Raw genomic sequence first — 72,089 nt, 5'->3', positions numbered from 1 at the left:
CCTCCATTGCTACTCACACTGTTGTCTTATCAGAAGATACTGATTCTTTAAGTTTTGATGCTGCAAATGCTGGAGATACTGGTGAAGCTGCTCCAACTGTAGATGCTGATGAAGCAGGTCCTTCCGGACATACTCCTCAACAGACTCTTCCTAAGTCTGAACTGGTAAAGAAGTTTGTTACCGGGGATGCACCAGTACCTTGGAGTGAAACTCCTGCAGGTCAGGAGTGGACTAAGGAATGGAACTCAGTTTCATGTGTTCCAACTGCAATACATCTTGCTGAGCACTTGACTAAAGCTGATGAAATGTTAAATTCTGATGATTTAAAAACCCAGCTTAAAGTCACTGCATTGAGTATTAAACATCTACAAGGTCTTCATTCAACTACTCATGCAGAGCTACACAAGATTCAGGAGAACTTTATCAAACAAGAACAAGTTTGGAAAATTGAATAGAACAAGTTCTTTCAACCTACCATTGACATGATTGCTTATATTGAGAAAACTCAAGAGAAACAACAAGCTCAGATTGATGACATTCTGACAAATCAAGCTTCTCAGCAATCGCAACTTACTGAAATCCAATCCTCAGTGGAATTACTTATCTCTCTTTTACTACCTGCTGATGCCAAAAAGGGGGAGAAGGTAATTAAGTCCAAATGCAACACTAACAAGACACTGCAAGGAAAGGATGATGGAAATGATGATCAAGGATACTCTGGAATGGGTAGCGGTCATAGTCAAGGTAGAAGGTTTACATCAAGACAAGCTAGTCACATGACAAGTTCTGATACTGAGAAAAGAATAAGTTCTGCTGCTGGTAAAAGGATAAGTTCTGATGAACTTCTAGATCTTGATGAGGAAATGTCAAGACAGTTATTTCTTCAAGAAAATCCAGGAATGGACTTGGAAAGTTTAAAGGAAGAAGAAGCTAGACTTAAATCAGAGAAAGTCACATCTAAATCTGAAGCTTCTGGTAAAAATTCACTTCCAAAACACAAAGGCATTGTGATCAAAGAAAGGACACATACTGAAGCAACGTTGGCTAGTTCACAACCACAGATAGATCCAAGATCCAAGGGTAAAGAAAAGGTTGGTGAACCTATCAAGGTTTATGTACCTCCTGAGGAAGAAGAAATTACTGATGAAAATGATGATCTTGCTCTGACTTCAAGAAAAGTTCTTAAAACAACCTCTGACATGGCTCAAGTTGTTCAGAGTCAAGAAATTGTAAGTTCTGATATTCAGAAGAAGCAAGTAACCTCTGACAGAGCTCAAGTTAACTTGATATCAGAAAATAGGTCAAAGACACTCTTACCAGGATTTACTAAAGCAAAACAGACTCAATCTTTGAAGACTACTGCAAGTGGTTTTGAAGCAAGAGTAGTTACTGGAAAGGAAGCTAGAGATAAAACTGGATTGGGAAGTGCTGATGAAAGAAGAGTACACAACACTACCAATGATCCAACTTCCTTGAGTGAACCAGGTATTGGAGCAACTCCTGAGAGATTAAATTAATTGGAATTTGTACAGATGGTTTACCATAACTACTTGAAAGAATACATCATGTTGTATTTCATGACAGATGGTAGGGTTTATCATATAAGACAAAATGCCATTCCATTGAAGTATTTTGAAGAATTGGAGCATGTATTTTTCTTACTTCAAGTGGATGACAGAATAACAGAGACTGCTGCAAACTACTTAAAAGAACAGATTCAGACACAGAAAAGGCTTTATTCTGTTAAGTCTGACAGCATATATGTTCCAAAGTACAGAGATCACAATGGTGATATTGTTGATATGAAGCCTAATACTGCACAGATCAGAACATATCTTGGTATTAAGGGACTTGAATTCAATCTGGAGTCTGACAAAGCTTATGTCATAAGACTAGATCAGGAGTTGAGAAAAGCAAAGATCAATGATCTCAGAGCTGCAATCTTTCAAACTGGTGAAGATACTGCAGAGCTTAAAGATGTCAAAAGGAGAATGATTGATGAACTAAGATATGCTGAGAAATGTTTGTTGAAGAACTATCTCAGAATAACTCCTGACATCAGAGAGATCAGAAAATGATGAAGCCAAGTCGAAGATCTACAACTGCTTAAATTCTGATATTTATACAGACTGAAGTTGTTATCAGAAGTTGAAATTGGTAAAAGCTTTAAGGACTGTAAGTTGTAGTTATCTAGTCTAATTCTCATGCATTTGTACTTAATGTTTTTGACATCATCAAATATCTGTTAAACTTGTATATTATGTTAATTTACAAGTTGGGGGAGATTGTTAGATATATTTGATAATGTCATGGCTAATATATTTTATGTTTAGCTTTCAGATCTTACTTGAACAGGATAAATCAGTACTTAACTGTTGATCAGTACTTATACTGGAAGTCAGGACTTAAGGATATCAGTACATATGTTATCAGGAGATAATCGTCAGAAGATAGATATCAGAACTTAAGTGCTGAAGGACAATCAGATAAGGACAGTAGCTAATTAAAGGAAAGAAGATCAAGATAAACATAAGAAGAGATATGCATGAAGAAGGAATTCTGTAAAGAATGAAATACTTAGAAGAAAAGATATCTGATTGATATATTTTAGGAAGCAGAATTATATTCCATATCAATTAGCGATTATCTTGTAACTGTGTAGTATATAAACACAGACATAGGGTTTACACTAAAAGTGTTATCATCATTAGAGAAGATTATTCATTGTAACCCTAGCAGCTCTCGTGATATTTATTCATCACTGAGAGGTAACAGTTTCATACTGTAACAGAGTTTATTGTTTCAATAAAGTTTGTTTTCTGTTACTTAAATTCTTAAAGTTCGATTTGAGTGTACTATACACTGTATTCACTCCCTCTACAGTGTGTGTGTGTGACCTAACATTCAACTTGACATCAATAATACATTCCTTCATGGAGATCTTCATGAAGAGGTCTATATAGATCTTCCTCCTGGTTATAAGGTTCCCCCTGGCAGTTTTAATTTGGTTTGCAGACTTATTAAGTCTATCTATGGTCTTCGACAGGCTTCAGGAGAATGGAATGCTAAATTGGTGACTTTTCTGCTTGATTATGGTTTCTCACAATCTTTAGCAGATTATTCTTTACTTACACATTCTGATGAGAATTTGTTCACCATTGTTGTAGTTTATGTTGATGACATATTACTCACAGGTAATAATGTGCAGTTTATTCAGTCCATTAAACATGCTCTTCATAATGAATTTAGCATTAAAGATTTGGGTGAAGCTAAATATTATTTAGGGTTAGAGGTTAGTAGGACAGATGTTGGTATTGTTCTTAGTCAGAAGAAATTTATTCTTGACATGTTGTCTACTGCTAATCTGCTTGAAGTTAAGCCCCTTTCCATTCCCTTGGATCAACATATCAAACTATATGATGATGCCAAATCTGGTGATTTAGTTTATGATGCATCTTTATATAGAAGTTTGGTTGGAAAATTATTGTATTTGACTTTTACCCGGCCTGATATTAGTTTCTCTGTTCATCTTTTGAGTCAATTTATGAAAGCTTCCAGAGAGAAACATATGTCTGCAGTGATAAGGGTTTTGAGATATTTGAAGTGTACTGTTGGTCTTGGTTTGTATTTTCCTGCTTCAAATGATTTTACTCTGCAAGGTTTTTGTGATAGTGATTGGGGAGGGTGTACTACTACTGGTAGATCTGTTACTGGTTTTTGCATTCAACTTGGCTCTGCTTTGATCTCTTGGTCTGCTAAAAAGCAAACTGTTACTTCCATGAGTACTGCAGAGGCGGAGTACAGGGCTTTAGCTTCTATTACTACTGAAATCATGTGGCTCAAGTATCGCTTAGCAGATTTACATGTTCCTGTTCTTAGTCATGTTTCAGTTTTTTGTGACAATCAGGCTGCGGTTGATATTGCTTCTAATCCCGTTCAACTTGCTCGCACAAAGCATATTGAACTAGATTGTCATTTCATTAGAGAAAAAGTTCAGGCTGGCATTATCACTCATCAGAAAATTTCAACAAAATTTCAGATTGCAGACATTTTCACAAAGGCTCTTGGCAGTTCACAACATTGGTTTATTTGTTCCAAGTTGGGTTTACACAATCCTTGTGTAACTCCAACTTGTGGGGGGAGTAATGAGAATACTGATCAACAATCTGGTGATTTAGTACATACAGCAGCAGTTGTTTCCAAAAATATATTGAAGCCTCAGCATAAAGCTAAGATACAGCTGGCTATCTCTTCACAAATAAATAATAGTTTGTTAGACTCTATTTGGAATTAGTTAGTAGTATAATTGACTTTTAGTTTTGACCAAACCTGATATATAAATACCAGATTCTTTTGTACATTACACTTAATTCTAATAATATCATTTTTCTTCTTTACTTCACACAACTGTGTCCATGAGATTCTAATAGCAAAACAGGTCACATCTATGGCCGTGAGATTGTTTAGATCTATGGAGCTTCGTTTTAAACCACCGTCACTTAGAGCAAGTCCAACAGCTTCTTTAAATGGGTTTTTAAGTTCAAATATTAGGAATTTGACTTAAATTGACACTCTAACAGTCGTCTTTCAGGGTTCCTTAAATCACTAATACATCATCTTCATATCTTGTCTTTGAGGAACAACTAATCATCCCTTATACTCCCTCCATCCCATATTACATTTCCTGTTTTGACTTTTTATACTGTTTATGGTAAGTGATTAACTACTAATTTACGTATAATCTATAAGATCAAATATAGTCATGAATGATGTTGTTGGATTCGTATTTTTGGATACTTTAATACAATGAAGTTTTTATATTTAATACTAATACGAAATTAAAGATATTAACAATCAAAAGTGTGCATTGGCACACGTGTCCAACACAAATAGGAAATATTTTTAGAGATGTAGGGAGTATCATTTTTATTAATAGAATATAAATTTCTCACTCTTTCTTCCCCTCTTTTCTTTCTCTTTCTTCAATTTTTTGTTCATATCTTTTCAAATTTATTATTATAAAAATAATAAGGGATGGATTTAGAGATCATTGTAGCTGAAATATAAAAATAAAATTATGTCATAACTTTCTAAAAGTTATTATTTTATAATATTTATAAATAAACTACCGGCGCACTAGCGCATAGCTGGACTTGCTCGTATTACGTGATTATTGATTGTTTATGTAAACCCAGACCTAATCTTATTAACTCATACATCATTGATCGAGATCTGTGCAACTTTCATCGACGGGAAGATACTAGGAGATTGCTAGCGAGATATTTATTTGGATGTCTCCCAAAGTGTGTACAACTATATTATGTTGATTAATACATATGGAGAAGTAGGAAAGATAAAATATCGATACGATAGTAATAATTATTTATAGAGGTTAATATCCTGTGATGTTAGACCTGGCTGTGTTACACGGTGTTCTATGTGGCTGGGAAGTGGGAACTGCTTGAGGAGACTGTAGACCTGACAATTTCTTCGTGTCGTATATTTTTTTCGTGTTGTGTATTTTTATGTTTTGTTTAAATTTTGATAAAATCGACATGTTAAGGGTTCGTGTACTTTGATGCTCGTGTACTTTCGTTTCGTACCGTATTTTTCGTGTAAAATTGAATATTAATATTAATCAAAATAAATAAATAAATAAATCAAACTACAAATTATTCGACATTTAAAAGAAATCTCTTCTATATATAATAGGTGAAAAAAAGTATAATTTCATGAGATTAAAAAGTCTCATTAAAAAGACTAAATTACCCTTATTTTTAATACTTATATAAAAGATGTGGTTTGTGGAGATCAAACTCAAGTTATTTCATTCAACTATACTACATTTTACCACTACACCAAATTGTCACATGTACTTTTTACACATAATATGTAAGTGTGTTGAATGAATATTTTATTTAACTTTAAAAATACTTACTTGAATTCCGCAAAAAAAGGATAGTTAGTTGAATATTTGTACAGTTAATTTTAAAAAATTAAATTACATATATAAAATTAGGCATATTACATAAATGGATTATTATCTTATTTATTAATCATATTTTAGTTTGAAAATATATCTCATATATTTGTAACATATTTTTTATTATAAAAACTAATTAAAATATACATATATATTTTTAAAAAAAAATATTAAAAATAGAATCGCTTATATATAAATAATATATATTAATATTACATATTTAGATAAGTTCGAATTATAATGAGTCGATAAATTTTAGAACTTGGCCAATTGTTCAAAAAATACTCGAAATTTGACTACATGACCCGACCGAAAAACATCGTCACATTCTATATTTATTAAATTTAAATTACAAGCTCGGCGAGAATACTTTACCAATAATGTGAAATTTTTTAATATCTTATGTTAATATAAATTAATGTGTTTGAGGTGTTTATATGATCAAGTCAATTGATTATTTATATTAAAATTATTAACTTCACTCGTAACGCATTATTATTTTTGGGATTTGTCCCAATTTTAAGAATATTTGAAATTTGAAATGGGATCTCACTAGATTTGTTAAAATTACGGTGAAATATTAAATCGCTTTATTTTTCATTTTTCACTTTAAAAAATGAACTTTTTAAAAAGAATTATTTTAGATCAATAATATTCATTTATCAAGATAATATTGTTCAATAATTTGAAGGAATGAACCAGTTCAACTGATATTTATAAAACTTTATCGAACTGAAAGTTTTAATTTTAGAAGAATAGTATAAAATGTTATCAAATTATTATATGAAGAAATATTATAGTCGTAATGAAAGAAACTTAAAAACGGTTTAAATAACGTTATAAATACAATTTTTCTTTCGAATTCTTAAAAAAATCATGAATATCAATAATAAGTCTTAAAAATATATAATTCATTTTTATGTTACAACCATGATTGATACCCGGTTGCGTAAAAAATAGATATGGATTGTTTGTGAGTGATAATGTGAATACCATATATAAATTATAGCAATTTATTTATTACATCATTTTAATTCTTGAATAATTATAAATACATGTTATTTAAGTAATCAATTATCTCACTAGATGTTAATAATGATTATACATGTACATAAATCAGATATTTAGCATTTAAATAATTGAAACTATCATAATTTATTAAGAGATGTAACATACAATAATTTACCTGCTAATACACACATACATATAATTTAATCTTACTTTGTTAACTGTAGTGTGAATAAAAAACTAACATTTTCCAATACATATATACGTTAAATTTCAAAAACTAATATTTTTCATTAAAATCAAGTTTAATATTAACAATAATGTAAATTTTATGTTAAAAAAATAATAATGTAAATTTTACATTATTGTATATTATGATTGCAAGTCATTCTGATTTCAGTTATGCATTTTTTATCTTTTTAAATTGAGTAAGTTAATTGTAAGTTAGCAGTGAACTCAGTAATAGTATAGAGCAGTACATATAGTTTATTTAAATAAAATTCAAGATTTGGTTAATTCTGTATTCAACATATATGTTAATTTGTAGTTTTTTATTTGTAATGACATTCGATATATTTAGTTTAACCATTTCGTTTTAAATGTACACTTACTACCATGTTTATATTCATTCATTAAATTTAAAATAAGGGGTAGCAAAAATATAATATAATAATAGTTGAGGGGATATTCACTTCTAAAAGTGATGAAGTATTCGAAATTCCTAATGTTATAGAGGGGGACGTAGAGCTTGTTGGAGAGAAATTTTATCTTCATTTCTTCAAAATTTGACTCAAGAACCAATATAAGGATATTGTTGGAGTTGCTCTACAAACATTATAATTGCACGATACATAAAAAAATCTAGAAAATGACACGTACCTCGCACAAGTTATTATGCTAGTAAAAACATAAAGTCTAACATTTTAATCTTACTTGTATTTTTTATCCGCGACCACGAATCTAAAAATTAATAACATAGATTTAGTTTACCATTACAATGTCTTAAAAAAATTAACAAATTTAATTTACCGATAACAAATGTCTTAAAAATCATGAATGCACAAGTATAAAAGTGAAATAGTGAAGTGCTCACATAGTCAGAGAATAATAAAATATAATTGAGTATTTATAATTATATACTCTCTCCATCCCGCTAGATTCTATACGTTTACTATTTACACGTATTTCGAGATTTCTATAAAATATAGTTTCATAATATTTTTTTAAAATAAAAAATTAAACATAAAACTTATATTCAGGAAAAAAAAATTAAAAAATATTATAGAGTTATGCTTTAAAACAACATTGAAAATCGTGCCAAAAAATAATATATAGAATTTAATGAGATAGAGGGAGTATATGTTACTTTGAATAGGTAAATTCACATTTAATTTGTAGTGTGTGTATATATATATATAGAGTTTTACTACAATACAAACTAAATTAAAATACAAACTTTAAACTATACATCCCACAGTCTACACATAATTCCCTCCATTTTTAATTGATTTTTTTCCTTCAATTAATGAACTCTTTTTAAAATTCTACATCATCCAACAATCAGTATGAATATCATATTTGATATGTTTCGACGATAAATCACTAATTATGTTTACGAGAATCACTAAAAGTACTGGTTCTGAAATTAATACTGATTTCAATTTATTGATTTGGGTAAGTTTAAATACTGATTTGTCGTCAAATTATAACAAATATGCTATGCAAATCGATGAGTGGGAGATGAATAAAAATACGGTGACATTATTTTTTTAAAAAAGTTAACCAACTAACGGGAAAAGTAAAATTAAAAACGAAGGGGAAAGTGATTAAACACGAGTTTGTATTCTAATATTGGTTTGTATTTGAGTACTTGACTATATATATATATATATATGAGGCTACTTCAATAGAAATCAATTTAGAATAGAAACTAGAAACCAAATAATTTTTTTAAAAAAACTAATTCGAAATATAATATATATGGTATGTAAATCAATCGTTGAGAGATGTTGAAAAATATAGTGAAATCGGATTTTAAAAAAAACTTACGATTTGACGGGAAAAATCAAATTAAAAACGGAGAGGAAAAACTGAAATTGGGTGTGGAATGGTGCAGAGTTGTTGGGTGGAGTGATTTAGGGGACCATTAGATTGGGTAGATCTAATATCTTAGATTAGTTCTAAGTTTCTATTTAAATTTTTGTTTGTATTTGATCATTTCCCTATATATATATTATATTTTTAAAAAAGTAACTATCTATTTATTTCGTGTATTTCTGTTTTGTGTCATGTACCTAGATCGAAAACTCAAACATAACATTAATTATATTCATGTTTTTTCATTTTCGTGTACGTATAATTTCTTATTCATTACTAAATTTTTAAATTCAAACATTAATTATTCGTATCGTCTTATGTCGCAGGTGCATTCAACTTAGAAACTGATTTACGGGGAAACTTCTTGATGTAGTTACTCAAGTTCACTGGCCCGTTTGGGACGAGTTTCTTTGTTCTTGGAAAATACTACGGTCTCGGTCTCCCTCTTTATTATTGTTTATTTAATTACTAAGATAAATTTTACTCTGTGAGATAGTAAAACTTTAAATTAAAACTCTAAGCTCGCCCTTTCTTTTTTGTTATTGAGAATCGATTACAAATGTACTGAAATTTTATTCTTTGAATGTCCTGAAATTTTGTTCTGTGAGATAATTTAACTTAAAAAATTGAATATATATAAATTTTTAATAAATATCACGGTTATGGGAATCTACGAAACAAGAAGTCTATTTAAAACAATACTCTCTCCGTCCCAAAAAACACTTTCTATTTTAATTTTTACACTATTCTTGGTAAGCGATTGACTACTAATTTACGTCTAATCTATAAGATCAAATATAATCATGAGTGATCTATTGGATTCGTATTTGTGATTACTTTAATACAATGAAAATTTTATATTTAATACTAATACGAAATTAAAAATATTAACAATCAAAAGTGTGTATTGACAAACGTATTCAATATAAATAGGAAAATGATTCAGGGAGGGAGGGAGTTGTTTGAGAAGGGTGCAAGTGAAGCTGCTCTTTGGAGTGTCTTGACCGTTGTCACATCGCGAAAAGCCGAAAATTGAGTCAATTCGACGGATGTCTAGTTTATGGACTAGTTAACAAATTAATAATAAACAATTATATATACTCGTTCTGTCACATTCAATTTTATACATTATTTTTTGATACGCTTTTCAATACTCATTTAAAACATAATTTCACACTGCTTTTTTTTTAAAAAAAAATTATGAAAAAAAGTTTTATATTTAAATATTTATTTATTTTTTAAAAAAAAATATTATGAAACTATATTATATAAAAATCTCGAAATACATGTAAATAGTGAACATATATATAATCTCATGGGACGGAGATAGTATCTTGTATAAATGGTTTTCAACAATAGAAGTCTAACATTCCTTGTCAAAGATAGTACGAGGTGCAAGTAAAAATACGTCTTTTGATGTTGAAAGGTGAAATCTGAGGCTTCACACCGACGCCTAACCACTGTTTCATTAAATTTTATATATTATTTTTAGCACGCTTTTCAATATTATTTTAAAGCATAATTTTATAATATTTTTAAATTTTTTATCCTGTTATTTAAAAGAAAAAAAGTTAAAAAAATATTATAAAACTATATTTTATAAAAATCTCAAAATACGTGCAAATAAATACATACAAATAGTAAATTCTGCTTCCTAAAATAATGTTCTAATTGATATGGAATATAATTTTGCTTCCTAAAATATATCAACTAGTTATCTTTTCTTCCAAGTATTCTATTTTTCATAGAATTCATTTTTCATGCATATTTCTTCTTGTATTTGTCTTTATCTTCTTTCCTTTCAATCAGCCGTCTGCCTTATCTGAAAGTCTCCTTAAGTCCTGATATTATCTCCTGATAAATATCTCCTGATAACTTAAATTCTGATATCTTAAGTCCTGACTTCAGTATAAATCTGATTTCTAGTTAAGTACTGATTTGTCCTGTTAAGTAAGATCTGAAAACTTAAACACAAATCATATTAGCCATGACATTATCAAATATATCTAACAATCTCCCCCAACTTGTAAATTAGCATAATATACAAGTTCAACAGATATTTGATGATGTCAAAAATATTAAGTACAAATGCATGAGAATTTGACTAGATAACTACAACTTACAGTCCTTATAGCTTTACCATCCTCAAGGTCTGATAACAGCTTCAGTCTGTATACACTTCAGAATTTAAGCAGTTGTAGATCTTTGACTTGGCTTCAATTTCTGATCTTTTTGATGTCAGGAGTTGTTCTGAGATAATTCTTCAAAAGACATCTCTCAGCATATTCAAGTTCATTAACCATCCTCCTTTTAGCATTTATCAATTCAGCTGTATCTTCACCATTTTGAAAAATAGTTGCTCTGAGATCATTTATCTTAGCTTTTCTTATCTCCTGATCTAGTCTGATCAGATATTCCTTGTCAGACTCTAGATTGAATTCCACGGCTTTATAACCCAGAAAAGTAGTTATAATCTTAGCAGTGTTCAGCTTCATTTCAACAATATCACCTTTGTGATCTCTGTACTTAAGACAATATGGGCTGTCAGACTTTACAGAATAAAGTTCTTCTGTCTTTGAATTTGTGACTTTAAATAATCTGCAGCACCACTTGTAGATCTATTTTTCACTTGAAGTAAAAATAGAACATATTCCAGTTCTTCAAAATACTTCAATGTAATAACATTCTTCTTGATATGGAATACCCTACCATCTGTCATAAAATATAACATGATGTGTTCTTTCAAAACAGAATGGTAAACCATTTGTACAGATTCAAGTTGATTCAATCTTTCAGGAGTTGCTCCTACTCCTGGTTCACTTAAGGAAGTTGGATCATTGGTAGTGTTATGTACTCTCCTTTCATCAGAACTACCCAATCCAGATTTATCTATTGCTTCCCTTCCTGTAACAACTCTTGCTTAAAAATCACTTGATGCAATCTTCAAAGGTTGAGTCTGTTTAGCTTTGGTGAATCATGATAGGAGTATCTTTGAAGGTTTAACATGAGCAATGTCAGAGGTTTCCTTTTCCTTATCTTCTGATATCAAGTCAACTTCAACTATGTCAGAGGTTGCTTGCTTCACTGTCATATAAGAACTTACTACATCTTGACTCTGAACAACTTGAGCCATGTCAGAGTTTGTTTGAGAAATCTTCTTTGAAATCAGAGTAAGATTAGCATCTTCTTCATCATCAGTTATTTCTTCATCCATGACTGACATATAAACCTTTATAGGTTCATCAACTTTTTCTTTGCCCTTGGACCTTGGATCAATTTCCACTTGTGATTTGGCTTTGGTTGCCTCAGAATTTGTTCTTTCCTTTATCACAATACCCTTAGGCTTTGGAAATTTCTTTTCAACAACAGAAGCTTTAGATTTTGTCTTGACACCTTCTGCTTTGAGTCTAGCTTCTTCTTCCTTTAGACTTTCAAAGTCCATTCCTGGATTTTCTTTAAGAAATAACTTCTTTGAAATTTCTTCATCAAGTTCCAAATATTCAGTAGAACTTATCCTTTTACCAATATCAGAACTTATTCTTCTCCCAGTATCAGAACTTGTTCCTTGACTTGTAATTCTAGCTTCAATTGATGAAAATCCTTTGCCTTGACCTTGACCTCTACCCTTATCAGAGTTTCCCTGGTCATCAATTCCATCATCCTTTCCCTTCAGTGTCTGAATAGATTTGCATTTGGACTTAATCACTTTCTCCCCCTTTTTGGCATCAGCAGGTAAAAGAAGAGAGACAAACAATTCCACTGAGGATTGGATCTCATTGAGTTTAGTTTGCTGAGAAGCTTGATTCTTTAGAATTTCATCAATCTGAGTTTGTTGCTTCTCCTGAGTTTTCTCAATGTAGGCAATTCTGTCAAAGGCAGGCTTGAAAAATCTGTTCTTTTCAAGTTTCACATTCATATCTTGCTGGATCAAGGTTTCTTGAATTTTATTCACCTTGACATGAGTTGTTGAGTGTTGACCTTGAAGGTGCCTAGTACTCAATGCAGTAACTCCCAGATGTGCCTTGAAATCATCATTTATCAGCATTTCATCAACTTTTGCCAGAAGCTCAGCAAGAATCTTTTCAGAAGGAACAAAACTAACTGAGTTCCATTTTTTAGTCCACTCCTTTCCTCTAGGAGTTTCACTCCAAGGTACTGGTGCTTCCTTAACAAGCTTCTTGATTAGATCATCTTTATTAACTGTTTGTTGAGGTGCATGTCCTGATGGACCAGCTGCAACAACATTTAGATTGGTAGCAGCGTCACCAGTAGTTTTCTCATTGGCAGCATTAGAACTTACAGATCCAGCAGTATCATCATACTCTGATAAAATAGCAGTATGTGAGGCTATAGAGGCTTCAACATCATCCTCTAAATTCTGATCTGCATCCAGGTTCTGATCAACATCTAAAATTGGTGTTGTTGATGGAGTGAATTGAATTTGTGGAGCTTTTAAGTATAAAACCTCAGGCACAATCAAATTATGAATATCAATTTCAACACTTGTACCTGGGTCTGCAGTATGTACTTGTTCAATTATAGGCGACACAGGAGGTGTAGGCACGCTGTCTTGAGCAGTTTCTGGTTGTGCAGAAGGAAGTGATTCAATAACCATTGGTTCTGTTGAGATCAGAGATTCCTGATCCCCTTCCTTAGCTGCTTCCACTATATCCTCTGAATCAGACTCAACTATGTCCCTGTGAGCTCTCTGTTTCTTTAATTTCTTCAAAGGTGGAGACACTGTAGGAGCTTTATCATCAGAATTTAACTTTCTAAGCCTTTTGAGAGGCCTAGAACTCCCAGTTACAGTATCTTTCTGAGAAGAGATCTTCTCAGCTTCTACAACAACAGGTTCTGATGTTTGAACCTGTCCCTCAATATCTGACTTATCTCTCAGAATCATTCTCCTCCTCTTCTATTGAGACTGAGGCACATCATTTATCCTCTTGGGTTTGGAAGATGAAGGCTTCACTGGATGTTCTGAAGCTTGAGGTTGAGAAGTTTGAGGTGTTTGTGTAGAGGTGGTAGGTGCTGATGGTTGAGGTTCGGATGGTTGGACATCAGGATATAGTTCAGTGTATTTAACTGGATCATAGGTTATCAAGGCTTGTTTGACAGATAAAGGAACTTGGAGGGGTCTTAACACAGCCTTCTTATTATCAGTAGATAATAAGTCATTAAAAGCTCTTTTAGCTAGTCTGAATGATGAAATTAATTCACTAACTGATTGGGGCTTATCATCACAACAAAAACTATAAATAAGCTGACAGAATCTAGCAAAGGAAACATTATTTCTGTCTTCTCTCATTCTGTCCCCAATGAAACCTAAAACAACACTTGCATAATCAAAATCAGTTTGGTTAATGAGAGCATACCCGATTTGTTGGCTGAATATGGGGATTGCATCGAAATTAGAACATTTGTTTGCAAAAGCCTTAGTTATGCAGTCAAAGAAGAAACTCCATTCCCTCCGTATGTAAGATCTCTTCAACTGACCCAGCTTTCCCAATGTCCTCTCATACCCCAGACTGGCCATCATGTTTTGAAGAACTGGCTCCTCAACAGTAGAATAAACACAGTTCTGAGGCCGCTGTAGTGCTTGTCGAACCGTGGCCAATGTCACGACATGCTCATCCTCCCCTGATAAAAAATAATACTTGGGGACCCTTGAGCACCACCATCATCATATACTCCGCTTCTCCAGAATTCCAGTACTTGAGTACTAGAGACTTCATTCGGTTCGATCAGAGCGTACCCAATATCAGAACTAGTAAGAAAGTCCTGAATGAAGTGAAGTTCTTATGGGGCTTCTGACTTATTAAGAATAGCGGAGAAGTTATTTGGAACAAACTTAGCCCCATTGAAAATTACGTCTTTTAGTGCCATCTTTGTAAGTGAATAAGAGAATGTTTGCAAAGTGTTTGTAAAAAGTCCTGAGAGAAAAACAACTTCAGAAAATAAGAGAGAGAGAGAGAGAGAGAGAGAGAGAGAGAGAGAGAGAAAGTAAAAGAGATTTAGAATAGAAAAATAAGTAAAAGATTAGAAAATCTTTTATCTCTCATATATACACTCTCTTCACCCAACATTTATATTTTTGAAGCATGGGATACACTTTACACCTGGCACCATGTGAACAGTCAATAAACGGTTAGAGCAGGAGTTAATGGGCACGTAAAATGAGCAATAATTACCGTGCACATGCAGTTTTTCAGGACAAACACGTTAACCACTAACCCATAATGATTATGACTGTTTTATCTCACATAAACCAATATTCTGTAAAAATATGATCGTTCAAGTAATGACCAAAAATAAACCAAGTAAATAAATACTTCCACGTCAGCATCAGAACTTGATTATTATCAGGATTTAAAAGTCATCAGAATATGGCTCCTTAACTCAAAAAGTGAATGGTTATTCCTGTAATTCTTCACACAAATACTGATATGGTTTCCTCAAAACTTAATCATCAGAACTTCCATCAGAACTTGTCCTCATAATTTATGCAACTGACACTTAAACTGTTCATCTAAAATAACATTTATCACCAAAGTAATTTTCATCATTCATATGGAGTGTATGTGTGTGCATTAAGCTAAATATCAGACAAAGAGTAAAGTCTGATTCACTTCAGTACATCTTAGAAATAAGGCATAACTAAGAACTTTGCTTAAAATCTGTCATTATTCTGAAGTCTACTGTAGAATGAGTTCATGCATGAGTCCACCTCAACTGTTTTGTGCTCATTTTATGCATCTTTTGAAATTCCATTTTACAGTGGCTTCTCAGTGTAAGTGAGTCACGACTGCTTATCAGAATTTATGTTGTTATCAGAGTATTTCTCCAGTAATCATATAGTGTGAAAAGTCACCAAGAAATGTTTTTTGCTTTTCTAATGCATATTACTTAATACCAGCAATGCAATTGGGTCTTCCCTTCCACATTTTAACTCTAGATCTCAAAGGAGTACCTAATATTTATTTCTTTTCTTTTTCTTTTGATAAGTGGGGCTTATCAGCACTTAGTACATCCATCAGATTTATTAACATCAGAACTTAATAGATAAGAAGCACTATTCTAGTTTTTGACTTAGTAATAAGATACACAAAGTAAACTTAACTAAGCTCAATATCAGAATTTGCTTGTGTTAAAAGATTTCCACATAAACAATTACTTCATACATGAGATCTTTAGTATATTAAAGACTACTAGGTCAGCATCTAGCACATTTATCCTCATAGGATAGAATATTCACAGAAACATTCATATCACTATTAGAGTTTAAAATTCACATCAGACAACAATCATCACTTAAACAAATTTCAATTTAAGCACATAATACACAAAGATAGTAATATCTGTAAATACTGATCATAAAGTCTGATGTATCAGAACATAAACTAGGCAGATTTAGAGAAAGAACCTGAAACCATTCTAAGTTCATTTACTAATTGTTAGGTATGAATACAACACAGAGGGGGGGGGTGAATGTGTTTTGGCTTAAATGTTTGATTTTTGATCAACTTTGGCTTTAGCAGTTGGTTGTTATCAATGATTTAGTAGAATAGATGTTAAACATAAATAACTATGCAGATATGTAAAACAAAGATCTTCAAAACTCACTTAATTTTATATTAAAAATCAAGCAGTGTTTTGCTACAAAATCTCCAAGTTCTTGTTTTAGAACTTAGCTTCTTTCTTGAGAGAGAATACTCGATTTTCTATCTTGATTGTTACTTTTTAACTAGAGGACCAGTGTTAACTTTATAACTCAGTTAACTGCTGGTTTACACAGTGGATAATAAATATGCTATTAGCTTTTCTAAACTGTCACTTGTCATTTCTATTTATAGAAAAACAAATCTTCCATTTCTGGCTTAGCATATCTTTAGCATCCCGTGTTTACTTTAATCTCCTCTGTCAGTTAATATTTGCCATTGATCTTGCACATCTCTCAAGCTGCTTTTTGTAGACTTGTCAATCCAGCTATGTGTATTGTTTGTTGATTTGCAACCTTGGATATTAAACTGTTCTGTAATTCTGTACTTAGAGAAATTTCTTCACTTCGAGATCTCCAATTAAGCTGTAGAGAACTCGACATCTCGATAGGCATGTTTATCGATATCTCTGAAACTTCATTGTTGACTTGACTTATCGACAACTCTGAGTTCTCTAGTGAATTTTGGTTTATCGATAACTCAGAGTTCTCTAATGGACTTTGGCTTATCGATAACTCAGAGTTCTCTAATGAATGTATACTTGTCGATATCTCTGAGTTCTCGAATGGGTATCTGACTTATCGATATCTCCAATAGAATTTCCTGAGTTCTCGATAGGTCTTTCTGAGTTCTCGAATGAGTTCTCTATAACACTAATTCTGTGACTTGTAGAGATCTTGACTTAGAATGTTTTTCACCAAACAAAATTATTCAACTCCAAGCTTCTTCATAATTCTTCTGAGGCATGACCTTCTTGATCTTCTTCCAGATAGAATTCTTAGGCTTGACACTGTTTAGGAAAAAATGCTCCAGTCTGCTCCATTTACATTTTACAGACATTAAGTGTTACAAGTATGAATTACAGATTAAGGTTACAATACAACTAATCTTAGGGTTGGCCCCAAGCTTAATTGATTGCTAATGACATTGTCAGCATCAGTAATCTTTGACATCATCATGTTAATGACATTGATAGCTCCAGTAATCTTTGACATCAGATCATTGAAGATTATTGACATTGTTAGCTCTAGTAAGTTTTTGAGATCAGATCATTGAAGGTTAATGACATTGTTAGCTCCAGTAATCTTTGACATCATCTATTATATATTACAATCTCCCCCAACTTGTTCATTATGAAATTATGCACAAGTTCTGATTGATGATGTCAAAACTTTATCCAAATACAGAAACCAAAACCAATCTTCCCATCAAGTCTTCTTTTGTTGAGTTGTATTTAGATTTATTCAACATCCATTAGCTATTTTGACATTTAGATATATTCTCCCCTTTTTTGACATCATCTCCAGGAAGAAAGATCCAGCTAAATGCACATTGTTCAAGCTGCTGTCATTGTCCATTTGGAGCACTGTCTGCAGCTTCAAGCTTCATTGGTATTCAAGGTAATGAGTTTATAAAAAAAAATTCACTTAGTCTCAAGGTGATAAAAGTCCTAAGCTCTCTGTTCTTTTGAATAAGTAGTCTCACCAATTCTCACTGCACTAGTCTCATGACTTTTGAGAGTCAGAGTTCCCTCACAAGGATTACTAAATCCATACATTCATCTACCTCTCCTTTTGCCAGGAAGGATCCTGCCTCTCTTATTCTTTGTTTTTCACTCAATCTTTTCTCTTATCCTCACATGAAAGGCTCAAATGTTGTTTGACCTACAGAAATAAGAGGTGGCTGAGAAGAGGTAATCTGTGATCATATGATTAGAGGAAGACCATATAGGGCTAATCATACTCATTTCACCAGGAAAATGAGTGCATAAGCATCTATGACTGGGGTCACAGTTTGACTCACAGATTGCTCTGTGGTTGTGACAGTTTGTTGTTCACCACATGTAGTGGGAACCTCCAATGGAATTGAAGAGGATTTGACTGGGTTACTGTCATGTACACCAGCCTCAAACCTTTGTGCACCTTGCAGAGCATTGTCACATAAATGTGATAAGATTGCCCTTCGTATGACATTGTCATAGGCAATTGTTCTTCTAGCTTTGACTGCTAAGACAGCTTCTACTAGAGTTATGAGGGGAGTTGTTCCTTCTTGAGGAACCTCCAATTGAATTGGAGAGGATTTAGATAGCTCCCCCTCAGGACTACCCTCAAACCTTTCAGTCTGTGAAGACTGTTTGTGCACATGAAGGTGCAAGAGAAACATTCATGAAATATTCAGTCAACTGATAAACTTTCATGTTTGGTGGATTCTTTTCTCAAACAACAGAACAATCTGAAGATCACCATGAAATTGTTGTCCTTTTGTAAAATAGGTGGCTTTTGAGAGTCACCTGAGTGGGATTGTATTTGAGTTTGTGTTTGTGATGCTGTGCCTGGGTAAACCACAGTTTGGTTTTGAAGTGTTTTAGCTGCAATTTTAGCACTAATACATGTGAATTGATTATTTGAATTCCCTGTTGATGTCTTGTGTTAGACCTGTAATGCATTGAACAACTGTATCTTTTTGGAGTTTCATTATACAAATACATTGCAAGATATTTTAGTTGCAAGCATTATTGCAGAGAAGACAAAATTTAATATAGATATAAGCACATAGTAATTATTACACAAACAAAAGATTTCAAGATAAGAACCAGAATTTTCAGACAAGAATCAGAACTTTCATTAAAAAAACATAGTACATTAAGACATAGATTTAACAAGTAAATCCTAATCCTAACTACTCTAATTCAGACTCCTTCTTCTCGGCCTCCAACCTCCTTGCCCTGCGCTGGTAAGCTCTGGACATGGAGTGTGCAAGAGAGATGATCCTCTCCTGCAACTCCAAAGCAGCAAGGCGTTGCTGCTCAGCTACCCTGGCTCGTCTCTCCTGCTCGAAAGAGGCTTCCATCTCAAAGAAAAGAATGTTGGTTTGATCATTCCATGAGAGTTCGTAAAAGACCTCAAGTGGAATATCAAAGGGGCTGTAAACAATCCCCTTGAGACGGAAACGAAGTCCGATAGGATCAAAATACACTAGATCATCATCCAAATGATGGACCGGTTGATAAACTCCATTAACAAGTCTGTAGAAGACTGGGTTATCCATTTGAATGAGAGAGAGATGAACAGGAGGTGAGTTTGAAATTTGATGTTTGTTGAGAGTAAGAGAGTGATGAGTGATAAAGAGTGAAGCGTTTTAATTTATAGAGGGAGTAAGGATAGAAACCAAGAGACTCTTGAGTTGCCCGGATAATAAGAGTAATAATCACATAAGCCTACTAGACAGCTAGAAATGACTAGTGACTATTCCCCATGCAAGTACTCAAGAGTATTAGTTTATTTTAAAGAGTTACTATTCCTCATGCAAATAAGCACGTACTTCCTACACCAAAAGTAACTCACCCTATCAGCAAACAATCAGATAAATTTATCACTATCAGCATACTTAAAACAACACAAATAATGTACTAGTCTACTAACATTGGGCTAACATATTTCCACGTAAGCAAGAAATCATATAAGCATGTAAATGTGTCAATAAGTCAGAGAAATTTAGAGGCAAAGTATGTCAAAAGTATCTTTATGAACATAATTTATGAATTAAATTTGTTCAGTTTTTCATACTTTTTGTTTCTTTTGATCTGTTATTTATTAAGTTCATATACTGAAGATATGAAGTAATAAATATTCAGTTTACTTAGAATTTTGAGAAATTCCAAGTTAAGATTAATCGAGAAGTCTGGGTATTTATAGAAAAAGTAAAATACTTATCGAGAAGTCAAATAAACGTTTGATATTAAACTTATCGAGAAGTAATTTTGAATATGAAAAAGGTACGTTCGAGAAGTCAAATGACTTATCGAGAACTCTGATAAATGCCCAGTTTGTCCAAAAATGGACTAAAATATTTCTAATTTATTTGAATTGAATCAAATTGAAATCAGAATAAATTTTCCAAAAGTATTTATCTAAAATAATTCATTGAATTAAATTATTTTAGTACTGAGTTATTGATAAGTCTCAAAATATCCTTGTCGAGAACTCTGTGAATTAACACTATTAGAGAACTCTAAATGGTCTTATCGATAAGTCATAATAGAGCTTATCGAGAAGTCATTCGAGAAGTCTGTAAATAGACTTATCGAGGACTCACTTGAGAACTCTAAAATGACTTGTCGATAAGTCATTTTGACTTATTGAGAACTCAGTTCTCTATACCTTTGAGTACTGTAATTCTGCCTTGTGTTAATTTTACACATTTAAGATGTAAATTAACAACTAAGCAGTTTACTTAGAATTTTGAAATATTCTAAGTTAATTTTTGAATTTTTTAAGAAAAATAAATATACAGAGATTCTGAAATATTTATAATTCATATTTCAGTTAATTTCCAATTAAATTAAACTAGGTTGATTTATTAGAAATTAATCTGCTGCAACACATTAGTTGAGTTCTTGCCTTAGGATGAAGAATTGAGCATTCCAATTTCACTCACAAGTCTAGTGAAGGTTGCTTCATCCAAAGGTTTAGTAAAAATGTCAGCTAATTGTTTCTCTGTTGGAACAAAAATGAGCTCAATGGTACCATTTGCAGCATGTTCCCTGATAAAATGGTATCTAACATCAATGTGCTTTGTTCTAGAATGGTTAACTGGATTAGCTACTATAGATATGGCACTAGTATTGTCACACATAATAGGAATTTTGTGTAACACTAGACCATAGTCCATTAGCTGATTTCTAATCCAAAGCACCTGAGCACAACAGCTTTCAGCAGCTATATATTCAGCCTCAGCTGTGGAAGTTGACACAGATTGCTATTTCTTACTATACCAAGATACAAGTCTTTGACCAAGAAATTGACAGCTTCCACTAGTACTTTTCCTATCAACCCTGCAACCAGCAAAATCTGCATCTGTATATCCAACAGCTTCAAAACCAGTTCCCTTAGGATACCATAATCCCAAGTTTGGAGTTCCCTTTAATTATCTAAAAATCCTTTTTACAGCCATCAAATGTGATTCCTTTGGATTGGCTTGAAATCTGGCACATAGACAAGTAGCAAACATGATATCTGGTCTACTAGCAGTCAAATAAAGCAATGATCCAATCATCCCTCTGTAGCTTGAAATATCCACACTCTTGTCTTTCTTGTCTTCATCCAACTTGGTTGTAGTAGACATAGATGTAGATTCAGGTGAGCTATCCACCATACCAAATTTCTTCAATAAGTCATTCACATATTTGGTTTGGCTGATGAAAATACCATCACTTCTTTGACTAACTTGAAGGCCAAGGAAGTAACTCAATTCTCCCATCATGCTCATTTCATACTCACTATGCATTAGCCTAGAGAATCTTTGACAAAGCTTTTCATTTGTAGATCCAAAGATGATATCATCCACATAGATTTGAACTAGGATCATATCTTCACCATGCTTCTTGTAGAAGAGAGTCTTATCAATAGTACTTCTGGTAAAACCATGTTTGAGTAGAAATTCTGACAGTGTGTCATACAGGCTCTAGGTGCCTATTTCAGTCCATATAGGGCCTTGAGTAATTTGTAAACAAAGTTAGGGAATTCCGGATCTTCAAAGCCAGATGGCTATTGCACATAGACTTCTTCTTCTAATTCACCATTAAGAAAAGTATTCTTGACATCCATTTGATACACCTTGAAATTTGAGTGTGCAGCAAATGCCAGAAATTTTTTTATTACTTCTAGTCTTGCAACAGGAGCAAAAGTCTCATCATAGTCAATTCCCTCTTCTTGTGAGTAGCCTTTAGCAACCAGCCTTGCTTTGTTTCTAGTAACAATTCCATTTTCATCCATTTTGTTCCTGTACACCCATTTAGTTCCAATTATGCTTTTATTCTTTGGTGCAGGAACTAATTTCCAGACTTTCTTTCTCTCAAACTGATTCAGCTCCTCCTGCATAACACATATCCAATCAGGATCCAATAGGGCTTCTTGAGTTTTTTTGGGCTCTACTTGAGATAGAAAATATGCATGTAGACATTCATTAGCAGTTGCACTCCTAGTTCTCACACCAGCTGAGGGATCACCAATAATAACTTCTACTGTATGACTCCTATCCTACTTTCTAGTGTGTGTCTGTTGACTAGTGCCTTCATCATTTTCTTCAGTATTACCATGACGGTCATTTCCATTCTCTTCTTCTCCCCCTGAGTTTGTGCCATCAAATTCAGGTGTCTGAAGAGAGCTTTCATTCCCATGATTTTGTTCAGAGGTCTCTTCATTTGTCACTTGTTGTGCCACAACTTCATCTTCCTCATCAGAATTACTATCAATGGTTAGATTTTCAAATGCAAGGGTTTCAGCATCATTTACATTAAGGCATTCCAAGTCTGGACACTTGTCATCATCAAAAGTCACATATGTGCTTTCCATAATTTTATTTTGATCAATCACATAAACTTTGTAGGCTGTTCTTTCCAATGAATATCCCAGAAAAATTGCTTCAAAAACTTTAGAGTCAAATTTTCCCACATATTCAGAGTTGTCTTTTAGAATATAACACTTGCTTCCAAACACATGTAGATGCTTCACTGTGGCTTCCTGTTAGACATGATTGAGTAAGGTGATTTGCCATGAGCTTTGTGTATGAGATATCTGTTTTGAGTGTAGCATGCAGTATTAACAGCCTCTTCCCAAAAACTAGTTGGTAACTGAGCATCTTGTAGCAAGGTTCTAGCAGCTTCAACCAATGTTCTATTTTCCTCTCAACTACTCCATTCTGTTGAGGTGTTCTAGCTGCTGAGAATTCTTGAACAATACCTTTGCTTTTGTAGGATTCACTTAATGTTGAATTTCTGAATTCTGTTCCATTATCACTCCTCAATCTTTTCACACTAACTTCTCCTTCAGCTTGCTTCTCAATTTTCTTGATGTGCTCAATTATAATGTTTGGAGTTTCATCTTTAGAGTATATGAACTCAACCCAAGTGTATCTTGAGAAATCATCAACCATGACAAGGGCATATTTGTTCCTGAAATGGACAAGACATTTACTGGCCCAAACAAGTCCATGTGAATAAGTTGTAGAGGTGCACTTATAGAATTCACAGATTTTGACTTGTGACTTGATCTTTTCATTTTTCCTTTCTGACAAGCTTCACAAACTTCCAGTTGAGCAAATTCCAGACTGGGCATGTCTCTCACAAGCTCCTTCTTGACTAAGGTGGTGATTGCTTTGAAATTTAAGTGAGATAGCTTCTTATGCCACAATTTGCTTTGCTCTTCTGATGCCTTGGTGTAGAAACAACACACTCCATCCTTATTTGTTGAGTCTAAGTCTGCAACAAACAAGCTTCCCTTTCTTACTCCTTTAAGAGCAATTTTACCAGTCTTTTTGCTAATAAAAGCACAATCTTTTTTGTTGAAAACAACTTGAAAACCTCTGTCTGCAAATTGACTAACACTTAGAAGATTTACTTCTAATCCAGTAACTAGTATTACATCTTCAATGACAATATTTCCAGAATTAATCTTGCCATATCCCATTGTGAATCCTTTGCTGTTGTCTCCAAAGGTCACCAAAGGGCCAACCATCTCCTCAAATTGTGATAGCAGGGCCTTATCACCTGTCATATGCCTGGAACATCCACTATCAATGATCCATATGACCTTCTTTCCTTTTCCCTCCACACAATGAGGATTAAGTATGTTTAGCTACCCAAGCTGTGTTGGGCACTTTCTTCTTGTTAACTGATTTTGCAGAAGTAGAATGAGAATTTTCAGATAAAATGGAATTCATAGACTGTTGAGCATTTTCCCTTTTAGATATAGAACCGACTTTTGATTATCATGAGATCAATTCTAAATTTGTGGCAACTCTTCATCACTTTTATGTTGCAGGGAATGCAGTCAAACTTGTCACAGAATGAATATGGATCATTAGCCTTATCTTCATTGTACTTGCAGACTCCTTCAGGTGGATTGCTAACAATCTTTTTACAAAGATGAGTTATGTGATTCATTGATCCACAATTCTCACACCTCTTTCTAGGAGCATCTGCAACATAAGTAAAATTATTGCTTTTGTTTATCCCAATTTTTCCATTTCTATTCTTCTTTTTCTTTTTGACATGTTCAACTTTAATCTTCTTCACAGGCTCCTTAGTTTCTTGATTGGCTTTTGGTGTTTCAACAGAGATGGAAGACTGAGTTGTCTCATCATTTTTCTTTTCCTTGTCCTCATCAGCTATCTCATGTTTGATGATCAACTCTTCTTCACTGAAGTTCACTTTACATGCCTTAAACAAAGGTGATTCAACTTTCTTCAAAATAATTGGAACATCCTCAGTTTCAGTTGATTTTCCTTTGTCACTGACAGACTTCTTTTTGTTGTTCAAACCCTCATAATCAAGACCGATGGCAATGTTTGCACATGGCTTGTTCTTTTCATGATATTGGCCAATCAAATCAGAAGCATTTTTGAAGGATTTTAGCTTCACTTCATTCTTCTCCAACCTTTCTCTCAATACTGCTTCAATTTCACTTGCACACTTTAATTTGTTCTTTAAGTATGCATTTTCTTGCTTAGCAGTATCAAGCTCAACCAGCAACAATTCAGTCTCTTGTTTTTCACTCTCAAGTTTTTCATTGATCTTTTTCAATCTGCTAACTTCCTCATTTGCAGCAACCATGCTTGTATGAATGCGGAACATTTTTGTGCTCATCTTTTCAACCGTTTCCTTATATTGACTCACATTTAAATCAATTGTGGTAAGAGTTGGTACCTGTGATTTAGATGATGAAGAGTCTCCTTGCTCCAAGGCCATGAGTGCATAGTTTCCAACTTCTTCATCTTCATCATTATCTGAATCATCCCAGCTTTTACCCTCAGCAATATAAGCTTTCCCTTGTTGCTTCTTTAGAAGAGCATCATACTTTGCTTCCAATTCAAGATAGGCTTTGTCTTTCTTTGCCTTCTTGGGTTTCCTACATTCTGTAGCAAAATGGCCCAACTCATCACAATTAAAGCACCTTATTTTTGATCTATCAACAAATCCAGTTTTGTAGCCATTTTTGCTATCAAGAGTGTACTTCCCTTTTCCTTTCCAGCTACTGTCTTTGTTGAAGGACTGTCCTTTACTCTTGAAGAATCTTGGTTTCTTCACTCTTATGTTAGAGAATTTTCTAGCCAAGTAAGCCATTGATTTGTCTAGCTTATCAAGCTCATCAAGAGTGTAGAATTCATCTTCTTCATCCAATTCCAGTATGACTTGTTCTTTAGTGTCATTGACTCTTTTCTCACTTGTAGAAACTTCTGGAGTTTGGGATCTTTGCTCATCATTAGAGGTCTGACCATCATTCAAAATTAGTGCACTTGAGCCGTCCAGTACATATCCTTGACCAGCCCTTAATGATTTCTTTTGAATCATTTCAAGTTCATAAGTTTTCAGAACCCCATAGAGCACTTCCAGTGTGATTCTACTCAAATCCTTTCCTTCTCTGATTGCAGAGATCTTTTGTTCCAAATGATCAGGGAGAGTAAGCAAGAACTTCAAATTCACTTCTTTGACATCATAAAATTGATCATGAAGCTGCAAGCCATTTATCAGCTTATTAAACCTTTCAAACACATCAGTAATACCCTCTTTTGGTTTAGCCATAAAACCCTCATACTGAGAAATCAATATCCTTCTTTGATTTAATCTAACCTCCTCAGTTCCTTCTCAGAGTATCTCAATCTTTTCTCAGTTCTGTTTAGCAGTGTCACAGTTGATAATGTTATTATACATTACATTGTCAAGTGACTCAATTAGTATCAGTTGCAAAGCACCGTCTAGGGAAACTTTCTCTCTTTCAGGGTCAGTATACTCAGAGGGATCCTTGGGAGCATAATGAGCTGGAATAACCATGTCTCCATCTGTGGTTTCCTCAACTCTAACCACAGGAGTGAAGGGCCCGTTCTTGAGGATACCAATGTAAAGATGATTGGCCATTCTTATAAACAACAACATTTTCTTTTTCCATAAAGTGTAGTTGGCCTAATCAAAGAGAGGAATCTTGATATTACTGATTTTCTGTGTATTCATTTTTCCAAGATCTAATGTGTTTACTTTCAGATTTTGCTCTGATACCACTTGTTAGGTATGAATACAACACAGAGGGGGGTGAATATGTTTTGGCTTAAATGTTTGATTTTTGATCGACTTTGGCTTTAGCAGTTGGTTGTTGTCAATGATTTAGTAGAATAGATGTTAAACATAAATAACTATGCAGATATGTAAAACAAAGATCTTCAAAACTCACTTAATTTTATATTAAAAATCAAGCAGTGGTTTGCTACAAAATCTCCAAGTTCTTGTTTTAGAAATTAGCTTCTTTCTTGAGAGAGAATACTCGATTTTCTATCTTGATTGTTATTTTTTAACTAGAGGACCAGTGTTAACTTTATAACTCAGTTAACTGCTGGTTTACACAGTGGATAATAAACATGCTATTAGCTTTTCTAAACTGTTACTTGTCATTTCTATTTATAGAAAAGCAAATCTTCCATTTCTGGCTTAGCATATCTTTAGCATCCCGTGTTTACTTTAATATCCTCTGTCAGTTAATCTTTGCCATTGATCTTGCACATCTCTCAAGCTGCTTTTTGTAGACTTGTCAATCCAGCTATGTGAATTGTTTGTTGATTTGCAACCTTGGATATTAAACTGTTCTGCAATTCTGTACTTGAAGAAATTTCTTCACTTCGAGATCTCCAATTAAGCTGTAGAGAACTCGACATCTCGATAGGCATGTTGGCTTGTCGATATCTCTGAAAACTTCATTGTTGACTTGACTTATCGACAACTCTGGGTTCTCTAGTGAATTTTGGTTTATCGATAACTCAGAGTTCTCTAATGGACTTTGGCTTATCGATAAATCAGAGTTCTCTAATGAATGTATACTTGTCGATATCTCTGAGTTCTCAAATGGGTATCTGACTTATCGATATCTCCAATAGAATTTCCTGAGTTCTCGATAGGCAATTCCTGAGTTCTCGATAGGTCTTTCTGAGTTCTCGAATGAGTTCTCTATAACACTAATTCTGTGACTTGTAGAGATCTTGACTTAGAATGTTTTTCACCAAACAGAATTATTCAACTCCAAGCTTCTTCATAATTCTTCTGAGGCATGACCTTCTTAATCTTCTTCCAGATAGAATTCTTAGGCTTGACACTGTTTAGGGAAAAATGCTCCAGTCTGCTCCATTTACATTTTACAGACAATAAGTGTTACAAGTATGAATTACAGATTAAGGTTACAATACAACTAATCTTAGGGTTGGCCCCAAGCTTAACTGATTGCTAATGATATTATCAGCATCAGTAAACTTTGACATCATCATGTTAATGACATTGATAGCTCCAGTAATCTTTGACATCAGATCATTGAAGATTAATGACATTGTTAACTCCAGTAAGTTTTTGACATCAGATCATCGAAGGTTAATGACATTGTTAGCTCCAGTAATCTTTGACATCATCTATTATATATTACACCAATCTTGTAAAAGTAGCTTCACACAGTGGTTTTGTGAATATATCTGCTAGTTGTTGATCTGTTGGAACAAAATGCCATTCCACTGTACCTTCATCCACATGTTCCCTTATGAAGTGGTACCTAATGCTGATGTGCTCTGTCATTTAGTGTTGAACTGGATTACCTGTCATAGCAATAGCACTTTGATTATCACAATAAATAGGGATTTTAGAAAATTCTAACCCATAATCCAGTAACTGATTCTTCATCCAAAGAATCTGTGCACAACAGCTTCCTACAACAATGTATTCTGCTTCTACAGTTGATGTGGAAATTGACTTCTATTTCTTACTAAACCAAGAAACCAATCTGCCTCCAAGAAATTGGCAGCTTCCACTTGTGCTTTTTCTGTCAATTTTGTATTCTGCAAAATCTGCATCTGAGTAATCTATTAGCTTAAAGTATGATTCTCTAGGATACCATAATCCCAGATCAGCTGTACCCTTAAGGTACTTGAAAATTCTTTTCACAGCTGTTAAGTGAGGTTCTCTTGGATCTGCTTGAAATCTTGCACAAAGACAGGTAGCATACATGATATTAGGTCTACTTCCAGTTAGATAGAGTAATGAGCCAATCATACCTCTGTAATCAGTAATATCTACTGATTTACCAATATCCTTATCCAACTTTGTTGCAGTGGCCATAGGAGTGGATGCATTTGAACAATCTTGCATTCCAAACTTCTTCAACAAATTTCTGGTGTACTTAGATTGACAAATAAAAGTTCCTTCTTCATTCTGCTTGACTTGAAGGCCCATAAAATAGTTAAGTTATCCCATCATACTCATTTGATATCTTAACTGCATCATCTTGACAAACTTCTTACAAAGTCTGTCATTTGTAGAACCAAAAATGATATGATCAACATATATCTGCACCAAAAGTAAGTCCTTTCCATGGTTGAGGTAGAATAAAGTTTTGTCAATGGTCCCTCTGTTAAATCCACTTTCCAGAAGAAACTGAGTTAAAGTCTCATACCATGCTCTTGGAGCTTGCTTAAGGCTATATAGTGCTTTATCAAGCCTGTAGACATGATTGGGAAATTTGGAATCTACAAAGCCAGGAGGTTTTTCAACATATACGACCTCTTCCAATTCTCCATTGAGAAAAACACTTTTCACATCCATTTGAAAGACTATAAACTTCTTGTGAGCAACATAAGCCAAAAATATTCTTATGGCATCCAATCTAGCAACTGGTGCAAATGTTTCATCATAATCAATTCCCTCCTGTTGAGAGTATCCTTTTGCAACCAGCCTTGCTTTATTCCTTGTAATTATGCCATCACTGTCAGTTTTGTTTCTGAACACCCACTTTGTATCAACAACAGACCTGTTCTTTGGTCTTGGTACTAGGGTCCAGACTTTATTTCTTTCAAATTCATTTAACTCTTCCTGCATTGCTTGCACCCAATCAACATCTTGAAGAGCTTCTTCCACTTTCTTTGGTTCAGTATGAGAAATAAAAGAATGATAGAGACATTCATTTGATGTAGCTGTTCTAGTTCTGACACATGTATCAGGATTTCCAATAATTAAGTCAGGTGTATGTGCTTTAGTCCACTTCCTTGCAGATGGAAGGTTATCTCTAGAACTGGATGCTCCCCCATAATCCATGCTGTCTCCATCAATATTTTCTGATGCTCCCCCTGAAATTATGCTCTCTGAGTTGGATCCTTCAGTATTTGAGTTTCCAGAAATATCAGAATTCGTGTTTCCAGAATTATCAGAACTGGAAGAGCCTGTTGTAGGTTCTGATGCTTCTTGAGATGTGGTTGGATCTTCAATATGCTCCCCCTGCACAGGTGCATTTTCCTTTGGCGTAGTCACCACAGTTTCAATAACATCAGAGTTTAATGCATCAGAGTTTGCAGTATCAGGATTTAGACTGTCAGGATTTACAGAATCAGAATTTAAAACTTTATTTTCGAATCTCAGCTGATCATGATCATTGAAATCTTCAAGTCCAGTAATCTTTTTATCATCAAAAGAGACATTGATAGATTCCATGACAACCCTTGTTCTTAAATTGTAGACTCTGAAGGCTTTTGTGGAAAGTGGATATCCAATAAAAATTCCTTCATCAGCTTTTAGATCAAATTTGGATAGCTGTTCAGGATGAGTCTTAAGAACAAAACACTTGCATCCAAATACATGAAAATACTTCAGATTTGGCTTCTTTTTCTTCACCATCTCATATGGTGTCTTTCCATGCTTGTTAATAAGTGTAGCATTCTGAGTAAAACAAGCAGTCTGCACAGCTTTAGCCCAAAAGTAGGTTGGCAACTTTGCTTCATCAAGCATAGTTCGTGCAGATTCAATAAGAGTTCTATTCTTTCTTTCAACTACTCCATTTTGCTGTGGAGTTCCAGGAGCATAAAATTCCTGCTTTATTCCATGGTTTTTACAGAACTCTTCCATGATCAAATTCTTGAACTCAGTGCCATTATCACTTCTTATGATCTTCACAGAATCGTTGACCAATTTATCCAGTTGCTTGACATGATCAATCAAGATAGATGCAGTTTCACTTTTTGTGTGCAAGAAATACACCCATGTGTATCTTGTGAACTCATCCACTATGACCATAGCATATTTCTTCTTTGCAATATACATGACATTCACTGGACCAAATAGATCAATATGTAGGAGGTGATAAGGCTTAAGAATTGATGATTCAGTCTTGCTCTTGAATGAAGATTTTCTTTGTTTTACCTTCTGACATGAATCACAAAGGTCATCAAGAGCAAATACTGATTTTGGCAGTCCTCTCACAAGATCTTTCTTGACTAGTTCATTTATATTGTTAAAATTTAAATGAGAGAGTTTCTTGTGCCAATCCCAACTTTCTTCAATTGATGCTCTACTCAACAGACAGATTGCAGAACCATCAGTACTTGTTGAAAGCTTGGCTTCATAAATGTTACCATGCTTGTATCCCTTCAGAATAACATTGCCTGTAGATTTGCTTACAACTTCATAGTGTTCTTGAAAGAAATCCACATGATAACCTCTGTCATAGATTTGACTAACACTCAGCAGATTGTGTTTAATTCCTGAGACCAGAGCTACTTTTTCAATGATGACATTCCCAAGATTGATATTGCCATATCCTAGAGTTTTTCCTATGTTGCCATCTCCATAAGAAATACCTGGGCCGGCTTTCTCCACAAAGTCTGATAGCAGGGCTTTATTTCCAGTCATATGTCCTAAACATCCACTGTCCAGAACTAGGATGTTCTTCCTATTGCCCTGCAATCACAAAGACCACTAATGATTAGTTTTAAGGACCCAGACTTGCTTGGATACTTTGGCCTTATTAAGTTTGTTAACATTTGCAGCGGATTTAGCATCAGAGTTTATGTTAACAGTTTTCTTATCATAATTTACAATATCAGACTTTGCATCAGAACTTACACTAGAAGGAATAATGCTAACTTTCTTTACAGAAGGTTTTATTTGATAATAATCATAGTACAAACTATGATATTGCTTACAAGTATAAATGGAATGCCATAAACTACCATAATGAAAACAAGGATTTTGTTGCTTATATCTAACAGACTGACTCTTAACTCCTGATTTTGAAGGTAAGGAGTTTATGTTCTTATTCTTCGTGCAAAAAGAAGCCAGATGGTTAGAATTTCCACAGTTATGACATGTTTTTCTAGGAGCATTAGGAACAGGCTTATAATTGTTATTTTTGTTCACACCTTCCTTTCCATTCCTATTTTTCCTAGGTGGCTTACCTTGTTTACATTTTTAACCTCTTTCAGTTTATGCTTAAGCTGCTTCTTTGTCATTAAGCCTATGTTAACTTCAGTTGGCTTATCCTGTTTAGGTTTGTCAGAAGTTAATTTCTTCTTAACTTCTGATTTCTTAATATCAGTCTTTGCAGTTACAAACTTCACATGATTTACCTTTGATTTTTGTTTAACAACTATAGGCTCAATTTCTACAGTTCCTTTACTGTTCTTATCATCTCCATAACCTAAGCCCTCTTTCCAGTTTCCACTACTAAGAATATCCTGAGTTGCTTTACCAGAGTTAGTCCAAGTCCTGATAATCTCTCTTTCATTTTCTAACTCAGTTTTTAGAGATTCATTCATTTTTAGCACTTCATCCCTAACATAAAAGGCATCATCTCTATCTTTCTGAGTTTGATGGAACATGACTAACTCTTTTTCTAAATATTCATTCCTCTTTTTATAAGCAAGATTTTCAGAAGTTAATCTTTCACATGTTAAAGTTTGATCTTTATAACTAATGAACATGGTTTTAAGATATCTTCTCAACTCAGTAATATCATCAGTATGAAAGGCATAAGTAGTTTGAGGTACCTTTAAGTCAGCAGTATCAGAACTGCTATCAACATTTGCCATCAAGGCATAGTTTTCCTCATCTTCAGAATTTGAAGCATCTGACCAGCTTTTCTTCTTTGTGACAAGAGCCTTGCCTTTGTCACTCTTCCCTTTTCTGCAATCAGGAGATATGTGGCCTTTCTCACCACAGTTGTAGCATTTAACATTTGAGTAATCTCCTCTGTCAGACTTTCCTCCTTTGCCTTCAGATTTTCTGAAACTCTTCTTATCAGAACTTGCACCTTTCCTGGAAGACTTCTTTCCCTTTCTGAATTTCCTGTATGCAATCCTTGTGATTCCTTTCACCATAAGAGCACACAACTTCAATATCTCTGTTGGATTTTAAACGCAGCGGGGGCATGGTAAAACACTTTTACACATATAAAATCCAAATAAAACCATATAAATCATGGTAAAAACATAGGGATCGAATATAACCTTTAAAATAATTCGGAGACAACGATCAGAGATCCTTAGCAGTTGCTCCTCAAGTGTGAAGCACTCCACCGGTATCCACCAAGAAAACGATGTTAAGGAGGAGGAAGGAGGTGGAGAGAATTGGGTTTTCCAAACTTTTTGGGTTTTTGGGGTTCTTGGGTTCGAATAAAAATAGGGTCTATAATAGTGTATTTATAAGCAAAATTTTCAGCTGAAATTTTCCCATATATATTATTATTATCCCATTTATTATTCTCATTAATAATTAAAACACCTTTTAATTATTAATCCTTTTTCTAAACACTTTAGAAATAATTCTCTCTCTTGATTTAATTTCCAAAAATTAAATTCTTAATTAATAATATTAAGAACTTTTCTTAATTAATTTATAATCAATTAAATCTCATTTAATCAATTATTAAATTTGCCAATTAATTATTTATTTCATAAATAAATAATTATTAGCCATTATTAATTAATTCCTCCACCATTAAATCATTCTCTTTTTATGGTGTGACCCTGTAGGTTCAATATTAAGCCGGTAGTAGAAATAAATAATAATAAAACTATTTTATCATTATTTATATAAATTCTCTAATTTATTAAATATGATTAATTAATTAATCACATTTATTCTACATCGTGAGGGATACTTCTCAGCATATCGCGTCTATCCGGATAATATGAATTCACTGCTTAGAATATCAAGAACCTATTTAGTGAATATTTACCATACAATAAACTCCTTCTACCCTACAATGTCCCGATTAAATACAAGGCATGGATCTCGTGTCAAGCCTATCTAATTCAATCACTTGCTTACCATTTACTATGCGTAGTTCTATGCAAATTAGAAACTCCTTTCTAATTTCATTTACTCTGGCCAGAGATTCCTGAACTAGCATAAGTGGATCTGTCTTGAACATTCGCTTCCTTCACTGGAAGGGGTAGATCCTTTATTGATCATACACTATCTTTGTGTACAAATTCCTATACCCAGTAGAGCCCTAATAATTGTCCCTGGAGATAAGAACTAAACCAAAGCATAGTTCAGTGTACACAAGATGACTATGATGACCTCAAGTCTAAGGATAATTGTACAACTATCACTATATGAACAACTGCTGACACGTGAGTGAACTCCATCAGTTGTTCAGCTGTGCGAGTCATGTTCAGTGAACTTATTCCATAATAAGCACCTACATACTAGCTATAGTGTCACCACACAAATGTCTATGAGAACATACATCCTTCATAATGAAGCAAACATCGTATGTACCGATCTCTGCGGATTATTAATTACCAGTTAGTAATCCTACGACCAGGAACTATTTAAGTTTAGAGTTATCATCTTTTAGGTCTCACTATTATGATCTCATCATAATCCATAAAAAGCTTTACTCTAAACTATGGTATATCTTATTTAAACACTTAAATAGATAGAGCCCGTAATAAAAACAAAACAAGTCTTTTATTAATATCAATGAAATCAAAACAGATTACACAGGAAGTTATTCCTAAATCCTAATACATGATTGGACTTAGGACATATTCCTTTCAATCTCTTCATCAGGATCCATCTCAGGTAAGCTTTCAGTTTTTGAGTCATCATCAGTATCAGAACTTGATGACTCAGTATCAGACTTTGTGATGAGAGCTTTTCCCTTGCCTTTCATTGAGGCAACAACTTTGGGACTTTCCTCCTCAGCCACAAAGGCAACTGTCATTGACTTTCTTCCATTCCTCTTGCTTCTTTGTTCCATCTCAAGTTCATGAGTCTTGAGCATCCCATAAATTTCATCAAGAGTTGTTTCATCAAGATTATAGTTGTCTCTTATTATTGTGGCCTTCAAATCCCATCTTTCAGGAAGAGCTAACAGGAATTTAAGATTTGAATCTTCAATATCATACTCTTTGTCAACTAGTGACAAATCATTCAAGAGTTTGACAAATCTGTCATATAAATCAGTTAATGACTCATTAGGCTTTGAGTCAAAGTGCTCATACTCTTGAGTGAGTATAGTCTTCCTGTTCTTGTTGATTGAATCAATTCCCTGACACCTTGTTTCTAAAACATCCCATATCTCTTTTACAGTCTTGCATTGAATTACCCTGTTTGACATGACATTATCAATGACACTATGCAGCAAGTGTCTTACCTTTGCATCCTTTGTAATCGATGAGATATCTTCAGTAGTGTAATCACTTTTCTCCTTCGGTACAGACTTTGCTGGCTGACCCGCGACTTCCACAGAGAGTTTGGTTGGCATATGTGGTCCTTCATTAATTCTGTCAAGATATTCTGGATCTGTAGCTTCCAGAAATATAGCCATCTTCACTTTCCATATGGAATACTCAGAAGGTCTCAACATGGGAACTCTTATAGTCTCATATCGACTATGGGTTATGGTTTTTGAAGTTTCTTCAGTTTTGGTGGGCTTGGTTGGAAGTTCTTCTTCAGACATGATTGTTTTTGGATCTTAAACTGTATGTGTGTTAACAGATCGCTCTGATACCACTTGTTAGGTCACACACACTGTAGAAGGGGGTTGAATACAGTGTTTACTATAATCAAATTGAATATAAGAACTCAAGTAACAGAACACAGATTTTATTCAACACAATAAACTCTGTTACAATATGGAACTGTCCTCTCTCAGTGATGAACAAATTATCATGAGAGCTGCTAGGGTTACAATGAATAATAACTTCGATAATGATAACACTTATAGTGTAAACCCTATGTATGTGTTTATATACTACACAGTTACAAGATAATGTTCTAATTGATATGGAATATAATTCTGCTTCCTAAAATATATCAACTAGTTATCTTTTCTTCCAAGTATTCCATTCTTCATAGAATTCCTTCTTCATGCATATTTCTTCTTGTATTTGTCTTGATCTTCTTTCCTTTCAATCAGCCGCCTGCCTTATCTGAAAGTCTCCTTAAGTCCTGATATTATCTCCTGATAACTTAAGTTCTGATATCTTAAGTCCTGACTTCAGTATAATTACTAATTTCCAGTTAAGTACTGATTTGTCCTGTTAAGTAAGATCTGAAAACTTAAACACAAATCATATTAGCCATGACATTATCAAATATATCTAACACTCCACAAATACAGGACGCGTCCTATCCTTCTGAGTGTACTCTTTCAAGCTTTTCTGCCAAAGAATCACTTTTCAGTATACTCCCACCATGATGGACGCATCCAACACCTGGGCGCATTCTGCCCTGGGCATGTGCTTCCAAACTTTCTCATCGTAAGACCATCCTTCATAAAACACTCACATAAAGGTGGGCGCGTCTTGTCAGCCTTGGCGCGTCCTAACCTTTGGTAATGCAATACCGAGTTTGACTCTAATCAACCCGCGTTTGACCCGTATTGATCCAATGCCAAATTTTGGGTATAACAACTACCCCCCAAATTCCTTACGCAGTAGAAAACAAAGTTGGAATTTTTATCCTTAAATCTAAGCAACGAAATTTGGCTTACAATACAGGACGTGTTGTTGGTTGAGGACGCGTCTTTTCATTCGCTTTATACCCGTTGCGTTACAGCTGTCGCCCACGTCAGCATACCCTCTTCTATAAATACCCTAAAATGAAATTCATATCATCACTTTACTCTCTCAACAACCGCCGTCGCCGCCGTTCAAGCAGAAATTTGAAGTTCAAAAATCCGGCGATTTCTCCGATCATTTCCCGATTTCCTTACCTCAATCGAATCCCCAACTCACAAGGTATGTGGATCCTTCATTGTTTCTTAATTTCACCGAGCAAATCGTCCATAATAAGTTAAAAACTGTTCATATCCGCCACTTTTTACAACTGTTCTTCATTACAATAATACACGTATATGTATATATCGATTAAAATAACATATTTTGCTTCTTTGATTCCTGACTGCATGTTTCTAGGGTTTTACTGAATTTTTCCCCAAATTAACCATAGTCGATTCAAATTCGGCTGTATTCCCCTAGTGTGGACGCGCCTACCACTTAGGGCGCGTCCTATATACTTTCTTTGTTTAGTGCGTAACCCATTTGTCATAGTTTTAAGTTGTTTCAACGAGAGTTGAGTAGACGCGCTGTCAAACTAGGACACGTCATATATTATATCTTTCATAATTAGCTTCCTGCGATAGACTTTGTAGGACGCGTCCTCATGCTAATTCTACTTTTATACTTTTACTTCATTTTCTTTACTTTTGTTTTTCTTCTTTAAGTCATGGACGCGTCCTCAAAATCTTCTTCCTTCTTGTTTCAGCTGGAGGACGCGTCTTCTTCCTCCTTTCATCCTTTCAAAGCACTCAACAAGCGCATAGGGATCTACTGTCCTCCTCCAATCTCTTTCCTCCCTGAGCCTTCTCAATCTCATATGACTACTCCCTTTCTTGAGGTGGAAGCACGCGTCTTTGAATTTCTCAAATAAAAATCTTCAATCATGTCAGATTCTAGTTCCGACTCTATGGATCACGTCCCCATAAGCTCCAGGATGGGAAAAAGAAAATTTAAACGTAAAAGAACTCCAATTCTCAACACTAGGTCAGCCATTGAAGATTGGTCAGATGATGAGATTATCCCCACAACTAGCCAACCGCCTTCCCGCGTGATTGTTTCTGATGAGGACGCGTCTCCTATTCAGGACGCGTCACCTTCTCAGGGAACGTCCTCCCCTCATAGTGAAGGGGACTTTGAACAAAGAGCTCCTGATCCCGACAAATATCCCATTTCTCCTCAAAAGTCTGACACTCCACTCGAACATTGGGAACCAGAAGATGTAGAACTTGATTTTGACTTGAAGGAGCTCGAGGACCTTCCCGAAACAGAGAAGAATGTTTGGAGAAAAAGAGAGAATAATTTGGCTTGTGTTGGCATGAATTCCACAGCCATAGAATTGGAGATTGGCTAGAATATGAAGTACTATGACATGGAGGGGATCTGGGCGCGTCCTCTTCGCAAGATGATGCCTCATCTTTAACTTGAGGATTACCAAGATGGTGCTCACCCCTAAACTTATTTCTCTAGGTGTGGGCGCACCCTTGCACCTATACATCAAGAAAATCCTAAAATGGTATGACGTAGCCCCTGTCCAACTCTCTCCCAAATCATACAAACTGGCTTGGGCCTTGTACATCATGTACCACAACTTGGAGTTGGCCGCACCCTCTATGAAGGAATTCAGTTATAAAAAATCTGGAGCCGATCTGATCCGAATCCGAAAAAATAAATGGATATGAATATGGATTCATGCCGATCCGATCCAAACCCGATCCATGGACATGCCTAGTAGCATGACAACTTAACTTACTTACGAAGGAGGAAGAACCATTACATCTTACTACAATCAAAGAATCTAAAAATACATCAACGATAGGCCCATCAATACATTCCAAGAAGGATTTTTAGCTGACTCATCACCTGTAGAATAAAACTAAGAACATATTTTGCCTCACTTGCAAATAATATTTAAGTTTCTTCTTACTTATTAATATGATTTTGTGACAAGTATTGGTCTAGTCGTCTAGAATCTATTTAATCAGTCAGTATCACTTGAACATAAAGTCTTCTCCTAATATATCTTGACATGCAATACCATGTTAGATAGACTTTTTAAGAACCGATACATGGATGAAGCAATGTTTTTTTTCATCTGATACAATGCAATGTGTTTCCTCCTCATATTCGCACTTACAGTATCCTGATTGACGGATTGTGCAACAACGAAAATCTTGGGAAGGCGAAAAATATTTTTGAGAGCCTTCCTTCAAAAAATTTGCGACCTGATGTGAAGACATTACACAATGATGATCCAAGGATTTTTTCAAGAAGGTTTACTCGATGAAGCAAATGAACTATTTGTGGAAATGGAAGCCAATGAATATTACATGCCAAATGATGTTACCTACAACACACTTATCCGTGGTTGCTTTCACAAAAAGAAGTACAAAGAAGCTGGCGTGCTCATAGATGACATGCGTGCTAAAGGCTTCTCAGCAGATGCGTCTACCACCTCTGAGGTACTGGACTTAGTTGAATCCCAAGAACAGGATCCTGCTCTTCTTGCTTTGCGTATGAAGTTCTTGCCTTGGGTACCCCAAACAGATTTCCCTGATGTCAGTATCAATTGTGTTTGTGGCATGTATGATAGACAGGTTGGTACTACTTCCTTTTAAATGTCAGTGCTAGAAAATTGTCAATTCTTCTCTGACCAACTAGTATTATGTTTCTTATTGCTAAGATTACAAAAGGTGTCTTTGGAGTTCTAATCTTAACTTGAATGTTCGATCTTCCAATTTTTGACAATCTGCAGATCGACATGGTCATGGTCAGTATAGTCATCACGATGCCAATTGATGAGCTTCCTAGGTTTTCAAAATTGATTGCATTGGAAGGTTGCATATAACAAGCTAAATGAAAATGCCTTCCCAGAGTGTAACATAAATAACATGTTATATTTGTATCCATCTCCACAGGTACACTCAATTGTTTTGAAGCAACAAGAAGTCTTCTAGCAACCTTCCTTTTAAAGGTTTGCGACCTAATTTTAAGACATTACTTCATGAAGCACTATTTGAGGAAATGGAATCTCATGGCTGTTTGCACTTTGCATATGATGTTACCTACAAAATATTCTTGTGTGGATCTTATACATTCTTGAAAGTGGTCGATGTTTTTGTTACTTTTTACGTTCCTTTTTGCACTTGCTTGCTCCTTATTACAATATTTGGTGATGTAGTCCATAAAGTCTTGATTATTGTCGATTGCTTGCTGAATTATATGTTCAATTGTTTCCCCGACATATAACATGCAGCACCAGAGCTCATACATTCTTGAATATGGTCATCTCTTGCTGGTTTTCTTGTTCGTTTACTTGCTCCAGTTTAAAATATGATATATGTGTTAGAAAATTAGGATTTTAGAGCTTAATTTAATTATGTTCTTGATGTTAATCCTAAAATCTAATGATTGGAAATTGTTCAATGATATTTGAACTTAAATTTTCATGTATGATTTTAAGAATTTTCTTAATGAAATCCATATGAAATGAGAGTTGAAAGTAGCTTGGAAAAGCTTGGAAAAATTTGAGAATGTTTGTCCCACATTGAAATAAATAAAGGGGGTTGTGTGCTTTATATGGTAGTAGTATACAACTACTAAGGTGTGTGATGGTCCATTGTGTTGTTATGTGCTTCACGTGCGCACACACACACGCGCCGCCGCCCCGCCACGCACCGCCCCGGTAAAGTCACTTTGTTAGTGGGCTTAGTCTAAATAACTTGAACATGGACAAATAATATAATCTGATCTGTAACTGTGAAAAGCTGTTACAAGTAATTTAAATTCAAAATCTGATCAGTTTTGATTTTTTTATTAATGAAGCAGTTTAATTCAGACATTAAGTGTGTGGACAGTTTCATTTTTTCCTCTCCTATAAATAGAGGTTAAAGTGAATATATTATATACACTACATTCTCTTCTCTTCTCTTCAACCTCTCTGCATTTCTCTCCCAAAAGTCCTGAAGTGCTGATATTTTCCGGCGACTGAGGTGCTGGTCGAAGTAGAGGTTTTATTGCTGTTGTTAACATAAACTCTGAGCTGTTTTATCCTGGTGGAGATATTGCGAGCATCCCAAACGCAGCAGGTAGGGGGCAATATTCTCTTCAAGAGCAGCCAGGCCTTCGAGCAAGACCTGGTGACTCAGCTGTGATCGAATTTTCTTGGTATTTTGTATCTGTGCTCCATTATTTTCAGACACGTTTGAAAGCTATGGTTTCGGGTACATCTTCGGTTTTCTCTTCTTTATTTCAGTTACTGATTTTGTTTACATGCATGCTTTGTTTTGTTGACTGTGGTCTTGACCTAAACTTGCTAAATTCTTTATACACTTGCCTCTATGTTGCTATATTTGTTAGTGAGATTTACAACATTCTTGAAGAGAATATTAGTTATATAGAATTTAGCATAATGGTTAACGAAAGTGAGGTTATCGTTGGTGGTGGTAGCAGTTCGGGTGCAACTGCTGGGGCCATTGATTGGACCACCTATAGTTTCCCACAAGCTGTTGAACTAACCGGTTTACCGGAGAAATTCAACGGTGGCATTGGCTTTTCTCGCTGGCAGAAAAGGATGAAGTTGTGGCTGATTATAAAGGGTCTGTGGCCGGTTGTGGAATATGAGAAACCAGTAGTGGATCAAGAGAAGGCTGACACAGTTAAGGCTTTTGCGAAGTGGGCTGAGAAGGATGGAGTGGCTAGGGCGGCCATTCTGGCGGCACTAACAAACACTTTGTTTGATGTCTATTCTTCTGATGCTTACTCTGCAAAACTCTTATGGGAGAAGCTGGACCAGACACATAATACTGACTCACAAGGTCTAGAAAAGTATTCTGTGGCAAGGTTCCTCGAGTTCAAGCTGGTGGACAATAAGTCCATGACTGAGCAGGTGCATGAGTTCGAGATGATAGTGCATGCTTTGAAGGAGTCTGGAATGAATTTCCCGGAGAAGTTCAAGGTGATGAGTGTGATTGAAAAACTCCCGAAGTCTTGGGAAGAGTTCTCTCTCTCCCTGAAAAGACAGAAAGGAGAGATCACCTGGACCAACCTTATGCTGGACATCTCGGTGCAAGAACAATACAAGTCCAAACAGGGACATGTGATGCCAACTGAACATGGTACCTCGAAGGTAAACATAGCAACTGTAGGACAGAAGAGAAAGGCTTTTGCTAAGAAAGCTAATAGTAATAAACCTAAGAGTGACAAGGACAAGGCCAAGAAACCCAAGGCAAACAAACCATGCTGGTCTTGTGGGCAGGTTGGGCACTGGAGTAAGGACTGCCCTACGAAGAAAGCGAAGAAAACCGAGGTAGCGCAAGCGAATGTTGTGCTTGGAACCGCAAGTGGGCCTGTAGTGAACATGGTTGTTGGTGAGGCTACGGCTTCTGAAACCGACGTTGACCGGTATGTATCCTACAACCCTGTGATATTTTCTACCTATCTGTCAAATGAATGGTTGATAGATACTGGAGCTAATGTACATATTTGTGCTGATATTAGTTTATTTGTATCTTATCAACAGAGTCATAACCTGACTGTGAAGATGGGGAATGCTAGTGTTGCTCAAGTACATGGAGTTGGAAACGTGGATCTGAAGTTCCCTTCAGGACGTATTCTATCTTTGACGAGAGTGCATCATGTTCCCAACATGCGTAGAAATATAATAAGTGGAAGCTGTTTAGTTTCTAGTGGTTTTGAAATTTCGTTCAAGTGTAATAAAGTAGTTCTTATTCATACTGGTACATTCTTTGGCAAGGGTTACTTGTCAAATGGTTTATTTGTTATTAATGCGGATCCCGTTTTGGGAAATTTGAATAATAATATTATTCCTACTGTTAACTGTATTGAATCCTCAAATATATGGCATGCTAGACTAGGTCATTTAAACTTTGGTGCTCTTAAGAACATGATGAACTTAGAGTTGATTCCAAAATATACCATAGAAAAGAATTCTAAATGTCAAGTATGTGTGTCTGCTAAACAAATAAGGAAACCTTTTCATAACATTTTTAGGGATTCAGACTTGTTAGATTTAGTACACACTGATATTTGTGAATTTGGTGGTGTGTTGACCAAGGACCAGTTTAGATACTTTATTACTTTTATAGATGATAGTAGTAGATACTGTTATGTTTATTTACTTAGACATAAGGATGAAACACTTAGTAAATTCATTATATATAAAACTGAAGTAGAAAAACAAACTAGTAAGTTACTTAAAAGGTTGAGATCTGATAGAGGTGGTGAGTATACGAGTAATGCTTTTAATGAATTTTGTGCTAACAATGGTATAGTTCATGAAGTTACTCCACCATACACACCTGAGTCTAATGGGGTTGCAGAGCGAAAGAACAGAACATTTAAAGACATGATTAATAGTATGCTTATTAACTCTGGGTTGCCTAAATACATGTGGGGGGAGGCTCTAAATACGGCCTGCCATATTTTGAATAGAGTCCCTCTGAAACACATGGATAAAACACCCTTGGAGTTATGAAAAGGCAGGATGACTAGTCTTAAGTATCTTCGTGTGTGGGGGTGCCTTGTTAAGGTGCTTGTTCCTGAACACAAGAGAAAGAAACTAGGTCCAAAGACTGTTGACTGTATCTTTCTGGGCTATCTTGAAACCACTACAGCTATGAGATTTTTAGTGTTAAAATCTGACATAGATGGTATAGTGGCAAACACGATAGTTGAATTTCGAGATGCGACATTCTTTGAGGATGTCTACCCTATGAAGACTGGAATACCTGAAACGACTTCTGAGGAAGATCCTACTCACACATCAAGTTCTATTCCTGATCATGTGGAAAAGATGACAAATGTGGGGGCGGAACCTAGTAGTAGCTCTATTCCTAAGGAACTAGAGGAATCAAGGAGAAGTAAGCGTGCAAAGGTAGTCAAGAATTTTGGAGGTGATTTCATCACTTACAATATCGAGGACGAACCTTTAACTTTCTGGCAAGCTATGGATTCTTCTGAGTCAAGGCACTGGAAGGGCGCTGTCAAGAGTGAAATTGACTCTATTGTTTCTAATGGAACATGGGAGTTGGTTGATCTCCCTCCTGGGTGTTCTACTATTGGGTGTAAATGGGTCTTTAAAAGGAAGTTGAACCCTGACGGCTCAATAGATAAGTACAAAGCTAGACTGGTAGCTAAGGGTTTTAAGCAAAAGGAAGGAATTGATTATTTTGATACATACTCTCCGGTTGCAAGAATGGTAACAATCCGAATGCTTATAGCATTGGCTTCAGTCCATGGTCTTATCACCCATCAGATGGATGTAAAGACGGCTTTTCTTCATGGTAAACTTGAAGAAGAGATTTATATGGATCAGCCTGATGGATTTGTTGCATCAGGCAATGAAAGGAAAATATGTAAGTTGATCAAGTCCATCTATGGCTTGAAACAAGCTCCCAGAGATTGGCATAAAAAGTTTGATGAAACTATATTGCCTTTCAGTTATAAGATTAATGAAAGTGATAAGTGTGTCTACTCTAAAGTTAAAGGTAATGAGTGTGTTATTTTGTGCCTATATGTGGATGACATTTTACTGTTTGGAACCAATATTGAGATTATTAACGAGACTAAAGAATTCTTGAAAAGGCATTTTGAAATGAAGGATATGGGTGAGGCAAGTGTGATTCTTGGAATCAAACTGATTCAGTCCACTGAAGGAATAACCTTGACTCAATCTCATTATATAGAGAAATCTATACTTGAGAAATATGGTTATTCACAGTGTAGAATCGCTAGTACACCTTATGATTCGAAAGTTGCCCTTGTCAAGAATACTTCAGGAGTGCCTGTGTCTCAGTTAAGGTATTCTCAGATTATTGGGAGCTTGCAGTATCTTGCTAACTGTACTAGACCAGATATTTCATATTCTGTGTCTAAATTGGCTAGATATACAAGCTGTCCAAACAGAACTCATTGGGATGCTCTTGATAGAGTACTTAGATATCTAAAAGGCACAATGTACCTTAGTTTACACTACAGGAGATTTCCTGGTGTGCTTGAAGGGTACAGTGATGCAAGTTGGATAGCTAAGAAGTCTGGTTCCAATGGAGTGACTGGATACGTGTTCACCTTGGCTGGTGGAGCAATATCCTAGAAGTCAAGCAGACAGACTATTGTTACTCGGTCTACTTTTGAGGCTGAGTTGTGTGCACTTGATGCCACAGGGACGGAGGCTGAATGGTTACACGGACTTATGTCTGCAATACCTGTAGTAAGCAGACCGCTTCCTGCTATTGCTATTCACTGTGATAGTCGAACAACTATCGACAAGATTAGCAGTAAAAAGCATAATGCTAAAACTAAGAGGCACATCCAAGTTAGACTCAAGTCTATAAGGGGTTTAGTGACTGATAGGATCATAGCTATAGAGTTCATAGGAACTCAGAATAATATAGCTGATCCTCTTACTAAAGGACTGGAACCTGTAGTGGTCCTTAAGTCAAGGTTGGGGATGGGACTGTCAACCCATCATAATTCATCAACAGTGGGAACCCAATACACATGAGAGGAGATCCCTCGAAGTGTATTCAATGGGTATTAACAAGCTGTAAGGATGAATTGGAAGTACCTTTGCTACATAGTTGATACTATAGTATCTGAGTCTATCCCCTGTAAACCTAGAAGGTACTGACACTGCCAGAAAAGCAAGAGTGTTAAAACTCTGAATGGGTTCAAGTCATTTGACGAGATAGAGGCAGTATATCTCTGGAGATGCCCAGCTAAGTGAATGTAATTGTGTGGTCGCAATTAGAGGATATGGTTAATCCTTGAAGCATTCGACGAACAGGATCGAGACATGACCATTAATGTCTCAAAGCCGTAGATTGGCACCATAACCTTTGACTTGTCGTCGTCTATGGAATATGGTTATACTAAACGGATTAAGATTCAAGGTGAAACATTCCATCTGAGTCCGATAGCCATTGAAGTAGAGGAATTAGGAGGGTTCAAACCCGGAAGTGTACCGACTCTGAAAAAACAAGTCATGATGGGAAATTGATCGCATTTCTGTATGGATTTGTGGGGGATTGTTAGAAAATTAGGATTTTAGAGCTTAATTTAATTATGTTCTTGATGTTAATCCTAAAATCTAATGATTGGAAATTGTTCAATGATATTTGAACTTAAATTTTCATGTATGGTTTTAAGAATTTTCTTAATGAAATCCATATGAAATGAGAGTTGAAAGTAGCTTGGAAAAGATTGGAAAAATTTGAGAATGTTTGTCCCACATTGAAATAAATAAAGGGGGTTGTGTGCTTTATATGGTATTACCCACATGAGTAGTATACAACTACTAAGGTGTGTGATGGTCCATTGTGTTGTTATATGCTTCACGCGCACACACACACACGCGATGCCGCCCCGCCACGCCACGCACCGCACCGCACCGGACCGGGTCGGGTCGAAGGGCGATTTGGGCGAATGTCTCGGCGTCTCGCGTACGCGAGGTGACCTGGGTGAGGATTTTATTTATTTGAGAATTAATTTTAATTCGAATTTATTTATCAGTGATTGGATTATTATAAATTGTTGGGCTGAGTTTGATACTGAAAGTCACTTTGTTAGTGGGCTTATTCTAAATACCTTGAACCTGGACAAATAATATAATCTGATCTGTAACTGATGAATAAAATCAGAACTTAAGTTTTGATATCAGAACTTAACTTAAGTTCTAATATCAGATCAGAAATTAACTTAAGTTCTGATATCAGATCAGAAATTAACTTAAGTTCTGATAATAATGTGGGTGTTAATGTGAAAAGCTGTTACAAGTAATTTAAATTCAAAATCTGATCAGTTTTGATTTTTTTATTAATGAAGCAGTTTAATTCAGACATTAAGTGTGTGGACAGTTTCATTTTTTCATCTCCTATAAATAGAGGTTAAAGTGAATGTATTATATACACTACATTCTCTTCTCTTCTCTTCAACCTCTCTGCATTTCTCTCCCAAAAGTCCTGAAGTGCTGATATTTTCCGGCGACTGAGGTGCTGGTCGAAGTAGAGGTTTTGTTGCTGTAGTTAACATAAACTCTGAGCTGTTTTATCCCGGTGGAGATATTGCGAGCATCCCAAACGCAGCAGTTAGGGGGCAATATTCTCTTCAAGAGCAGCCAGGCCTTCGAGCAAGACCTGGTGACTCAGCTGTGATCGAATTTTCTTGGTATTTTGTATCTGTGCTCCATTATTTTCAGACACGATTGAAAGCTATGGTTTCGGGTACATCTTCGATTTTCTCTTCTTTATTTCAGTTACTGATTTTGTTTACATGCATGCTTTGTTTTGTTGACTGTGGTCTTGGCCTAAACTTACTAAATTCTTTATACACTTGCCTCTATGTTGCTATATTTGTTAGTGAGATTTACAACAATATGCAGCAGTGAGTCTCATACATTCTTGAGCATGGTCGATCTCCTTGTTTTTGCTAGATCCACTTTTTAATTTACAGTATTGGAACTCATACATTCTTTACCCAGCTGATTTTTGTATTCATTTTCTTGCATCGGTTGAAAATGCATGTAAGATATCGTTCTGGCTTAAATTCTCTTGGCCTCGGCTTATATGTATGTTTTTCCAGGCGCTTCAAGTACTTCTGTAAAATTTACGAATTCAAATCTTCTGGGCGTTTATAAAAAATGTATTATTTTACTTGGGGGACTCTGACAAATTGAGTTAAATAGGCAAAACCATGCCTTCCTAGAAAATTCTTAATCAGTAACGTCAAAATTCATCCATTTTCCTTCCTAAAAGTAACTTGGTGCAAAAACATGCAGTGCATAAAAGAAGATCGATGATTTTATGTGAATGAAAAATGGGCGAGGAAGAAGAACAGAGCTAATAATAGAAGGGGTAACGGATCTTCAGGTGACCAATTTTTAAGCAGTCTTTATTGAGACTTGATGATGGTGTATGAGTCCTTGATCTTCTCGTATATGAACTGATTTCTAGTCAAACATTTAAAAGTCATAAACAATGATCTAGTAAATAACTTTTGAAATCAGTATCTTTTATGTTGTGAAAACAAATTTTGTAAACAGTAGGTTAGCAAAAGTTGACAATCTAGTGAACATGATGGAGTGTAATGATGTTATGTTAATCAACACTTATCTGCTGGTGATTGCATAATAAGAAGTATAATGTAGGACATGTACTTGTAGACGAAATGTCTGCTCCTGGTTTCTTGGTTTTCTCTGTAACTGAGTTTACCACCTCCATTAATGGACCTACTCAAATCAAAGGACAAGACCCATGTTTTGCATTGTAGAAGAAACTTAGAAAATTGTAATCGCATACAATAAAATGAGTGTGCACATACTGTCGGACATAATATTTGTGGATTGTTCATTCTGATAACGTCGTTATTACCAAATGCCGTTATTTGTAAATGATATTCTGGGGGCTAATGATGTTCTGGGAACTAATGTGATCTTCGGGAACTGTAGCATTTCTCTCCGTATGTACTTGCATATCAGGCATAAATTTATGGTGAGTAGTCGAGCACCAGGAACCAACCATTGTTTTTTTTTTCTAACATTATAATTGCTACAGATTTTTCCAACTAATTGAGAGAGTTTTTTATTTGTTTTAAAGAACTTAAGTCGGATTCTTAATAAATACAATAATCCTGTCAATACTTGGAAAGATTTTTCTTAACCATGACAAACAACAATGCTCATTTAGTGATCTCAATTCGAATGCAACTCACTAGTATCATGGCACAAAAACTTATCAACTAAATTTAAGAAATTACTTCTCATTGTAATTTTTACTCGGTAGAAATCAGTTAGGTCCTTGTGAGGAAGCATTATCTTGCTTCTCATCGAAAAGTGATGTTATTTATGGAAGTTGTTCAATGTTTTAATCATTCTAGCTGTAGTTTATTGATATTTTTTTAAAAAATAATGTTAGCTACCCTGAATTCGTTAAATGTACCTAATGATGCGGTAAGATATGTTACATATTTTTTAATTAGTGAGCACGCATATCTTATTTTATTATTAGAAAAATTAACAATTAACAATACGATACTAAAATATTTGTAACATGGAAAAAGAATTTTAGATATCTAACATTTTCATCCAAATTTTTTACTTATGTTATTTTATTATTTAGTTTTTTTCTTATCCTGGGTCAAAGTACTCAGAAATATTTTGAGTAATTATTTTTTTAAGGAGAGTGTATTAAATTAAAATTTGAAAGAAATTAATTGCCTCCTATAAAAAATAGAAAAAAATATTAAGAAAAGCACTAAATTTTATTAGAATCATTATAAAATATTGTTTTTAAATGTTGATCAATTACAACAAAATAATAAAAAATTTAGAATTTAAATAAATTAGGAAATTTACTAAACATACCAATTTTTATAGAAATATTTACAAAAAATGTGAATGCGGGTTGAATATGAGGTTGCGTATAAAATTAAAACAGTTGTATATGTCAGTTGCACGTGAGATTAGTTTGTATTTTTACAAATATTTTCTACAATTTGGATATTTATGAAAAAACACTAAATTCACAATATTCAAAATCCAAACAAATAAACACCCATTTGAGGTATGTAATCGATAATAGAGGATCAACGGGAATCCTGTAAGCTGGTGTGAGAAAAACACTGTAGATAACTTTTTGTCGACGCGAAGGTGATCGCACTATACAATTTCCGAGAAAAAAATCGTAGTTTAGAACCCTAATTCACACACTTGAACTCTTATCTAACACAAATCAATGTCTCTCACTCTTTCTCGACATCTCCAATCATGTAGTCGAACTCTCTATCCCTACATTGTACTTGTACATAAATCTCACTTCTCATTTTCCCCCTTTTCCTCTAACTCTAACAATAACCCTAATCCCCCCTTTTCAACTTTTCAATTACATAAATTACTCCTTCAGAAATCCAAATTAGGCTTTGATAGCTTCGAGGAACCACTTCATTTGTTTCACCACATGGTCAAAACTCAACCTTTACCTCCAATTCTCGAATTCAATCGACTCTTATCCGCACTCGTTAAAATGAAAGAGTTCTCTGTTTCTGTCTTCGTGTTTCGCGATATGCGTGTTTTCGACATTCCTGTTGATATTTATACTGTTAATATTGTTATTAATTGTTTTTCTAGATTGAATCATGTTAATTGTTCGTTTTCGATGCTGAGTATGATTGTTAAATGTGGGTTTAGGCCGAATGTGGTTACGTTTACGACTTTGATTAAGGTGTTGATTGGGAAAGATATGTTTGTGGAAGCGGAGCATTTGTTTTGTAAGTTGGTTAGGTTGAATCTAGTTAGACCAAATCGTGTTATGTATACGACTATTATTAATTGTTTGAGCAAACGAGGGAAAACTTCAATGGCAGTTAGGTGGTTTAGGTTTATGGAAATGAGTCATTGTGAACCGGATAGGGTGACTTTTAATGCGATGATTAATGCCTTATGTAAGGATGAGTTAGTTGATGATGCTTTGAAGCTTCTTTCGGAAATGAGTCATAGAGGTGTACAACCGAATGTTGTGACTTACAGCTCAGTTATTCAGAGTTTATGCTATTTTAATAGATGGGGTGAAGCTAAATGTCTGTTAAAAGATATGGAAAGTAGAAATATATGTTTGGATTTGCATACCTACAGTATATTGGTTAATGCATTTTGCAAAGAAGGGAAGATTAAAGCTGCGGAGGAATTGGTTGAGACAATGATTATAAAAGGTAACTTTCCTGATGTAGTGACGTATAGTATACTGATGGATGGATATTGTTTACGAGGAGAAATAGATAGGGCACTGGAAGTGCTCGATACAATGATTAGCAAAGGGATATTGCCCGATAGTCATACCTATAGCATTTTGATAAATGGCTATTGTAAGAAGTTAAAAGTAGACAAAGCAATCGAGCTTCTCAGACAAATGCCCCTAGAAGGATTGGCACCTGCCGTTGAAACTTATACCACAATATTGCAGGGACTTATGCGTATGGGTAGACATGTTGAAGCATTGAACCTGTACAAGGATATGCTAGACCGAGGTCTTAATCCCAATAATGTTACCTACGATATACTTATCCATGGATGTATTCGAAATAATAGGTCCAAAGAAGCATGTGTACTCCATAACACCATGCATGTTCGGGGTCTCCGGGAAGTTGCATCTACCGCCTCGTTGTTAAGGGACCTCCGGAACAAAAACATACAGAATTTTGCCTTTGCCTAATGCAAGAAGCCGTACTATAGGTAATAGGAGATCTTCTTTAATTTTGTACAAACTTATCTTTGTACAGAACTGATGAAAATATGTTATGACTGCATTTTCTCAAAAGGTCAATCTCCTGTTGAGAGTTACACAATAATGATTTCTGATGTCATTAAGATTTGCTGTTAAAAGAAGCAAATAGCTACCTTTGAGCAGAGCATAAAATTGAGATAGGAATGTTCCTATCTGTGCAAACTCAGCTTTGTAATCATCATTTCAAGTTAATGGCTCTTCTAGCATGAGTGTTACTATGATATTAATTTTAAATGATCTTGATACTACTAATATATATCATGACAAGCTACTAAATGGTGTCTGGCTAATTTTGCTGCAGTCATTTAATGCATATTGAGGCATGTACCTAATGTCACTATAATTGATCGAGAGACTTTGGAACAATCTAGGAATGCATTATTTCAAATTGTATCTTGTTCACATGCTCTGAAGTTTTAATGAAGTTTCCAGGAACACGATGCATAAGATACTTTAGTGAATGCAATCTGGTAGTTGTGTTTTTCATGGTCCCAGTTCTGAAAACGTTCCATTTCTTATTTTTCTATATTCTTTTTTTGCAAAAGTGGTTATTCAATAACCAAGAAGCTATTTCTAAACCATCTCCACAAGCTCTGATGATCGTATATGCTGGGGCTAGAGGTGGTGTTAAAGTTGAGGCTTTTAAGTTTATTTAGCGTGCATACCGTGCCTTTTATCAAAACCTTTTAGGGGATTGCAGAATCCTTGGTGACAAGGGACTAGTAGCTCGAAGGTCTTTGCCTTTTAGAAATTTGTTTGCTACTTTTTCTAGATCTCCAGATATCTTACTGAGTTGGTGACATGCTTGATGCTGTCCCTAATTATTGCAACATAATTACTTGCACAGTTTACACTTATTTAATATGTTCATATAGACATTCAGTTTTTACAAGGATCAATAAAGTGCAAAATTCAATATATAGATAATGCTGCAACTTAGAGTTTGGATGAGCCGTTTTATTTCACATCACACCGCCGGAGCAGAAACCACGTCAGATCACTCAAACACGTCATACCTATTTAGGCACATACATACACAAAAAGGTCTGCAGCTTCTGCACTTATATCTTCCGTATTGCAGCTTCCACCTCCTCGCTCTCCAACACTATTCACCTATAAACATAATCAAGCACTGGTCACAATCAATCCATTGTTAACACAGAAGAAATGCTCGTCGATTCTCTGTTCCTGATTCAAATTATCTACATGTACACACTTCTGTTATCCTATACTTTGGTACTTTTCTTAGCCTAATTTACATTATCTACATGTACACACTTCTGTTATTCTATACTTTGGTACTTGTCTTAGCCGAATTTACTAGAATTTGTACTACGTTTCTTTTTTATGTCATTAAGAAATTTGGGACTGTTTTCAAATCAGTTGGATGATTTTTTTCAAGTTTGCAACTTTCTTGCTATTTCGGAATTCCACTGTACATCATTTACGCAGATGGTAACAAACTTTTTCCTTCTGGTATGAATTATAAGGCTCCCGTATAATAATTAGGATGTTTTAGTTAATTAGAACATTTTATGAATTTACTAAAACTTATATCTTGCTACCCTTAATAAGTGAAGTTGTAACTTTAAAGATAAAAATGATTGTAGCAAGTGAAGTGGCATTATGTGTTTGTTAGGATGTTTCAATAAATTGAATCATTTTTACTAGAATTTCTCTTCAATATTTCTGTGAATCTAAGCAAACCATAGTGTGGTCATAGGGATCCCTATTCCTGTGGAGGAATAGAACGTGGATCTAATGTTTGATTACGGTGTGGTATACTATTTATGACATTTTAAAAATCTAGCCCATCTATTTTGCATAGTCGAGACTCAAGAATGCTCCTAATATATAATTTTGCAAGGACTGATACTGTATTGTTATGTTTATCTGTGCTTTGAACTTCTGCCTAATTATAATTTATAGTTTTGTTATGTATGTATGTGTTTCGAACTTTCACCTCATATGATTTCGAGCTTTTATTTGTTTCTAACTTTTTTTCTAGGGTTACTGTTTTTCCACCTACAAACTATCAATATTGATTATCATGTTTCATGCAGGGGATGATGTTAGTTGCAAGGCAGGTAGGTTGCCTACATTCTGCGAGTTTGCTTTCAAATAACTGAAAAAACCCCATGTCTGGGAACTGTGGTCAAAACAAGTCTCTGAAAATGGCGCTAGCAATTATGTTAGTGATATCTTTTAGGCCTGCGCCTCAAGCCCACATGAGTTCGGCGGAGAAGGTTTGTAGTATGATTTATTGCCACGCGGTGTTTAAAAAAGGTACTATAAAAGTCAGCTCTCCTATTCTAAAAAGATCACGGTCCCATTACATGTACATATGGCATACACAAGACATATAATTTGGTATCTTTAAGAGGGAGAAGGTACCAGCTGAGATATAATTTAGGCATTATCATCCAAGCTCATTCTTTCGTATTATAACTCAATTAAGACGTACTTATTGACGATTTGTGGTTTAGTGGCAGCGGGATAGAATACAACAAGGCGAGCTTCTAGCTTTTCCATGCTTACTTTCTACTTGTTAGGATCAAAAAATTAGTTTAGTGTTTTAGATGGATTTTTACTATTTGAAAGTGTTAAGAAAATGTCTCCTGTTAAATATGAGGAACTCAACATTTGAATAATTATGGCAGGTGTTTTTGTGCTCTCCGGCATAAGAGAAAGAATAATTTCGTAATCAAAAGTAGTTCCACCAGATGCATCGAAGGTTAGGTTAAGATTCTTCGGGAGAGGGTATGCACATGTTCAAAACTATAATGTTTCCTCAAAAAAAGAAGACAGAAGTGTGCTGTATTATGGGGATAAAGCAGAGTTAAAATAAAAAAGAGAATTAATTGCAAAAGGAGCAGCCTTGCAAATCTCTTATAATCATTTATATATCATTGGGATGGTGTTATATCTTTTAGATCAGATTATGGAAATATGTAGACATGTTATTTATGAGATCTAACATTGATAGATCTTTATATCTTATTTATTCTTATATGTTTTCATTTGTCCCTAATCATGCGGATGTTACCTTCAATGCTTCTTTTTTGTGTTTGCTTGATTTAATCTGTCAATCCGATTTTTACTTGACTTCACTGACAAGTATGGAAGGTACCACATACGGTGCACTACTGAATTCCATCAAGAATCAGTGAGGGAAACTTTTTAAGTTGGCTTTGCTGAGATTCATGTGAAAGCAGACTGGAGAGTTTTATTTTTATTTCTTGTAGAAGTTCTTTTCTGCATCCATTTATGTGGTTACTTGAGATGGGCCTTTAAAAAATAGTTACACTGTAACTTTTATTTTTCTGCTTTGTCAGAATAGCAAATATAAACTTGAAGCTTGAACTTCGGAGACACCATATTCATGCTCTTCCAACGTGGATAGCCAGGATCCCTTATTGTACTGTTGGGACTTGGAAAACAAACCATTCACACACATTAAACTTAGTGATAAAACTAAACAGATACTGTTTTAGTGTAATTTTTCTGGATGTGTATAATGTGATTGAAAAATAATTGTTACAATTTTTTTTTAAGTTTGCTTAGCACTTCCTCACAAAGCATTTGAGTTTTGGGCTGTTCCAGAGATTTCACTTGCCATGTACAAAATTAGAGAAATGTGCCCAAGTCCTAACAAGTGTAAAGTGCACATCGTGCATTTACATTTAGACTCTTATTTAGATTGTGAAATCACTTGAAATACTAACATTCAAAAACTATCGCTTAAAATACTAAAATACTAAAAGTAAAGTATCATTACGTCAACTTCCTCTAATGCTGTCTCTTAAATTAAGGGTGTTTGAGTCTTTTTCTTGCTTAGCCATACATGGGATAATTTACAAAAGATACAAGTTATGATACTTGTGATAATCACTAGTAGAGGTGACCATCTGTGCGGGTCGGGCCGGGTTGGAAACGGGTTGAAATCGGAAATCCTAAACAATGAACCGACACTTGAAGCGAGCGAATCGGGTCGGACTGTGCTTGAATTTACAAAAGGTAACTCGGATTCGGCACTGAACTCGTGTGCGTGCCAGGCGGTTTATGGGTTGGCGGCGGGTTGACGGGTCGAGTAAGTTCACGGTTCACGGGTTCGTGTGTGTGCAATGCTTTGAATTAAGAAATGCTTCACCACACTTGAGTGTATTTCTTACTGTGGACATAGTTTAAAAATCAAGTTGTAACTTGCTGGCACAATGAAGTTCAACAATCATTTAATCATTTTATGTTTTCTTAAATCCCGTTATACATACATTATGAACATGTGTCATGATGTATAGAATGTATTCTTCTATTGTCTAATCAATCAATAATGCAAATTCAAACTGGGTTTTCTTTTCTTAGTTGATGGACGATGAACAAATACTAAAAATAGACACATTCATATATGTTGAATTGAAAACTTAATTACCTGTCTATTTGAGTGGGAGAGATCACCTAATGAAATAAGGAGTTATAACAGAGCACCGAGTAGGCGAACGGGAGAGCACCAGACAGAAAGCAAAGACAGAAAGCAGGCAGAAACAACTGGCGCGTGACGCACACCCGCGGGCTCGTGCGGGCTGTGCGGGTTGTGCTCAACGTGTAGCTCGTGCGGTTTCGGTCCGTGCGGGCTCGAGCGGGCTTGTGCGGTTCCGGGTTCTAAAATTGGAATTCGTACTCGGTTCATGTAATTTAGCGAGTTGGGTGGGTTTGAACTGGCTCGTTTAGTGCCGAATTTTTTCCGGTTTCCGTACGAGCCGGTCCCGAATGAGCGGTTTGAACCCGCACATTTGGCCGGCTCTACGCACTAGAAATCAAATACGTAAATTATTGGAATTCTTCCTACTGTGATTTCGAGGAATATTATCATATTGGTCATTAGATCATTGATATGCCATCATGAATCGCACCATAAAACTCATATTACTACTTCGATAGTATCGCGACTCATCTCCCTTTCCATTTATATACAAACATGATTAGATAAAAACCAACTTTATTCTAAAAACTAAAATTAATGGTAATCATTTATTTTTTTTGATTTTAATCAAACCTCCACCACACAAATCTTATCAAAACCCCCCGTTATTTCCTCAAATCCAGCATGCCATTGCCTCACGTATATGTACATGTACATGTATGTATCATTTTATCCATTTTTAATTTAATTTTTCCCGTAAATCGATGAACTTTTTTTAAAATCCGACTTCACTATATTTTACTCCATCTCTCAACAATCAGTTTTCATATCATATCTGCTATATTCTTGCAATAAATAACTATTTATACTTATCGGAATCACTAAACCAAAATCATTATTATTTCAGAGTTTTATACATTTTAGTGATTCTCGTAAGTATAAATAGTGATTTATCGTCGGAATATAATACATATGGTATGTATACTGATCATTGGAGGATATACAACCGCCATCACCCCTACCACTGCCATCACCTCCACGACCCCACCACTATCATCACTCCCTCACTGCCACCGCAATCGATGTCTGTTCCTCTCCATTCATCCCATATATTTTTCCATTTATGTTCTCTAGACTTTTTCTTTTGTTATAACCTTTCTCTTTTTTCCCACATCTCTGTACACATGATAATAACTGTATTAATAATTAAAGTTAGTGATTTCTGTTTGATATTATAGTTGTTACATAGGCACGATGATGGTGGAGAGATAGGCGGTAGTGTTATAATGACCGTGTTTAATATGTGAATACTTTGTATCAATTTTAAGTGATTTTTACAATAAAAATTAATGATTTTAATAGTACATATTGATTTTTGTAAGATAAATTAGTGATTTTAGAGTTTACCCAATATTTCAGTAATTTATTTAATATAAAATGGTGATTTCAGTTTAATCTAAGAAAAGTTGGTGAAAAATTTGTGTAAATCGACGATTTATGATAAACTTTTAGTGATTTTGCATGAATCGATGATAGAATAACGGATGAGTAGCTGATTAGTTTTGTGTATTTATAGTGTACGTATTATGTCACGACTATTGATAAAGAGTGGTGGGCTACCAAAAAGGAGGACACTGCGTGCTGAGCTTAATTTTAATGGGCTGGAACTTAGTTTCTCGTTTTTATGTATGTATATATATAAAGGGGCTACTCTAATGAAAACCAATTTTAAAATAAAAACTAAAAACCCAATATTTTTTTTAAAAAAATTACTTCAAAATATATCTTATATGGTATGCAAATCGATCGTTGAGAGATGTAGAAAAATACAGTAAAATCGGATTTTAAAAATTTTTACGGTTTGACGGGAAAAATTAAATTAAAAATGGAGGGGAAAAGCTGAAATTGGGTGTGGGAGGGTGCATAGTAGTTGGGTGGGGTGTTTTTAGGGGTCCGTTACATTAGGTTGATCTAATGATTGAGATTAGTTCTGAGTTTTATTTTAAATTTGGTATGTATTTGATCATGCCCCTATATATATATATAGAGTCTTACTCCAATACAAATAAAATTAAAATGCAAACTACAAACTACACCATCCCACACAGACCTCCACCTTATTCCTCTATTTTTAATTGAATTTTTCCTGTTAATTGGTGAATTTTTTTTAAAATCTAACTTCACTGTATTTTTCTACAGTCTCCAACAATCAGTACGAATACCATATTTGATATATTTCGACGATAAATCAGTAATTATGCCTACGAGAATTACTAAAATCTACTGGTTCCTGAAATAGTACTGATTTTAGCTTAGTGATTCAGTTAAGCTTAAATACTGATTTCTCGTCAAAATATAACAAATATGCTATGCAAAATTGATGAGTGGTAGATGGAGAAAAATATGGTAAAATTATTAATTTTTAAAACGTTAACCGATTAACGGGAAAAGTCAAATTATAAATGAAGGGGAAAATAATACAAAGTGCACATGGAAGAGAGAGAAATGAATTAAACATGTGGCTCTTATTGGTTTGTAGTTTGTATTCTAATATTGGTTTGTATATATTTGAGCACTTGCCTATATATATATAATTTTTGTAGAACATAATTCGCAAAACAATACGTTTTGCAATATTTTTATACAAGATTTTAGTTGCAGAACATAAACGGTCTCCAAGGTCTAAAAAAACATGGTCTCCATAGAACTTGACTCTCCCTCCCTCTCTCTCTCTATATATTAGCAATAAATAAATATATGATATTATAAATTATCTAAATCACCTCATTCTATGTTAATCATTGATGCACAATTCACCAGCACAAACAACTCACATCTCCGAATCATTTGAAACATGAAATTTAAAGAACCCATTTACATTTATAGAGAGAAACAAAAAAATGAAAGAATGAATAAACTTAAATCTAAAAGGTTCTTTTGAATACCTTCATCTTTGAGGTTGATTGTATTGGATATATGATTCTAACTATTTAGTTTTGTAGATTTTTCTTTCAATTTCTGGGAAGTTTGTAAAACAACTTCATTATAATTTGAATCTTGTGAATCAAAAATAAAAGGGTAACTTATACTTCGATTGTAACGGGGGGTTAATAATTGTAAATTTGAGATGAAATTCCTGGTGTTTTTGGGTCTTTGAGCTCACACATGAACTTGCTCACCATGTTCTTAGTATTAAGACCTGGTGATTTAGTTATTTATTATTTAATGGGTTTTTTTTGTTGCTGATCAGGGTTATTTGTGTGAATTGGGAGTAAATTGAATGTAAGCTTGAAAATTACCAAAATATCCTTGAAAAAACTAATGAAGTTAGCCAAATTTAACGGTTGTACACACATTATTAAAAATTTGAAATTTTAATATTTTAAATGAGAGTTTTTTGAATATCGGTATCTCAAATGGTCTGACAGCCTAAGTGCAAGTACACAAAGCGCACTTTACTCGTTCTAACAATAAAAAACAATAGCATACAACAATAAAAATTAATCAAAAATTACATTTTTAATTTAATTATAATTAATTTAAAATTAAAACAATGGTACAAGTACATAACAATAAGATAAAATAATTATAAACAAGAATATAATCACATAACAGTAAGATATCAGAGATATCGACAAGCCAAATTGAAGACATGAAGATTGGAGATATTGACAAGTCATTTCTTCACTAGAGAACTCAGAGTTATCGACAAGTCAACATTCATTAGAGAACTCTGAGTTATCGATAAGTCAAATTCCACTAGAGAACTCAGAGATATCGATAAGCCAAAATTCACTAGAGAACTCTGAGTTATCGACAAGTCAAATTTGACTAGAGAACTCTGAGTTATCGACAAGTCAATAAGCCACTAGAGAACTCAGAGATATCGATAAGTCAATTGAAGATATGAAGACTAGAGATCTCGACAAGAAAAATTCTCTTATAGAGAACTTAGAGACCTCTACAAGTCAAATTAACTATGGAGTACTAGAGATCTCAATAAGCCAATACACTTATCGAGATGTCAAGTTCTCTATAGACCAAACTGGAGATCCCGAGGTAAAATCTCAAAGTATAAAATTGCAGACCAGTTCAATATCCAAGATTAACAATCAACAAACAATCCAACCAGCTGGATTGAAAAGTCTACAAAAAGCAGCTTGAAGAGTGTGCAAGATCAATGGTGACGATTAACTGACAAAGGAAGATCAAAGATAACACAGTGTGCAAAGATTTGCTAAGCCAGAATTAGAAGATACACTTTTCCTAAAATGGAAATGATAAGTGACCGTTTACTAAAGTAAAAAGCAATTTCTTATTATAAACTGTGTAAACCAAAAGTTAACTATCTTATAAAGTTAACACCAATCCTTTGTTAGAATTAACAATTTAGATCAAGAACTCTTGTATTCTCTCAAGAAAGAATCTAAGCTCTTTATCAACAAAGAGCCTAGAAATTTTGTAGCAAAACATTCTTAATTTTAATATAAAATTAAGTGAGTTTTGAAAGATCTGTGTTCTTTATTATTGCATGTTTAATTTGTGTATTAACATATTTCACTACAAGATTTGATTTACTTTTTTCACAACCAAAATAGTTCAAGAAAAGCTTAAAAACACTAAAACACATTCACCCCCCTCCGTGTGTAATTCATTACCTAACAAGTGGTATCAGAGCAAAATCTGAAAGTAAACAGATTCAAGATCTTGGAAGAATGAATACATAGAAAATCAGTAACATCAAAATCCCTATATTTGATAAAACCAACTACACTCTATGGAAGAAAAAAATGTTGTTATTTATCAGGATGGCTAATCCACTCTACATTTAGATTCTAAAAAATGGGCCCTTCACTCCTATGATTAGAGTTGAGGAATCTACAGATGGAGACATGGTCATTCCAGCTCATTATGCTCCAAAAGATCCTTCTGAGTACACTGAGCCTGAGAAAGAAAAAGGTTTCCCTGGATAGTGGCTTGCAGCTGATATTGATAGAGTCACTTGACAATGTAATGTACAACAACATTGTTAACTGTGACACTGCCAAACATATCTGGGAAAAGATTGAAATACTCTGTGAAGGAACTTAGGAAGTTAGGTCAAATCAAAGAATGATACTAATTTCACAGTATGCGGGTTTCATGGCTAAGCCAAAAGAAAGTATTACTGATGTGTTTGAAAGGTTTAACAAGCTGATAAATGACTTGCAGCTGCATGATAAATGTTATGAAGCTGAAGAGGTAAACTTGAAGTTTTTTCTCACACTCCCTGACCATTTGGAACAGAAAATCTCAGCAATCAGAGATGGGAGAGATCTAAGCAGGATAACACTGAAAGTTCTTTATGAAATCTTAAAGACATATGAATTAGAAATGATTCAAAGGAAATCTTTAAGAGCTGGCCAATGGCATGTTATGGATGGTTCCGGTGCTCTAATTGTCAACGATGGTCAGACCTCTAATGATGAGCCAAGATCCCAAACTCCAGTTGTCTCAACAAGTGAGCAAAGAATTAATGACTCTCGGGAACAAGTCATTCTGGAATTGGAAGAAGATGAGTTCTACACCCTTGATGAACTGGATGAGCTAGATTAGTCAATGGCATATTTGGCAAGAAAATTCTCTAATATTAGAGTAAAGAAGCCAAGATACTTCAAAGGTAAAGGACAGTCTTTCAACAAAGACAACAACTGGAAAGGAAAATGGAAGTACACTTCTGATAGCAAGAATGGTTACAAAACTGGATCTGTTGACATATCTAAGATAAGGTGCTACAATTGTGATGAATTAGGCCATTTTGCTACAGAATGTAGGAAACCCAAGAAAGCAAAATGTTAGGAATATGTGTATTAGTTTGATGATAAGTTAAACAAAACACTTAAGTAGAAATCTAGTGTTTGTAGCCTCAACGGATAAGACCATCTTGGCTATCCGTTGAATGAGTAGCTTTACTTAGCAATAAGTTTAGTATTGTAGCACATTTCATTCTCTGGATTCAAGTTGTAATTCTTAGATGTTGTAGGAAATTATCAGTCATGTTGACTACTAATGGATATGCAAATAGGAAGGCTAATTGTAAATATTTCATGCCTTGTAATTTTGTATAAGTGAAGAAGTATCAACGGATATTGAAGACCTTCAACGGATAAGAAACAAAGCTTCAACGGATGTCTCTAATGCTTCAACGGATAATATCCATCAACGGATAAGTGCTTCAACGGATAAAGACTTCAACTGATAATGCATCAACGAATAAAGCTTCAACGGATAAAGCCTCAACAGATAAGGCATCAACGGATGAAAGCTTCAACGGATGCTTAGTTCATTAGCAGTTGACAGTGACAATTCACAAGCTGACAGAGGCACATGGGTTGATAGAGACAAACTGGAATGTGGAAGCCTCTAGGAGGAATCAAGAAAATACAGCATTTCTATTCTGATGCAAACAAGGGAGTATTCAAAGATTCACAGATTATCCTAGATTGCATTGGATAGAGAAATGAAGAAGAAACATGTGAAGAATCTTTTTAATTGTATTTTACAGTTTTGTCTTCACTTGTAAACTTGGTGATATATAAACCAAGTAGCAGCTAGTAATTAGATAAGAATTTTCCAGAGCTGTTTAGAAATATCCAGAGAGAAAATCATCTAGTTTGTACTAGGAAGCAACTGTGATTTAATTCCTTGAATCACAGATTTTCTGAAATAACACATCTCTGGTGGAACAACAAATCCACCAGAAAAGTTTTTAAGTTCTTTGTGTTCTTTACGTTTGTGTTTGAATATATATATCTGTCTGTATTAGCTTCAAGCAATTCACACACTTGTTCTCAAAAATACTTAGCCTTAGAAACTGCTCAAAACTTGAAAAAGTTTTGAGATTTACATTCAACCTCCCTTCTGTAAATCTCATTGTTAGTCCACTGGGAATAACAATTGGTATCAGAGCAAGCTCTTAACATACAAAGAGTTTAAAGATCTATTCTGCTAACATCATGAGTAAGAAGGATATTGGTGTAAAGATTCCAATCCTGGAAAGAGATAACTATCATCACTGGAAGGTGAAGATGCACTTACATCTTCTCTCTCAAGATGAAAGCTACATCAACTGCATTGATAATGGTCCTCACATCCCACACAAGGTGGCAACAACTGCTATTGCAACAGTTGCTGTTGGATAGTCTATTCCCAAGCCAAAGGCAGAATGGACTGTTGAAGATATTGAAGAGGTCCACAAGGACAAGAAAGCCATGAACATTCTGTTTAATGGCCTGGATCAAGATATGTTTGACAATGTCATCAACAGCCAAACTGCTAAGGAAATTTGGGATACTGTGCAGCTTATCTGTGAAGGTACTGACCAAGTTAGAGAAAACAAAATGCAGCTTTTCATTCAACAGTATTAATATTTTCACTATGAAGAAGGAGAATTATTGAATGATACCTTCAACAGATTTCAGAAACTGTTGAATGGATTGAAGCTGTATGGGAGAGTGTACCAAGTCAAGGACTCCAATTTAAAATTTCTAAGGTCTCTACCAAAGGAATGGAAGCCTATGACTGTTTCTCTAAGAAATTCTCAAGATTATAAGGACTTCACACTTGAAAGATTATATGGAATTTTGAAGACTTATGAACTTGAGATGGAGCAAGATGAGCTGTTGGAAAAGGGAAAGAGAAAAGGAGGAACAGTTGCTCTTGTAGCTGACAGTGAAAAAGTTGAAGCCAGGAATGAGGAAAAGACAATGCCAAGTCTCAAAATTGGCACAAGCAAATCAGAATCAAGCAAGGGTAAAGAGCAAGTTGCTGAGGATGAAGACAATTCCAGTCAGGATGACTCTGATGATATTGATGAACATCTGGCCTTTCTGTCCAGGAGGTTTGCAAAGATGAAGTTCAGGAAAAATACAAAATTCACTAAGCCAAACAAAAACATGGTGGACAAATCAAAGTTCAAATGTTACAACTGTGGCATTAGTGGACACTTTGCAAGTGAGTGTAGGAAGCCAACTTCTGATAAAAAGAAATTTGAGCAAGTTGATTACAAAAAGAAGTATTTTGATTTGCTCAAACAAAAGGAAAGAGCTTTTCTCACTCAAGATGATTGGGCAGCAGATGGAGTCAATGAAGATGATGATGTGGAATATGTCAACCTAGCCCTGATGGCTAATTCTGATGAAAATGAAACTAGTTCATCAAGCAACCAGGTAATTACTACTGATCTCTCTCAGCTTTCTAAACATGAATGCAATGAAGCCACAAATGATATGTCCAATGAATTATATAATTTGCGGGTTTCCCTTAAATCACTAGCTAAAGAAAACACTAGGATCAAAGAGAATAATGTGTTTTTAAGTGATAGGAATGCTGTGTTAGAGAATCAGGTAATTGAGCTTGAAAAGATTAAACTTAAATACTTGACTGTTGAGAGTGAACTAGAAGAAGCTGTTAAGAAAGTAGAAATTCTTTCTAAACAGTTAGAAAGTGAGCAAGAGGTAATCAAGGCCTGGAAAACATCTAGGGATGTTAGTGTTCAAATTGCCAAGGTTCAGGGAATTGAATCATTCTGTGAGGATACCTGGAAGAAAAACAAAAAGGAGTTAGAATTAATTGATGGATTGTCAACGGATGTGGAATCAACGGATGATGAAAGTTATCCGTTGAAGGAAGAAAATGAGCATCCGTTGAAGGCTCATCAATTAAAACAGGCAAGTAATTTTAAAAATAAAAACCTTAATAAGAAAAAATAATTCTACTCTCAAGAACTTTGTCAAAGAAGGAGCTAGCACATCCAAAGATGCCAGTAAGGTGAATATAGGACACATGACTTTGGATCAGCTGAAAAATAGGCTTAAGTTGGTTGAGGATAAGAAGGAAATTAAAAGAAAATCTAAAAGAAATGGGAAGGTAGGGATTAACAAACATAACAATTACAAACCTGATAGGTATGCTCCTAGAAAAAGCTGTGTGCATTGTAAAAGTGTTAATCACCTATCTGATAATTGCAAATCTGTTAAAAATGCTCCCATGCCTTCAAATCCCTCCATGCCTAACATGTCTATGTCACCTCTGCATGCTATGCCTGTTATGTCTCATCAGAATCCTCATGCACATTTTGCAAACATGCCATATATTAATAATCCTTATTTTACTTCATTTAGTATGCCTCACATGCCATACAATATGCCTATGTGAAATAACATGTTTGCACAATCTATGCCTTATCAATCAAATGTGCTAAATGATTCTGTGACTAACCCTACACTTCAACCAACCACATATGAGATCAAGGTTGACCCAAAGTTACCTAAGTCAAAAGATGCAGGAGGAATAAAGTCTAGGAAAAAGACTAACAAGGCTGGACCCAAGGAAACTTGGGTACCAAAATCAACTTGATTGATTTTGTTGTGTGCAGGGACAAAGAAGGAATCTATGGTACTTGGACAGTGGCTGTTCAAGACACATGACAGGAGATTTCACCCCGCTCACAGAGTTTAAGGAGAGAGCTGGCCCTAGCATAACCTTTGGAGATGACTGCAAAGGATTCACTATGGGATATGGCTTGATTTCAAAAGGAAATGTCATCATTGATGAAGTTGCATTGGTTGATGGTCTCAAACACAACTTATTGAGCATCAGTCAACTATGTGACATAGGGAATACTGTTTCCTTCAATTCTGAAGCCTGTATTGTCACAAGTAAAAAGGACAATAAAGTGGTTCTAACTGGAGTTAGAAAAGGGAATGTGTACTTAGCTGACTTCAACTCTACAGATGCAGAATCCATTACTTGTCTTTTCAGCAAAGCAAGTGCAGTTGAAAGTTGGCTATGGCACAAGAAGCTGTCCCATTTGAATTTCAAGACAATGAATGATCTAGTCAAAAAGGACTTGGTTAGAGGAATGCCTCTAGTGGAATTCACAAGGGATGGACTGTGTGATGCTTGTCAGAAAGGAAAGCAAAAGAAAGTATCATTCAGTAAGAAGCTTAAATCTGCAATTGATGAACCATTGCAACTGCTACACATGGATCTTTTTGGACCAGTCAATGTATTGTCAATTTCAAGGAAAAGATATTGCCTAGTGATTATTGATGATTTCTCTAAGTTTTCATGGGTCTATTTTCTTGGATCAAAGGATGAAGCTAGTGAAATCATTATCAATCATATCAAGCAAGTCAACAATCATCCTGATTTCAAAGTAAGGAATATTAGGAGTGACAATGGAACTGAGTTCAAGAATTCAACCATGAAGCTATTCTGTGAAGAAAATGGGATCATGCATGAGTTCTCAGCTCCAAGGACTCCACAACAAAATGGTGTGGTGGAATGGAAGAACAAATCACTAATTGAGGTTGCAAGGACAATGCTTAAAGAGTCAAAACTCCCAACTTACTTTTGGGCTGAGGCTGTTAACTGTGCATGTTACACTCAGAATATTTCTCTAATCAATCAGGCAAAAGGCATGACTCCCTATCAATTATTTAAGAGAAGAAAACCAACTTTAAACTTTCTGCATGTCTTTGGTTGCAAATGTTACATCTTAAGGAATCAATCTGATCACAAAGGGAAGTTTGATGCAAAGGCTGATGAAGGAATATTTGTTGGTTATTCTGCTGGAAAATCTTATAGGGTCTACAATCTAAGAACCAAAATTGTCATGGTATCTGTGCATGTTGTGTTTGATGATAAAAAGATTGATGGACTAACAGATGAGGGACATCATGAAGAACTCAAATTTGACAACATTGAGATATATTGTGATGATAGTGAAGATGAGAATGATGAAGAAGGCATCTCAAGAAGAATTCAGAATCTGCCTTTGGATAATGCACAGAATGCTGCCTCCGTTGAAAGTCATAATTCAGCTTTCGTTGAAAGAAGCAATGCAGCATCCGTTGAAAGACAAAGTGCATCATCTGTTGAAGTTCATAATGAAGCATCCGTTGATCACAGTCTGTCAACGGATAATCAATTCACTTCATCAGTTGATAGAGCTCCCAATTCCTTTCAAAGGATCAGCAACTCAGGGGGAGTTTCAACCAATCAACATTCTATCTCACATCATGACAATACTGAGGCAACTTCATCTAGAGCTAATCTACCACCTCAAAGAAAATGGACCAAGAATCACCCTTTTGAACTGATCATTGGTGATGCTACATCTAAAGTGTAAACTAGAAGGGCTACTCAAGATGAATGTCTGTATAGTAGCTTTCTATCACAGGAGGAACCTAAGAGAGTGGAAGAAGCTCTATTGGATCCAGATTGGATTTTAGCAATGCAAGAGGAGCTAAACCAATTTGAAAGGAATAAAGTATGGAAGCTGGTACCCAAGCCAAAGAACAAGAGTTCTATTGACACAAAATGGGTATTCAGAAACAAGATGGATGAAAATGGCATTGTCATAAGCAATAAAGCCAGATTGGTTGCTAAAGGCTATTCTCAACAAGAAGGAATAAATTTTGATGAAACATTTGCTCCAGTTGCCAGACTTGAGGCCATCAGAATCTTTCTAGCCTATGCAGCTCATGCCAATTTCAAAGTCTATCAAATGGATGTCAAGAGTGCATTTCTAAATGGGGAATTGGAGGAGGAGGTTTATGTAAGCCAACCTCCAGGATTTGAAGATCCAAACTTTCCAGACTATGTGTATTATCTGTTGAAAGCACTCTATGGACTAAAGCAAGCACCTAGAGCCTGGTATGAGACTTTGTCAAAATTCCTTCTAGATAATCATTTCACAAGAGGTACTGTTGACAAAAATCTCTTCTTTAGAAATGTTAATGGCTCTAAAATACTTGTTCAAATTTATGTAGATGATATTATATTTGGATCTACAGATGATAAGCTTTGTAAAAAGTTTGCTAAGTTAATGCAAAGTAAATATGAAATGAGCATGATGGGAGAGCTAACTTATTTTCTTGGTTTACAAGTTAAACAAGTTAGTGATGGAATTTTCATTAGTCAAACTAAATATATTTATGATCTTTTAAAGAAGTTTGACTTAATAAACTGTTCATCTGCAAAAACTCCCATGGCCACTGCCACCAAGCTTGAATTAAACAAGGCTGAAAAGTCTGTGGATATTTCAAGTTATAGAGGCATGGTTGGCTCACTTTTATATTTAACTGCTAGTAGACCTGATATAATGTTTTCTACATGTCTCTGTGCTAGATTTCAAGCTGACCCTAAAGAATCTCACTTAGTGGCTATTAAAAGAATCTTCAGATATCTCAAAGGGACTCCAAATCTAGGAATTTGGTACCCTAGAGAGTCTGGTTTTGATCTAATTAGCTACTCAGATGCAGATTATGCAGGCTGTAAAATAGACAGGAAAAGCACAACTGGCACCTGTCAATTTCTAGGGAACAAGCTTGTGTCATGGTTTAGCAAGAAGCAAAACTCTGTTTCTACATCAACAGCTGAAGCTGAGTACATTGCTGCTGGTAGTTGCTGTGCACAGATACTATGGATGAGGAATCAACTATTTGACTATGGTTTGACTGTTGACAAAATTCCAATATTCTGTGACAACACAAGTTCCATTGCCATTACTGAAAATCCAGTGCAGCACTCAAGAACCAAGTACATTGATATCAAGTACCACTTCATTAGGGAACATGTGATGAAAGGTACAGTGGAACTTCATTTTGTTCCAATTGAAAAGTAGATTGCAGACATATTTACCAAGCCACTTGATGAATCAACATTCACAAGATTAGTAAGTGAGCTAGGTATGCTTAATTATTCATAAATTTATGTCCTCTATATAATCTGCATTGAAGCCTGAAATGAATTTACTGCAAGAACAAAGTTGGCTTCAAGAAAGACCTATCCTATCAACGGATATTCCCTATCCGTTGAAAGCCAAAATTGTTCTATCAACGGATGTTCATTATCCGTTGAAAGACAAATACATTTCTGGTAATTTTATCCCTCAACGGATAAAATAGTGTTGGTCATCAACGGATAACTATTTACCTTATCCGTTGAAGTGTCACATCAGTTACTTTCAGTAAATCACAGCCGTTGATTTCTTTACTTAACCGTTGATACAGATATACACTGTTGTATGTATTTGTTTTAAAGGCAGTTTAGAATTTCTACAATTTTATTTATTCTTAAACGGCTGTAATTTACTTAAAAATTTCATTTTATTTACGTTTTAATTCAAGAAAGTATAAAAGCCCATTGAACTCTTATCTTTCACTTTACGTTTTCTTGCAATTTTCATTCTCCTTCTCTTCCAAAATTCTCAAGTTTTTCTCTGCAACCTCTACTCACAACAATGGTACCAGTAGTCAAAATTATGTCTCAAACAGGATTTGTTTATGAAAAGAATAATTTTGTAGCCTTGGTTGAAAAGAATGAAGCCCATTCTGATTATCACAAGATGATGGACTTCATCAAACACTGCAAACTGAGCTATGCAATGCTGGAAGCCCCAACCATCTACTGTGAGGTGATTGAGGAGATTTGGACAACTACAGAGTTCAACTCCACAGATATGACTATTGCCTTCTCTCTCAAAGGTAAGGATTATTGCATTAACTGTGATGATATACAGTCTTGCTTTAAGTTGCCTGAGAATAATGCCATAACACCACACACTGATAAAGATGTATCCGCTATGTTAGATTCCATAGGCTATGCTTTTGATTCTGCTAGTTTAGGTAACATTAGAAGGAAAGGCCTTAGGAAAGAATGGAGTTTTCTTGGAGATGCCTTTATTAAGGTTTTCTCTGGGAAGATTAGCAATTTTGATGCCATAACTTCATCTCTTGTTAATATGCTTTATATGCTAGTTTCTGATAGGTACTTTAATTTTAGCAACTGTGCCATGCTAGAATTAGGTTCCAGATTAGGTAACAAAGCTAATAGACCACATAACATCTACTATGCTAGATTCTTTATGTTATTGGCTAACCATGTTGCTGAAGGATTGGTTATATCAAATGAGAATAATAAACTCAAATGCCGGGCACAAGAGAAAAGGGTCCTTGCAGACCTTTTGAGAATGAACCTCAACAGCCAGGTGCCATTGATATATTTGCCAATCATGAATGCACCACAGGTAAGTGAGGTAAACACTTATATAACTCCTACTATCTCCAACCACATTGTTTCTTTGTCTTCAAGTGTGGCAATGGGATCTGTGTCTTTGCCCAAACAGGTTCCTACCAAAGCCACAAAAACTAAAGTTTCAAAACTCAAGTCAAAGAAAACTACCTCTGTTGTTTCTCAAAAGACAACAGTTGTAACAACTACCATAAACCCTGAAGGGAGTGAACAGGGTGTGAGTGGTGAGGGGAGGGGTGAACATCAAGAAACCCCCCAGGATAAGGTGGGAGAGGTGAGTGGTACCCAAGCCAGCCAAGCCACAGTCTCTCAAAAGACTGTGGTAGTTCAAAAGGAGTCTAACACATCCCTAGTTGCATCCTCCCAAAAGGGTGCAACTATTGAAAATAGTCCCCAACCAGGGACACAGACCAAAAGAGGGAGGGACACTAAAGCCACACATTCACCAATTAAAGGGAGGGAGGAACCTATATCTCGTTTATTCATATTTTAATTATTATTCAGTTTATTAAGACCTTGTTTATACCATGCTTTCATTGGAACCCATGGTGACGATGAATTCGATTATAAACTAATCGTTGTCATGGGATTCTAGCAGATTTACTTATGGATTTCAATAGTTAATTGTTTTGATATGTTGGTGTGTGGTGATTGTATGATATCCTAGTATTGGTTGTGCTTATTCGTCTTATGTGCGTAGGTAACATATAAGATATCGTGTTAATCTCTATTAAAACGACAATGAATATAGAGGTTTAGAACTTGCCATGCTAGCATAGGTTCATGTATTTGTTATGCATGATTCTTAGGTAATTTTAACCACCTTACTTGCCCAATGTAATCACGATAGATAACTTGCGCATTAAACCGTTATGTTTTCAATTCTTATAGACATATAAGGACTAAGCATAATTAGTGTCTATTTAACTTCTATCTCTTTTGTGGATGCTTGGTAGTAGGGTATTCGTACAACGAAAGTTGGCGTTTACTAGTTTGGTGTTATCTGATTAGTGTCATCACCATTACATGCTAAGGTTAAGAACAATAAGGCTATTAAATGAAGTTAGAATCCCATGTTTGTCATATATAGTAATTCAACCTCAATTCTCTTAGTTAATGTTATTTAATATAATCTCCTAGTTTAATAAAAATCCAATTTGTTATTTGTCTTAGCATTGAGCGATAACCATACATTGTTGCATATGTGCATAAATTGAACTTAACCTAAACCAGTCTCTGTGGGAACGAATCTGATTTATATCTTATACTACTTGCGAACGCGTATACTTGCATGAATATTAGCGCATGTTTTCGCCCTAACAAGTTTTTGGCGCCGCTGCCGGGGACTCGGTGTTAATTTTTAGTTTATGTGCTTGTCATCAGTGGTCGTTAATGTTCACTGACTCGGATTCTTTTACTTTCACGGTTTATTTGTTTGTGTTTCAGGTACTCATTACAATGGGAGATCCAGCAGCATGAACGAAAGCCTTGATGGATTTTTCTCAACCCAAGATCAATGACATTTAATCTAGCATTGTCAGGCCAGCTATCACAGCTAATACCTTTGAGATCAAGCCTGAAATAATTCAATGGGTGCATAATTCAATCCAGTTTGGGGGTTCTCCAACTGAAGATCCCAATATGCATATTAGGGATTTCATTGAGATCTGCGATACCTTCAAGTTCAACGGTGTTTCTGAAGATGCTGTGAAGCTGGGACTGTTCCCATTCTTTCTGAGGGACAAGGCTAAGAGTTGGTTACACTCTCTACCAGCTGGTTCGATTACTACTTGGGAAGATCTTGCTCAGAAGTTTCTTACTAAATTCTTCCCTATGGCGAAGATAGCTGCACTCAGGAATGCTATTACTCAATTTGCGCAGCAAACAAGAGAATCGCTATGTGAAGCTTGGGAGCGCTACAAGGAGATGCTTAGGAAGTGTCCTCATTATGGAATGCCTGATTAATCATCAATTGTTTTTACAATGGGTTGGGAGCACAGTCCAGACCCATGCTCGACGCAGCATCAGGCAGAGCATTATGGGAAAAGATCTACGAGGAAGCTTATGATCTAATTGAACTGATGGCTGCTAATGAATATTAGTATCCAACCCAGAGATGTCCATAGGGCAAGGTAGCCGGAGTTCTTGAAGTGGATACAACTACGGCTATCACTGTTCAAATAAAAGCATTGTCTATGAAGATCGATTCTCTGGCTAACTATAGTGTTAAGCAGATAATTAGTGTTTGTGAGCTGTGTGCAGGTCCGTATGTGATGGAGCAATGCGCTATATATAGTGACTCAACTCAGTTTGTGAGCAACTTTCAGAGATCGCAACAACCAGTTCCAGACACTTATCATCCTGACAACTGGAATCATCCTAACTTTAGCTGGAGCAACAATCAGAATGCGATGCAACAGCCGTTCCAGCAGTTTGGAAATAAGCTATTCAACCCTCCTGGTTTTTAGCAACAAATTACACCAAAACAACAAACTTATGGTGCATGTCTATCTTCGAATAAAAAATCTGAATTTGAGGAGTTGCGGCTTATGTGCAAAAACCAGGCTCTTATATGCCAAAGCCAGACTGTTTCTATCAAGACTCTGGAGAACCAAATAGGGCAAATTGCT

The 72,089-nt window shown here is 35.0% G+C and overlaps 1 protein-coding gene and 1 non-coding gene across 5 annotated transcripts; one reads left to right on the top strand and one right to left on the bottom strand.

Moving 5' to 3' along the window:
- Positions 1–49,244: 49,244 nt before the first annotated feature.
- Positions 49,245–53,972, top strand: LOC141666522 (uncharacterized). 4 transcript variants are annotated; one of them, XR_012552274.1, is made up of 3 exons: positions 49,245–50,908; positions 53,024–53,206; positions 53,621–53,972. XR_012552274.1 is itself a non-coding variant. In XM_074472578.1 (2 exons), exon 1 carries the CDS (start codon positions 49,416–49,418, stop codon positions 50,886–50,888), a length of 1,473 nt encoding a protein of 490 aa, XP_074328679.1. In that variant the 5' UTR covers positions 49,245–49,415; the 3' UTR covers positions 50,889–50,908; positions 53,024–53,972. The 4 variants fall into 4 exon arrangements, 1 of the variants encoding a protein (XP_074328679.1); XR_012552269.1 differs by having other exon boundaries at positions 53,024–53,246; XR_012552273.1 differs by having other exon boundaries at positions 53,024–53,471.
- Positions 53,973–71,307: 17,335 nt separating this feature from the next.
- On the bottom strand, positions 71,308–71,414 carry LOC141680727 (small nucleolar RNA R71). The gene has a single exon (XR_012558401.1). It is a non-coding gene; the product is annotated as a small nucleolar RNA R71 (small nucleolar RNA).
- Between the last annotated feature and the right edge of the window lie 675 nt (positions 71,415–72,089).

This window comes from Apium graveolens, chromosome 1, assembly GCF_009905375.1.
Source record: "Apium graveolens cultivar Ventura chromosome 1, ASM990537v1, whole genome shotgun sequence".
Classification (NCBI taxonomy): Eukaryota; Viridiplantae; Streptophyta; class Magnoliopsida; order Apiales; family Apiaceae; genus Apium; species Apium graveolens.
Note: the sequence above shows the minus strand (reverse complement) of the source record. Positions and strands in the feature narration are given on the sequence as shown.

Bases quoted from the DNA above. Each gene is read 5' to 3' on its own strand.
- LOC141666522 (XM_074472578.1), top strand. From the start codon at position 49,416: ATGTCTCTCACTCTTTCTCGACATCTCCAATCATGTAGTCGAACTCTC.